General features: G+C 38.1%; 1 protein-coding gene and 1 long non-coding RNA gene across 6 annotated transcripts; both read right to left on the reverse strand.

Annotated features, from left to right (window-relative positions):
• Window positions 1-3,748: 3,748 nt before the first annotated feature.
• Window positions 3,749-49,492, reverse strand: LOC137241075 (KIF-binding protein-like). 5 transcript variants are annotated; one of them, XR_010949900.1, is made up of 3 exons: window positions 12,240-12,403; window positions 11,130-12,165; window positions 6,346-6,485 (listed from the first exon to the last, which is right to left on the reverse strand). XR_010949900.1 is itself a non-coding variant. In XM_067768269.1 (2 exons), exons 1-2 carry the CDS (start codon window positions 48,570-48,572, stop codon window positions 5,686-5,688), a joined length of 810 nt encoding a protein of 269 aa, XP_067624370.1. In that variant the 5' UTR covers window positions 48,573-48,680; the 3' UTR covers window positions 3,749-5,685. The 5 variants fall into 5 exon arrangements, 4 of the variants coding, with proteins under 4 accessions (XP_067624370.1, XP_067624369.1, XP_067624371.1 ...); XM_067768269.1 differs by lacking the exons at window positions 11,130-12,165; window positions 12,240-12,403 and adding an exon at window positions 48,563-48,680 and having other exon boundaries at window positions 3,749-6,485; XM_067768268.1 differs by lacking the exons at window positions 6,346-6,485; window positions 11,130-12,165; window positions 12,240-12,403 and adding exons at window positions 40,001-40,875; window positions 48,563-49,474.
• On the reverse strand, window positions 31,911-33,934 carry LOC137242831 (uncharacterized). Its single transcript, XR_010950380.1, has 2 exons — window positions 32,709-33,934; window positions 31,911-32,647 (listed from the first exon to the last, which is right to left on the reverse strand). It is a non-coding gene; the product is annotated as an uncharacterized lncRNA (long non-coding RNA).
• Window positions 49,493-63,241: the final 13,749 nt, after the last annotated feature.

Raw genomic sequence — 63,241 nt, forward strand, 5'->3', positions numbered from 1 at the left:
GTTCCTCCAAAATTGTCTAGATCTCGATCTGTATGTGTCAGATACCAAAAACTATTGATTTAGGAGAAAATTTATATTGAGTTATAACAATTTATAGATTTTACATCAGAGGCAGATAAAGGGGGGAGGGGGGCGGCGGAGTGTTTCACTGCTTACTTTGTAAGCCCTCGACTTATTTGACCCCTTGAGTCTGTGATATTGGTGAAGGCCAGTATACTTAAAGTTATAATGAGTAAAAATTATTAAAAAGTAATTGCTCGAAGGGGTCGTGGAACCCCCACCCCTCTTTCCATGTTCGAAAAAAATTTCGCTAGTAGACTACTGTCTGTGTCCCAAATTTCATCAAAATCCGTGTAGCCATTCGGGCGTGATTCAGTCGCAAAGACGAAAAAATATAATAATTAAATTATAACTGTTCCTAGGGGGCGGAGACCACGCCCATTTTGAAAAATATATAGCTAGTAGATCCTTCTAGACTATTGCCTATATGTGTGCAAAATTTCATCCAAATCGGTCCAGCCGTTCTTGCGTTATTGAGTCACAAAGACAAACGTCTGGACAAACATCCAAACATCCAAACATCTTAACATCCAAACTTTGCCATTTATAATATATATTAGACTAGCCTTTACCCGCGGTCCCGTCCGCAAGGAGAAAATAAAATATATATGCTATTCACGTTAGCCTGCTTATCAACTTATCTGTTTAAAAATTATTTTTGTCTAATGTATTTTATTTTTGTAGTTTAGTAAAAAAAAAGAACTAAGTGAGAAGATAAGCTGAAAGGCATGCTCTCGTGAATAGTACAATACAGTTTGTTTCGAATTAAAAAAAAAAATACATTTTGTTTTTAAATAAAATTAACTGATATGAGAGGGGTGAAGGAATTACTACTCAGAGAACAAAGGAGTGAAACTACAATTAGCTAAAACCAAAGAGAATTTTTTAGATGAAAATAGTGTTGCTTTTTCGGGTATTTAGTTGGTTAAAATATTACAAAAAGTGTAGTTATAGTTATAACAGTTCGTTACACGATTCATTTAAAAAAATCAAAAATAGAACGAAAAAGCTGTGTTAGATTGAAAATAAAACATACGGAATTTTAATTACGAATAATTAGCAGCAAATCTACGGCCATAAAAGCTCATAATTTAAAAAGGCATGTGTGCTGAACTACCGGTTGCGAAGAGACCTAAAATGATCCCGGAAGGGCCCCAAGATGATACTAAAGTTCCCGGACAGATCCCGAAAATCATCCAGATATTAACCAGGAGGGATCCCAAAATGATTCCGAAACAGTCCCGAAAAGTCGTGAAATAACCCTGATGGGATCCCGAACGGATCCCGAAACCAATCCCGAAATGGTGCCGAGAGGGTCCCCATATGATCCCGTAATAATACAGAAAAAGTCATGAAGTGACCCCTAAAGGCTCCCCAAATGGTCGCTAAACGATTCCGTATTAATCCCGAAAAAGTACAGGAATGGCCCGACGGAATTTCTGACGGATCCCGAAAACCATCCAGAAATTATGCCGGAAGGGACACCAAATGATCCCGAAAACGTCCCGAAATGACCCCGATGGGATCCCGGATGGGGTCCCATGGCGATCTCGTATTAGTCGGGGAAGTCTCGAAATGACCCCGACGGGATCCCGAAAACCATCCAGAAATGATGCCGGAAGGGACCCCAAATGATCCCGTATGAGTCGCGAAAAAGTCCCGAAATGACCCCGACGGCATCCCGGACGGATCCCCAAAACCATCTTGAAATGATGCCGGAAGGTACCCCGAATGATCCCGAAAAAGTCCTGAAATGACCCCGATGGGATCCCGACGGATTCCGAAAACCATCCAGAAATGATGCCGGAAGGGACCCCAAATGATCCCGAAAAAGTCCCGAAATGACCCCGATGGGATCCCGAAAACCATCCAGAAATGATGCCGGAAGGGACCCCAAATGATCCCGAAAATGTCCCGAAATGACCCCGATGGGATCCTGAAAACCATCCAGAAATGATGGCGAAAGGGTCTCCAAATGATCCCGTATTAGTCCCGAAAAAGTCCCGAAATGACCCCGACGGGATCCCGAAAGGATCGCGAAAACTATCCAGAATTGAAGCCGGAAAGGTCCCCAAATGATCCCCTAATAGTCCCGAAATCACCCTGCTGGGATCCCGAAAACCATCCAGAAATGATGCCGAAAGGCTCCCCAAATGATCCCGTATTAATCCCGAAAAAGTACAGGAATGGCCCCGACGGGTTCACAAACGGATACCGGAAACCATCCAGAAATGATACCGAAAGGCTCCCCAAATGACCCCGATGGGATCCCGGACGGATCCCGGAAACCATCCAGAAATGATGGCGGAAGGGTCTCCAAATGATCCCGTATTAGTCGCGAAAAAGTCCCGAAATGACCCCGATGGGATCCCGGACGGATCCCGAAAACTATCCAGAAATGATGCCGGAGAGGTTCCCAAATAGTACCGAAACGACCCTGACTGGATCCCGAAAACCATCTAGAAATGATGGCGAGAGGGTCCCCCAAATGATCCCGTATTAGTCGCGAAAAAGTCCCGAAAACGTCACATCTTTTCCGATTCCCGTTTGATACCCACCTTCAGAGAACATCTTAAAACTGCACTCAGTTTCACAAGCGGCGATAACGCAAATTGTTTTTTGCGATGCTGTGTGTGCGATGTGAGAAATTCCAACAAATACCGAAATGCAGGATTGTTAACCCTATAATACTTTTAAAATCTGGAAATTGCAGAAAGTTAATGAAATATAACAATAAAAGCAGGGATCGCGAAAACTATCCAGAATTGAAGCCGGAAAGGTCCCCAAATGATCCCCTAATAGTCCCGAAATCACCCTGCTGAGATCCCGAAAACCATCCAGAAATGATGCCGAAAGGCTCCCCAAATGATCCCGTATTAATCCCGAAAAAGTACAGGAATGGCCCCGACGGGTTCACAAACGGATACCGGAAACCATCCAGAAATGATACCGAAAGGCTCCCCAAATGACCCCGATGGGATCCCGGACGGATCCCGAAAACCATCCAGAAATGATGGCGGAAGGGTCTCCAAATGATCCCGTATTAGTCGCGAAAAAGTCCCGAAATGACCCCGATGGGATCCCGGACGGATCCCGAAAACTATCCAGAAATGATGCCGGAGAGGTTCCCAAATAGTACCGAAACGACCCTGACTGGATCCCGAAAACCATCTAGAAATGATGGCGAGAGGGTCCCCCAAATGATCCCGTATTAGTCGCGAAAAAGTCCCGAAAACGTCACATCTTTTCCGATTCCCGTTTGATACCCACCTTCAGAGAACATCTTAAAACTGCACTCAGTTTCACAAGCGGCGATAACGCAAATTGTTTTTTGCGATGCTGTGTGTGCGATGTGAGAAATTCCAACAAATACCGAAATGCAGGATTGTTAACCCTATAATACTTTTAAAATCTGGAAATTGCAGAAAGTTAATGAAATATAACAATAAAAGCAAAACAAAAGATGTTCTAATACTTACAACGATTGTGGCAGCTCCAACGGATTTGTACTATCGCGCAACCTTCTTGCTGGTGTTGCTGGGAATCTTCTTCACCTATCAGATGGTAAAACAGCTGACTTCGAAAATTCGAAATTCCTATTCCCCAATTATTCTTCTCCCTAGGAGAAAATAATTGGAGGAATATTTCCGCGGGAATAAAAAAACATGACTCAAAAATGACTCCCTCGTATGTTTGAAAAAAGATTTATTCAAAATACAATAGTAAATCGCACGGCGATCACAGCTGATTATAAATAAGTCTCGGAAAAAACTATGGACTGGCCATTTCCACAACTAAAAGATGGCTCAAAAAAGATTCCTCTGAGACTTACAACTGCCCAACAAACGGTGCTATAAAAGGCTCGTCAGGAAGTCTTTTTTTTTTTTTTTTTTGGGGTTTGGTTGAATGGCACGGACGCTAGTCCATAACGCCAAATTGTATGTCGGATTGTTCTTTTTTCAGATTGTTGTATATGTAATTTTAGCTCCACAATGGTAGTACCAAGGTGGCCAGAACCATGTGTAGCAGCTTGCAATTTGGTAATAATTATTATAATTGTTCGTATTTTCAATTAGGGTTGGTTTTTACTTGGCACCACGCCATGTTATATTCAATTTGATTTAATGGTTTACTCCAAGTACGATAAATTTTAAGTTTTTCAGCTATTTTTAATAATTTTTTGTCATTTCGATTCCCTCACTATCCGCCATTTTGTTCTCAACCGCATGAATAGCGTCCTTTATAGCACGCGGTTGAGTCTTAATGCTTTTATGCCTGGAGATGAGCGCCATTATGTTTTCTTTAATTGGAAGAGACTCGAAAATTACTCGAGTACGATATATGTGGGCTATTATGCTTTCCACGATACATTTTATTCTTTTGTTGTCGTTCTAATGGAAATATACATATTTTAGTTTATCAATTAAAGAATTTGCTAATTTTATTTATTAACTAGTACTGATTGCTTAAGGCTGGTACTAGGGTCGTATTTTGTAATGCTTTTCGACACTTTTCCCTTATTTACGCGGCCTTGTTGGGATTCAAAGGGTTGATAAGAGCAGTTGAAAGCTTTATAGCTTTACGGCTTCCACAACCTAATTGTCAACTCCACCTACGCGGGGGAAGTCCTGTTACAAATATAAATATATCGTAATCATATTTAGCACGCGAGGCTCTGGCTACCTCAAGTTCTTAATGAAACTAGGGCGTGGGAAACGGGTTGGCCTAGTGGTTGCAATGTCGTCATACTAAATCATTACCGGGATGGTCGGGCTAGTACCTTAATGGCCCCGTATGCCAGAACTTGCCCGATCTATATCCGGTAAATGGCCATCAACATTGATAAAACTCCTCAAAACTTAGCGTGCCTTTATCCCTTCAACAACAACAACGCCGTCTGTTAAGGCACGAAACCTTTGTTTCATTGGAAAGGCAAACCAAACTTTGCATTTGCTAATGTAATAAGAAAATGCAGACCACGTAATAACGAAAAACAAACAATTCGTATTCGAAGAACCTCAGTTTCGAAATGAGTGACAGAATGGTGCTCCTGGATATATACATAACTTCTAAGCCAACTTATATTTATTGTTAAAATTTAGTTTTCAGATAGATTATGACTAGCAGAAAGGCTTGAAGATGCATACAGAAGAATGATTTAGGTATGAGATGAATAAACATTCATAACAGGGATTGGTGTTTTTGAATAAATATCTTTAAACGCTATAAATCTATTTGGCATAGTTTGACTTTACAAAGAAATATAAATTGAATTTGCCATAAAATTATAAATTTTCTAATATGCCTGTCAATCGATTTAATCTTCCTCATTTACTAGCGCTGAACCACCTGCATGTGATGAATAGCAAGCTCAACAATTATTTTTCATACACCTAAGCCATATTTAAGAATAAGTTGAGCTATAAATTTTAATCCATTCACATTATTAATCACATTTGTGTTGGTAAAGAATATCAAATATATTCTTCCGAATCCACAGCGCTTAGCTTATCCAAATAATAATAAGTAATTTAAAAAAGAATAAAAAAGGTAGATGTTACTAAAATGTAAATGCAATAAATTAGTATAAGTCAAGCATGGAATATGAACATATATTCTACGCATCTACTTTGGCAAACGCTTCTTTATATTGGCAATTTTTAATGGCAACAAATTAACCATTTCACGACAAACCCCTACTTCAGCTTGCAACGTTTCTGCCACCTCTTTACGCGCTGCACATTCATCTGTGAATAGTTTATAATATTTAAGGCTATTATTCATATTTTCCAATTGTAAATTCAAATCTGGCGTTATCATTTTGAAATGTAAGCGTCCCAAATGAAAATAGGCATAGAGCACATTACGTTGCTCCTCTGCATCGGTATTTGGCTTAATTGTTTCACCATTTTTATCCATATATGATTTAACAAATTCTCCGAAATGTTTAATTGCTTTTTGGCAAGTTTGATTGATTTTTTGCAGGTCTTGTGGTTGTGGTGTACGTCGCTCATTCATCACATCAAGCTTAATATCTAAAATGGCACAGTATGAGAGACCTGCGCCATACCAACATTCACGGCATATGCCCATATAAAATACTGGATTGAGCAATTCAAGTAAATCTTCATAATATTTTGCACGTCTTTTTTGCATTTTTGCTTGATTATTGGGATCTTCTTCAAAAAATGCTATATGCTGATAAAGTTCAGCATAATCTTTAATGATTTTTGCATATTCGGTTGCTTCAATGTCGGGTTTATAGTATTCTTTCGCCTGGTCTAGCCAGTCAATTACATAATGGTAGACTAGCTTGGCATCGCCAAACGTTAAACAATAGTCGGCAGTGATACGATTTTCGTACAAATCTATTTTCAAGCCCTGAAAACGATACTTGTTGCGATCCAGGGTGAGACGTTTGACATCTGCAAAATAGAAAAGAGAAGTAATTAAATGACTTTGGTCAACCATTTTTTGGTTATAGTCGGGGTGCGGAAGAGTCAGGTCACAACATTTTGCGATATCCAAGGAAGCGGTACAAAAATTGTTGCATATTTTAAGGGGAATTACGGATTTGTTTATTGCAAAAGGCTATAAAGTAGAATAGAACATGCTGGATTCCTTCAGATTTTAACTTTTCTAAACAGCCGATGACATATAATTCATAAATGCCTTGTCAAAAGGAAGTGTACCAGAAGTGAGGATAATTAATAAAAGAGGAAGTGGTGAAATAAAACATTAGGTTGGTAAACAAGCACGGCGGGTTGTTGTAACCCCAAAAGGTTATGGCTTTATGGTTATAAGTCACCATTAATTCACCCTTAAGGCTATGATTTCAATAACTGATAAGTTGACTTCCATAGAGTTGGTTGGCTCAGCTGTTTTACACGAAGTTTGTAAATTGGAAGATAAGCTTGGCCCAAAATCTCTTCGGAGGTTATCGCGCCTTGCATTTATTTATTTATTTTATTTATAATGGACCGAGTAAAAACAAACAAGAGCTCACAATGTATATTAATTTTGTTCGCATAGCGGTACCCCGTAACGGCATGAACTAATCGAGATATATATATACTTCTATATATCATATATGATCTGGGCGAAAAAAGAAATTAATTTAGCTATGTCCGTCCGTAAACACGATAACTTGAGTCAATTTTGAGGTATCTTAATGAAATTTGGTATGTAAGTTCCTGGGCACTCATCTCAGATCGCTATTTAAAATGAACGACAACCACGCCCACTTTTTCGATATCGAAAATTTCGAAAAACCGAAAAAGTGCGATAATCCATTACCAAAGACGAATAAAGCGATGAAACTTGGTAAGTGGGTTTACCTTATGACGCAAAATAGAAAATTAGTAAAATTTTGGACAATGGGCGTGTCACCGCCCACTTTTTAAACGAAGGTATTTTAAAAGTTTTGGAAGCTGTAATTTAGCCGTCGTTGAAGATATATATATTTATGAAATTTGGCAGAACGTTGTATGTGTTCTAAATAAAAACAAGTAAAGGTGTCTAAGTTCGGGTGTAACCGAACATTATATACCCAGCGTGAGCTTCAATTGTACATTTCATTTCAGATAAATTACTCTTCTACATAACACGTGGCACCGCCCATTTAAAAAAAAAATATCTCCCCATTTCCTCTAACAATAAAACTTGATAAGTGAAATATTTGTTTTCTTTAAGTTATAGCTTATTATTTTCGTGTACGACCCTTTCAAAAATCTTTTATATAAAAGTGGGCGTGGTCTTTAAGCGATCTCGTTCATTTTTTCTAGAAATATTTCCTGCTATAAGGATAGCGGCCACCGTGGTGCGATGGTAGCGTGCTCCGCCTATCACACCGTATGCCCTGGGTTCAACTCCCGGGCAAAGCAACATCAAAATTTTAGAAATAAGATTTTTCAATTAGAAGAAAATTTTTCTAAGCGGGGTCGCCCCTCGGCAGTGTCTGGCAAGCGCTCCGATTGTATTTCTGCCATGAAAAGCTCTCAGGGAAAACTCATCTGCCTTGCAGATGCCGTTCGGAGTCGGCATAAAACATGTAGGTCCCGTCCGGCCAATTTGTAGGGAAAAATCAAGAGGAGCACGACGCAAATTGGAAGAGAAGCTCGGACTTAGATCTCTTCGGAGGTTATCGCGCCTTACATTTATTTTTTTTATTTTTATAAGGAAAATTTGTGTACCCAATTTTATTACGATCTCCCGGCCATGCTACACGTCTCAAGTAGGGCGGTCGTGGAATGGCTTAAAATAATATTCGATGGGTGCATAAGACTTAATAATGTACCGCACTCTTGGAGAACTGCTCGTGTAGCTTTCCTACCAAAGGCGGGAAAGATCGGTCACGTGTATGCCAAAGATTATAGACCCATTAGCTTAACATCATTTCTGCTCAAAACCTTTGAGAGGCTGATAGATGTGTACATAAAGTCCAACGTGGATGAAAAGCTGCTCTCCACAACACAACATGCGTACACCAAAGGCAAGTCGGTAGACACTGCATTGCATATGGTGGTAATAAGCGTAGAGAAAGCCCTGGAATATAAGGAATATGCTTTAGGAGTCTTCTTAGACATTGCCGGGGCTTTCAATAATCTCTCTAAATGGGCGATTATGGATGGTCTTAATTACATTAAAGTACATCCATAACCAGATGGATCGGCTGCATGTTAAATTGCAGGAAGATTACATCAAAATGGGGATTGTACGAGGCCACGAAATCAGTGGACAGGAGAACGCCGCAGGGAGGGGTGCTATCACCTCTGCTGTGGACGCTGGTCATCAACCAACTGCTCAGGCGATTTGATGAGGGACCCATAAAACTTACGGCTTACGCGGATGACGTTGCAATTGTCGTAAGTGGAAAGTGCATTTCAACGATTAGTTCTTTGATAGATCGGGCGCTTCGGGATATTTATACCTGGGCATCAAATGTTGGGTTGAAAGTCAACGCGGATAAGACGGATATGGTCTTGTTTACAAAGAGGTACAAGGTCCCAAATTGGATCAGGCCTAAGTTAGGAGGGGTGACTCTACTGGAGAAACCTTGCACAAAGTACCTAGGAATCATCCTAGACAGTAAGCGGTAAGAGGGTGAAGAAGGCTTCAACGGCACTTTATGCATGTAAAAGAATACTGGGGTGTACATGGGGCTTATCGCCCCCTCTTTCTCATTGGGATTTTACAGCGATTGTGTAATGCGAGTTTGAATGCAATGTGATATTTGTGCTCGCTGGCCCCTTAATGGGAAGCCAAAGATGTAGGTAAGGTAACGTGGCTATGTACCGATGTGACATGGCACAACGTGATGTGACAATGTGATATCACAGGAGCATTTAGTTTAATGTAGGTGAATGCAATCTAGTGTCAAAAGACTGAACTAAACTCCTAGCATTCTCGACTACAAAATGTTGGGGGTATCGGCAGATGGAGCTCTCTCGTGCCTTAGCTCTTTCGGCGTGGGGTGGGTTTTTGCCGATCCTCAACCTCAATTACACAAACTTTAATTTATAGAACTCCAAACAGAAACGAAAAAGGGAGAAACCTCCACGAACGAAGCCAGAAAAATCTATTTACGAATATCTGCAACTTCATCTTACGAGTGTGTATTAGGGTGCAAGGTCTATGGTGACATTCAACTCTTGCGTTCTTCACCCTACCCTACCATGATCTTCAATCTAAAATTGTATCGGAAGATACCCACATCAATTTCTCTTACCTTTTTATGTTGCCATGCCTACCAGGAATTGGAAGAAAGGCTTAACACATTTTTGTTTCTTTTCTTGAAAATTTTATAAATTCATATTTGGGTTTTATTCAACAATTTCTAATTCTTTATGACGAGTAACCCTCGTAATTTCAAACATCAATAAACTTCAAACTATATGAATTGGTTCTTAATCAAAACAAATTCTCGCCTACGTACTTATTGGCTTGGCATGTGGCGAATAAACATGCTAAAGTTTAAACTCTTATATCGCTCTTGATTTGGGTTTCCTACTCCGCGAGATTTATGAATAAAAAAGCAAATGTAAGTCCAAATAGGTCAATGAGATCAAAGGCACAAAAAAATCCAGGGATGCACCTTAACGTTAAGCTAATCGTTTATCAAAAAATTTCCACCGTTTCCGTTGAAACACTTCGAAATATTATCGATAAAGAAATTATCAAGATAAATTGTATCTCGTTTTTAACCGAAACGAAAAGCTTTCGTTAACGTTAAAAACGTTAACGAAAACGTGATACTTTATGTTTGAATTGTGCTGGCAATGCTATAGCCATGGTGAAGCCGTAAGGTGGCAACAACGAGCGCACATACACACACAAACTCTATGTAATTTGTTTGTGTAATTCGTTGGTGGTAATGTCAAAAATACTCTGAGAAATGTTCGTACTGTCAAAATTCATGAGAAAAGTTGCAATCAGCTTGGATAATGCTTTCACCTTTAATGACTCCGCCATCAATCAGCTTTGCCAGCATAGTTTGAAATTAATAATCAACATAAACGATTTGATTTCGTTTTGATATGGCAGAAAACGAAACGAAATCATTTCGTTAATTTGACGATCTTAACGTTAATAAACGAAACGAAATGACTTCGTTTCGTTTATTAACGTTGATTATCGTAACGAAATGATATCGTTTCGTTGGTTAAGCATGCCTGAAAAAATCGAATGCAACTGTCGATGTCTCTTTGACAATTATTAACTCTATGTGGAGTTTTCTCTTTTTGTTTGGTTTTTCAATTAATGTTTTCACGGCTTTTATGTAAATGTTTAGCTGTCACCAAATCGACAAATGTACGTTTGTAATTATGTATGTATGTGGGTATGGACACGCACTACAAAAGGTTTTGAAACAGTGCGAGTGAGTTCATAGCGAAATTAAAGGATTCAGGAAAATGCCAATCAGCATTACTGAAAATTTAAAATTTCAAAACTAGGGAAAATTAACTTTAGGCAAGGAAAATGTTTGCCGTCATACGTACATATTTATGGCGATATGGATCGGCTGAATACAAATGGTAACGAAAGAATTAGATAGAAAATATATAACTTACATGCTTACAAATTCGCGTTTAGCTGCAGCGTTGAAAGGCCTTCCATCGTTGTAGTTGTTATGCGATGTTGCGGTAGGAGCTTGAATCAGCTGGTTGTACTTATCAGCAAATTTCGTTTTCTTTCGTTATAGAAAAATTATCCTAACTTAACAGTTCTATCGAAAACTTATTTTTATATCTATATAGGTATATCTTCGTCGATTGTCCGCAGCGAAGTATACGAACATTTACTTGAATTTTCTGATTTAATTAAAATTTTTGCGTTTGCTTTTCTAAGCGGCAGAGTTGGCATTTGCAACAACAACGAACCCAATATGACTGGCAATGACTTTTACATTAAGTATTTATAATGCACTAGTTTGTAGAAGTGTTTTGTTTTCTTTTAGCTACTAAACATCTTTGGATGTTTTTAACTTATTAAGAGTATACATTGGAATAATACACTTCGCAATTGATTCACGATTTTAAATTAACTAATTCCTCGACTTATTTCTTTTTTTTTTTTTTTTTTTTTGTAACAAATCTTTGTTTTCTAATGTCCGGTAGTTGTTATTTTACTGTTGCACAAAATCTCTTTGGCTATATATATTTCTTTCAAACTTTCCGCACTCTATCGCTTTTACTTTGACAATCTTTTCCTGACTTTTTCCACTTATTCTTCACAAAATTTAATTTGGTTTTTTCGTTGGAAATTTCTTTCCGGGATCAGCCCTACTCTTATTTAGCTCGAATTTTTGCTGGTACCGCTTATCCCGTCCGCTTTCCACTGACTACTGAGATGAGGTTTGTCTTGCACATTGTTCGATGGCAAAGGCATGGATGGGCAAAGTACAACCCCTATGTGCGGTTGTGCATGTACATTGGTACAGATATGCAGTTGGTGCCTATACTGAACAAAAGCAAAAGGCTGTTGCTGCTCCCTAGTGTTCTGACTTTTCAGATCGCAATAAAAATGTATCCACACCCACACCTGTCGTGGATGTAAGATTTTGGTGTCGGGTGTGGTTCTTCCCTCCGATGGAATTTCTATAGGGCACTGTAACAAAAAGGATGTGCATAAGTAAATGCAACCACCTGACACTTTTCTGTTTAACTTCCACGTATACATACCTAGGAAATTCGTAAGTTGGACGTTTAAAGTCCAAAATGGGCTGGTACTTTGCGATGACTTTGCGGTTGTCCAAAAAAGGGTAACTGTAGTGTTTTGAGCCTTTATATAGTTTCGGAAATGGCCGCTCACTATTTTTTTTTTTTGGAAAATCTTTATTGGTTTATAGTACATTCAGTGCGATATAAGGCAAAGTCAGATCAAATACCAACAGCAGCGCCATCCATCAGTCGAACTAGAAATTCATTTTATCGCATGCGACAATTTTTTTGTCGCTAACTGTATGCGATGAAAATGTTTAACATTCATTTGGATCGCGATCATTACAATTGTAAGCCCTATCCTATACTATGGAGTTCTTGTTTGGTGGAAAGCCACACAAAAAGCAACCTACCTCAAAAAATTAGATGGGGTATGCAGACTATCAATGCTTAGCATTACGGGAGCCCTGAAAACCACACCTACAAGCTGCCGGATTACTGTAGCGTTTTCCAAGCGGAAATAGTAGCCGTAACCAAATCAGTAGAAACCCTGCAAGAAAATAGCCCAAGCTGCAATCGTGTTAACTTTTATATTGACAGTCAAGCAGCAATTAAGGCAATAATCTCGCATACCACGGCATCTAAATGCGTGTTAGAGTGTAAGTAGTCCCTGGAGAGAATCGGGACAGGGAGAAGCATACATCTATACTGGGTCCCAGGGCATATGGGAATAGATGGGAATGAAAAAGCGGATGAATTAGCTAAAAAGGGCGCATCCCTTGAAGCTTGTTCCGTAGACGTCCCAATTAGACAGGGCGAAATTAAGCGAAGGCGAGAGGTGCACATGATCGAAGTAAAGGTAACCGCCGAATAACTGCCGAATTTTGTTACGATAGGTTTAACGATTTTTGAGTTATGATAAATAATATTTGTAAAATTGATTTTATCACAATGGGCGGTGCCACGCCTATTTAAAAATTTGTTTCACATTTTTATCAAGAGTCTCAATATCTGTACCCACGTCAAATTTCAACATTCTAGGTGTATTATTTATTAAATAATAAGGTTTTTGTGTTTTCCAAAATGTTATATATATAAAAATAGGGCGTGGTTATCATCCGATTTCGCTCATTTTCAATACCAATCTATTCTGGGCGCAGATAAGCTCGTGTACCAAATTTGGTGAAGATACCTCAATATTTACTCAAGTTATCGTGTTAACGGACGGACGGACCGACAGACATGGCTCATTCAAATTTTTTTTCCATACTGATGATCTTGATATATGGATGTCTATATCTATCTCGATTCCTTTATACCTGTCCAACCAACCGTTATCCAATGAAAGTTGATATACTCTGTGTGCAAAGCAAGCTGAGTATAATTAGCAAAATCGGATGACGAACAGTATATAAGTAAATTATGTCAACATTCAACTTCAGTAATGATATGGTGCAACATAATACAAAAATAAAAGAAAATATCAAAATGGGCGTTGCTCCACCCTTTTCATTTAATTTGTCTAGAATACTTTTCATACCATAAGTCGAACAAAAATTTACCAATTATTGTAAAATTTGCTAAGGGCATGGCTTTTATGACGATAACTGTTTTCTATGAAAATGTGCGAAATCGGTTGAACCACGCCCAGTTTTTATACACAGTCGACCTTCTGTCCTTCCGCTCGGCCGTTCACACGATAACTTGAGCAAAAATCGATATATCTTTATTAAACTTAGTTCACGTACTTACCTGAACTCACTTTATCTTGGTTTTAAAAATGGACGAAATCCGACTATGACCACGCCCACTTTTTCGATATCGAAAATTTCGAAAAATGCCATAATTCTATACCAAATAGAAAAAAAGATGGATGATGGTGATTAGATTAGTTTTTTGACGCAAAATATAACTTAAGAAACAACTTTGTAAAATGGGTGGTACCTACCATATTAAGTAGAAGAAAATGAAAAAGTTTTACAGATGATGTTCTGGGTCACCCTAGTCCACATATTGATCGATATCTCGAAAACGCCTTCACATATACAACTAAGCGCCACTCCCTTTTAAGACCCCCATTAATACTTTTAATTTGATACCCATAACGTACAAACACATTCTAGAGTCAGACGTGGTCCACCTTTATGGCGATATCCCGAAATGGCGTCCACCTATAGAACTAAAGACCACTCCGTTTGAAAGTATTCATCAACACCTTCCATTTGATACCCATATCGTGCAAACACATTATAGAGTCACCCCTGGTCCACCTTTATGGCGATATCTCGAAAAGGCGTCCACCTATAGAACTAAGGCCCACTCCCTTTTAAAATACTCATTAACACCTTCCATTTGATACCCATATCGTGCAAACACATTCTAGAGTCACCCCTGGTCCACCTTTATGGCGATATATCGAAAAGGCGTCCACCTGTAGAAATAAGGCCCACTCCCTTTTAAAATACTCTTTAATACCTTTCATTTGATACCCATGTCATACCCTGCAAAAATCGTTGGATCATGTAGTCCACTGGAGTAGTTACCATTATACTCCACTGTAATGCAGCAATGGACCAACTCATGTTTCTACACGAACATATTGTAAGCCGATCATTGCTCGTTTTTAACGATTGTAATCACTACACGATGTTTATTGGACTGTGGGTACTCCATGGATTACTCTGATGTAATGCGGAGCTGGAGTATGTTATCGTAGCACATTTTCTATGGGAGCAGCAAAGAAGGCAGTCGGCATGATCTAGTGGTGCTCTGTGGCTAGTCATGTCGGCTGGGCCGGGATCTTGCCAACCTTGCCGTCCTGCGCCGTAAACAGAAAAACTCCTATCATGTCTATTCAAAACAAACTGTCAAAAAGCGCAGAACTCATTCAAAACACTTACATTTCAAAATAAAACGACATTCGGTCGAACCGGTTGCCACGGACAATTAAATTCAATTTAAAATTCAAAATAAAAAAATCTAAACGAAAAAAAAATTACCGAACCGGACATGACAGGTTGCTAACGCTGAAAACCAAATAAAACAAAAAAAAACTGGAAAAGGGGGAAAAACAAAAGGGCTGAAAATTAAAATAAAAATAAAAAGGCCGAATATATTTGGGGGCGCCGCGGGTGTTGTTGAGACGCCCGGTGCATATTCCCACCCTCAAAAACCATGGCCATCGACGCACCTGACTTTCGGTGGCCCCTTACCTGTGTTACCCTATGCCTTCTAAATAAACAAGATCGTTAGCATTCCCATTATTACAAAGGTTTTATTTATAATTCATTATAAAAAATCGTTTCAGAAAAAAAACTTATTTAAAAAGCAACAGTAGGTATATAAAAATAAAAAAAAAATACCTGGTAATCCTCAGAAGATTAAAGCTAAGTAATGGTCAGTCTTCTGAAATCAAAATCAAAAGAGAAAAAAACTTGGTTCATCATGGATAGTTAACTGGGTTCTATCTCTTCTTCGCTTAATTGTTAGTGACGATAAAGGTTTACTTACTTACTTACTTAATTGGCGCTTAACCGTCTAAACGACGATAAAGGTTTAATCTATGAAAATTGTTTTAATCTGTTTTGATATTGATTTTGTAGGACAATATTCCTCACAAACAATGTAGCTAAACTTATGCTATAAACTTACTTACGATATCATAAAGAAAACCCTAAGGCATAGAAAATTTCCCAAATTTTGTGTGTTACAACAGGTAGGATGTAGTGAAGTGTTTTGGTTATTTTATAACCTTACCCTTTGTTCATTCTATTCTGTCTTACCCTATATTTTGCAAATTTTTTTGCGCATAAGCGTACATACGACACTACCTAAGGGTGTGTATTACAAATAATAAATATGCGGCAAGTCTGTTAAAGGCATACTAGGTGCATCAATGAAAAATTCAGATTTTTCATCAAAAAAAAAAAACCTAACGATTTTAATAGGCTTACCATGTTTATTTCTATTTACTTTTACCATGTACTCTTTTGTTTGGTTGCAACGTTCAAACAAAAACTTAGTATTATATGCATACATAAAAAAACCAATACCTTTAATAAAAGTAGTCATGAATATGTGGATACGTAGTGAGTGCCTCAAGGCCGTGACACAATGACATTTTTATACTCAGTTGAGCAGAGCTCACAGAGTATATTAACTTTGATTGGATAACGGTTGGTTGTACAGGTATAAAGGAATCGAGATAGATATAGACTTCCATATATCAAAATCATCAGTATCGAAAAAAAATTCGATTGAGCCATGTCCTTCCGTCCGTCTGTCCGTTAACACGATAACTTGAGTAAATTTTGAGGTATCTTGATGAAATTTGGTATGTAGGTTCCTGGGCACTCATCTCAGATCGCTATTTAAAATGAACGATATCGGACAATATCCACGCCCACTTTTTCGATATCGAAAATTTCCAAAAATCGAAAAAGTGCGATAATTCATTACCAAATATGGATTAAGCGATGAAACTTGGTAAGTTAGTTGAACTTATGACGCAGAATAGAAAAATAGTAAAATTTTGGACAATGGGCGTGGCACCGCCCACTTTTAAAAGAAGGTAATTTAGAAGTTTTGCAAGCTGTTATTTGGCAGTCGTTGAAGATATCATGATGAAATTTGGCAGGAACGTTACTCTTATTACTATATGTCTGCTTACTAAAAATTAGCAAGATCGGAGAACGACCACGCCCACTTTTTAAAAAAAAACTTTTTTTAATTCAAATTTTAAAAGAAAAGTTAATATCTTTACAGTATATAAGTAAATTATGCCAACATTCAACTCCAGTAATAATATGGTGCAACAAAATACAAAAATAAAATAAAATTTCAAAATGGGCGTGGCTCCGCCCTTTTTCATTTAATTTGTCTAGGATACTTTTAATGCCATAACTCGAACAAAAATTTACAAATCCTTGTGAAATTTGGTACAGGCTTAGATTCTAGGACGATAACTGTTTTTTGTGAAAAAGGGCGAAATCGGTTGAAGCCGCGCCCAATTTTTATACACAGTCGACCGTCTGTCCTTCCGCTCGGCCTTTAACACGACAACTTGGGCAAAAATCGATATATCTTTACTAAACTCAGTTCACGTACTTATCTGAACTCACTTTGTATTGGTGTAAAAATGGCCGAAATCCGACTATGACCACGCCCACTTTTTCGATATCGAAAATTACGAAAAATGAAAAAAATGCCATAATTATATACCAAATACGGAAAAAGGGATGAAACATGGTAATTGTATTGGTCTATTGACGCAAAATATAACTTTAGAAAAAAACTTGGTAAAATAGGTGTGACACCTACCATATTAAGTAGAAGAAAATGAAAAAGTTTTGCACGGCGAAATCAAAAGCCCTTTGAATCTTGGAAAGAATACTGTTCGTGGTATTACATATATAAATAAATTAGCGGTTCCCGACAGATGAAGTTCTGGATCACCCTGGTCCACATTTTGGTCGATATCTCGAAAACGCCTTCACATATACAACTAAGGGCCACTCCCTTTTAAAACCCTCACTAATACCTTTAATTTGATACCCATATCGTATAAACACATTCTAGAGTCACCCCTGTTCCACGTTTATGGCGATATCTCGAAAAGGCGTCCACATATAGAACTAAGGCCCACTCCTTTTTAAAGTACTCATTAACACCTTTCATTTGATACCCATATCATACAAAAAAATTCTAGAGTCACCCCTGGTCCACTTTTATAACGATATTCCGAAAAGGAGTCCACCTGTAGAACTAAGGCCCACTCCCTTTTAAAATACTCATTAACACCTTCCATTTGATACCCATATCGTGCAAACACATTCTAGAGTCACCCCTGGTCCACCTTTATGGCGATACCTCGTAAAGGCATCCACTTATGGAACTAGGGCCCACTCCCTTTTAAAATACTCATTAACACCTTTCATTTGATACCCATATCGTACAAACAAATTCTAGAGTCACCCCTGGTCCACCTTTATGGCGATATCACGAAACGGCGTCCACCTATGGAAATAAGGACCACTCCCTTTAAAATACTCATTAACACCTTTCATTTGATACCCGTATCGTACAAACAAATTCTAGAGTCCACCCTGGTCCACCTTTATGGCGATATCTCGAAAAGGCGTCCACCTATAGAACTAAGGCCCACTCCCTTTTAAATTACTCATTAACACCTTTCATTTGATACCCATATCGTACAAACAAATTCTAGAGTCACCCCTGGTCCACCTTTATGGCGATATCTCGAAAAGGCGTCCACCTATAGAACTAGTGCCCACGCCCTTTTTAAATACTTATTAACACCTTTCATTTGATACCCATATCGTACAAACAAATTCTAGAGTCACCCCTGGTCCACCTTTATGGCGATATCTCGAAAAGGCGTCCACCTATAGAACTAAGGCCTACGCCCTTTTAAAACACTCATTAACACCTTTCATTTGATACCCATATTGTACAAACGCATTCTAGAGTCACCCCTGGTCCACGTTTATGGCGATATCCCGAAAAGGCGTCCACCCATAGAACTAAGGCCCACTCCCTTTTAAAACACTTATTAACACCTTTCGTTTGATACCCATATTGTACAAACGCATTCTAGAGTCAACCCTGGTCCACTTTTATAACGATATTCCGAAAAGGCGTCCACCTGTAGAACTAAGGCCCACTCCCTTTTAAAATACTCATTAACACCTTTCATTTGATACCCATACAGTACAAACAAATTCTAGAGTCACCCCTGGTCCACCTTTATGGCGATATCTCGAAAAGGCGTCCACATATAGAACTAAGGCCCACGCCCTCTTAAAATACTCATTAGTACCTTTCGTTTGACACCCATATTGTACAAACGCATTCTAGAGTCACCCCTGGTCCCCTTTATGGCGATATCACGAAACGGCGTCCACCTATGGAAATAAGGACCACTCCCTTTTAAAATACTTATTAACACCTTTCATTTGATACCCATATCGTACAAACAAATCCTAGAGTCAACCCTTATCCACCTTTATGGCTATATCCCTAAATGGCGTCCACCTATAGAACTATGGCCCACTCCCTCATAAAATACTCTTTAATGCCTTTCATTTGATACACATGCCATACAAACACATTCCAGGGTTACCCTCGGTTCATTTTCCTACATGGTTATTTTCCTTTATGTTGCCACCATAGCTCTCAACTGAGTATGTAATGTTCGGTTACACCCGAACTTAACCTTCCTTACTTGTTCATATAGATGCGTTTAACACAAGCTTATGCATTCCAATAACATCTCCACATTCAACCAAGATGTTGCGTTTGTAAATATGAAGGAACTTCAGACGTAGCAATTGAAGTTTATTACGCCTTGCCCATTCACATACAAAATTTCGCGAATCACTGTTATAAACATTTTCCATATACAACAAAAATACTTGCTAACATATTTTGTATCGTAATCGATTGCTATATTGCAGTTCTTAATTGCGAAAGATGTTAGAAAATTTACCAACCAGTGGGAAAAATAATTTCACTTGCAAAGTGTGCCAACACCCTTAGCCAAAGCAAATGTCAAATTCTTGTTTTGATTTGCTTGGAACAAAATTTTTAATATTAGATTGCGCCAGTGTCGCTCATTCTACCGTTCTCCATAAAAATACGTGCAATCTACTCATAATGCATAAGCTTGTGTTAAACTCATCTATATGAAAAACTGCTTATGTGTCGGAGCTATCATTAATTCAATATTACTGCACTTCTAATTAAAACAAGTAAGGAAGGCTAAGTTCGGGTGTAACCGAACATTACATACTCAGTTGAGAGCTATGGAGACAAAATAAGGAAAATCACCATGTAGGAAAATCAACCTAGGGTAACCCTGGAATGTGGTTGTATGACATGTGTATCAAATGGAGGGTATTAAAGAGTATTTTAAGAGAGAGTAGGCCATAGTTCTATGGATGGACGCCATTTAGGGATATCGCCATAAAGGTGGACCAGGGCTGACTCTAGAATTTGTTTGTACGATATGGGTATCAAACGAAAGGTGTTACTGAGCATTTTAAGATGGAGTGGGCATTAGGTCTATAGGTGGACGCCTTTTCGAGATATCGCCATTAGGGTGGGCCAGGGTGACTCTAGAATGTGTTTGTACGATATGGATATCAAATGAAAGGTGTTGCTGAGCATTTTAAGAGGGAGTGGGCCTTAGGTCTATAGGTGGACGCCTTTTCGAGATATCGCCATTAGGGTGGGCCAGGGTGACTAGAATGTGTTTGTACGATATGGGTATCAAATGAAAGGTGGTAATGAGTATTTTAAAAGGGAGTAATCCTTAGTTCTATAGGTGGACGCCTTTTCGAGATATCGCCATTAGGGTGGGCCAGGGGTGACTCTAGAATGTGTTTGTACGATATGGGTATCAAATGAAAGGTGGTAATGAGTATTTTAAAAGGGAGTAATCCTTAGTTCAGGAGTGACTCTAGAATATTTGTACGATATGGGTATCAAACGAAAGGTGTTACTGAGCATTTTAAGAGGGAGTGGGCATTAGGTCTATAGGTGGACGCCTTTTCGAGATATCGCCATTAGGGTGGGCCAGGAGTGACTCTAGAATTTTGTACGATATGGGTATCAAACGAAAGGTGTTACTCAGCATTTTAAGAGGGAGTGGACATTAGGTCTATAGGTGGACGCCTTTTCGAGATATCGCCATTAGGGTGGGCCAGGGTGACTCTAGAATGTGTTTGTACGATATGGATATCAAATGAAAGGTGTTGCTGAGCATTTTAAGAGGGAGTGGGCCTTAGGTCTATAGGTGGACACCTTTTCGAGATATCGCCATTAGGGTGGGCCAGGGTGACTAGAATGTGTTTGTACGATATGGGTATCAAATGAAAGGTGGTAATGAGTATTTTAAAAGGGAGTAATCCTTAGTTCTATAGGTGGACGCCTTTTCGAGATATCGCCATTAGGGTGGGCTAGGGGTGACTCTAGAATGTGTTTGTACGATATGGATATCAAATTAAAGGTATTAATGAGGGTTTTAAAAGCGAGTGGCCCTTAGATGTATATGTGAAGGCGTTCTCGCGATATCGACCAAAATGTGGACCAGGTGATCCAGAAAATAATCTGCCGGGTACTGCTAATTTATTTATATATGCAATACCACTAACAGTATTCCTGCCAAGATGATTTCGCCTTGTAGAACTTTTTCATTTTCTTCTACTTAATATGGTAGTTGTCACACCCATTTTACAAAGTTTTTTCCAAAGTTATATTTTGCGTCAATAAACCAATCCAGTTACCATGTTTCATCTCTTTCTTCGTATTTGGTATAGAATTATGGCATTTTTTTCATTTTTCGTAATTTTCGATATCGATAAAGTGGGCGTGGTTATGGTCGGATTTCGGCCATTTTTTATACCAAGATAAAGTGAGTTCAGATAAGTACGTGGACTAAGTTTAGTAAAGATATATCGGTTTTTGCTCAAGTTATTGTGTTAACGGCCGAGCGGAAGGACAGACGGTGGACTGTGTATAAAAACTGGGCGTGGCTTGCACCGATTTCGCCCATTTTCACAGAGAACAGTTACCGTCATAGAATCTATGCCCCTACCAAATTTGAGAAGGATTGGTTTTTTTTTTTTTTTGTTATGGCATTAAAAGTATTCTAGACAAACTAAATGAAAATGGGCGGAGCCACGCCCATTTTGAAATTTTCTTTTATTTTTGTATTTTGTTGCATCATATCATTACTGGAGGCCTACTCTGTATTGCGATGCGAAAGGCAGTGCGATGCGAAAATAAATTGCGATGCGAAAGGTAATTGGAACTCTGTAGCGCTATCGCATCGCTAACAATGTCGCTTTTTTATTTTTCGCTAATTTTTTGCTTGAGTATGCATCACTGACCAAACTCAAAGAAAGAGAACAAAAGAAACAAGGCGATTACAATTTCGGCAAACGATTAATTTTTGTTGAACAAATTAAAAAAAGGATTCTGTAGCATTATGGAACGATTTAAATGAAGAAAGGATTGATTTCAATGAAGAAATCCTCCCAGTTCAGAAATTGAACTGGAAAAAATGAACGTGATAAATACAGAAAACGTGGAAAATCATAGAATGGGAAATATTGCTAGTTGTATCAGAGAACAAATAAAAAATGACATGATTTCAAATAGAAATGCTTTATAAAAAAGTGGTTTCGATTTAATTGTTATTTATTTATGTATTTTAAGTCCACTAGGATTACAAATTGTTGCTTTTGTGTTTGTTTTGTTTTTTGAGTTGTCCTATATATTTTTAAATGAATATAAAGATATCAATTTATAAAATCATCAACTAATACTTACATATTTGAACAATGCGAATGCCTATTACTTGTAGCAAGAAAAATGCGAAAATGAATGCTGTTTGACATTCGCTTTCGCTTTACAGAGTGCCGGCAATGCGAAAAGGGAGAAAAATTGCGAATGGGCAAAATTTGAATGCGAAAGTCAAAATATACATGCGAATGTCAAGATACAGAGTACCGATTTTGCGATTTCGCGTATTTTTTTTTTTCGCATCGCAATACAGAGTAGGCCCCCTGGAGTTGAATTTTGACTTAATTTACTTATATACAGTAAAGATATTAAATTTTTTGTTAAAATTTGAATTTAAAAAAAAAATTTTTTAAAAAGTGGGCGTGTTCTTCATCCAATTTTGCTAATTTTTATTTATCACATATATAGTAATAGTAGTAACGTTCCTGCCAAATTTCATCATGATATCTTCAACGACTGCCAAATTACAGCTTACAAAACTTTTAAATTACCTTCTTGTAAAAGTGGGCGGTGCCACGCCCATTGTCCAAAATCTTCCTAATTTTCTATTCTGCATCATAACGTCAACCCATCTACTAAGTTTCATCGCTTTATCCCCCTTTGGCAATGAATTATCGCATTTTTTCGGTTTTTCGAAATTTTCGATATCGAAAAAGTGGGCGTGGTTATAGTCCGATATCGTTCATTTTAAATAGCGATCTGAGGTGAGTGCCCAGGCATCTACATACCAATTTTCATCAAGATACCTCAAAATTTACTCAAGTTATCGTGTTAACGGACAGACGGACGGACGGACGGACGGACATGGCTCAATCAAATTTTTTTTCGATACTGATGATTTTTATATATGGAAGCCTATATCTATCTCGATTCCTTTATACCTGTACAACCAACCGTTATCCAATCAAAGTTAATATACTCTGTGAGCTCTGCTCAACTGAGTATAAAAATGCATTTAAATAAATGAATCAGCTGGAGCTGAACTCCAGTAGAGTTAAACTGTAATATCTTAAAAGCGTCACGCGCGCCGAAGTGCATCAAAATTAGACGCATGTACTATCCTTATATCTTAATATATAAAAAACACGTGTCACAACATTGTAGGCCGCGATGGACTCCTAAACTACTAAACCGATTTTGAATTTGTTTTGCACCCCGTGTGTAGATTGATATAACTTGAGAGATAGGATAGGTTATATCTCAGTTCATAGTCGCAATATTATTTTATTGCAAATTTTTTTATTTGTTTATATGTAATAATAAAATGTTACGTATACGCAGTGGCACTCATATTTTCAGGTCGTGCGGATATACTTCCGTGTAATTGCTTGGTGTTTAATTAAACAACCGGCTTATCAATAAAAAATATCATGGCGAATGATATCAAGTATAGCACATCACCAGGCCCGTCGAGAGGGGGGTGGTTTCTGAGGGGGCCCGCGACTTAGAGGCACTATGACATTTTTTTAATTCAGGAGAGTCTTTTGTTATGTAGAGGGTAATGTGTCTCAACATATAGGCCAAAACGTGGGCCAGTGAATGCCTAGACAGTGTTTATACAATATGGATATCAAATGAAAGCTATTGATGAGTGTTTTAGTACAGAGTAATATATTATCCAGAGATGGACTGGGACTGGGATTAGGACTAGGATCGGGACTGAGACTCGGAGTGGGACTGGGACTGGAATAAAATACATACCACCCTCTGGGACAGGCAATAAGGGATGCAGGAGAATGAGAGGAAATTCAGAGAAGAGAAGAGAGAGGAGATTAGGAAAGAGATAGAATGAGACGAAGATGGAGATAGATGGAGCGAAAAAGACGGAGGGAGGAGTAAATAAAAGGATTAGGAAAAAGTGAAGAGGGGGAAGGGCAGAGTCAGACGGAAAAAGCTTATTAAAATGTATGCAGATAGGCCAAATTTAGGGCAGGACAACGTCTTCCGGGTCTTCTAGTATATTTATAAACCAATTCCTAATCTAGTGAAACTTAAAGTAAGTGTTAAGGGCCCTTTACTGATACTTAGCATAGACAAAGAGAGTAGATAATAAGAGGCGTCATATCGCTATTTCAGAAAACGACTGCGTTTTGTGAAAATTTGCCAATGTACCAATTCTTGGGCTCGGCCATTCCTCTTTGTGCCTGTCCGCGAAGATTTGGTAAAATGCAGTGAAGATTAAACTCAGTGAGTGGAAAGTAAATATTGTGTTTTTGGGTTAAAATAGTGCAAAAAGTGAATAAAAAAGTTATTAACAGAATAATTTAATGCAGATTAAAAAGCGTGGGGTGCATTTGACTACATTTCATATCTTTCCTCTCAGATAGTTGCCAATAGAATGATTGTAACATTCAGTATCAAGCACCCCACGCTTTTTACTGTGAATTAAATTATTCTGCTAGTAACTTAAATTTTATTACAATTTTATTTTGAGGTGATTAACTATAAATGATTGTTTGACCTTCTACTACTGTTATATAAACTCTTTGTAATGGAAATTATTTTATATTTTTTAGTTCGGTTAGCTATAAAAGCGTGTTTTTTTTTTGTTTTTTTTTTTATTTATTTTTAATTTTTTAGTTCAAGTAATTTTAAAAGTTTAGAGTGATGAAATCTCGAAACGCCAGCGGTCCATGGATGAATCCAACCCCACGGCACCGAAAAGGGCCAAGACGCAGGGAGGCTGGACGCGGTCTTTTGCCGAAATTGCCAAGGGTCGGCAGATCATTGGCATTATAGACGAGAGCAGCGAAGATGGCAGAATCCCGAAACAACAGTGGAAGTGGATCGAGGTCGCGCTCGCTACGGTGGCCGTTAAGGTTAAGAAAGACAACCCTGGTCCACCGCCATCTTACACAGATGCAGGGTGGTTCCAGGGCAATGTCAAACTAATTGCCTGTGACAACGCCAGGTCGGTAAACCTCTATAGAGCCGCCGTCACGCTGATAGGGGTGGTATATCCGGCCGCACGCCTCAAGGTAGTGGAGGCGCGTGATATCCCCTCACGACCAAGGGCTAGAGCCTGGGTTCCAGTGACGCCAACGGACCCAGCTGACATCCTGGAGCTGCTCCAGGAGTACAACCCGCCACAGGTTTGGAAGTCAACCCGGATAAAACCGAACTTATCCTCTTCACGAGGAGGTACAAAGTACCAAATCTTACACCGCCAAGAATTGGGGGTACGTTCTTAGTGTTTAGCGATGAAGTCAAGTATTTGGGAGTCATTCTGGATAGGAAGCTATTATGGAGTGACCATATAGTGGAGCGATCCAAGAAGGCAGTAGCAGAGATGTTCACCTGCAAGAGGGCAATTGGCACCTCCTGGGGATTCTCCCCTAAGGTGACCTACTGGATTTACACAGCCATTGTGCGCCCGATTCTTCTTTATGGTGCCTTGGTCTGATGGCCTGCACTAGCTAAAAGTACCTATCTTAAAATGCTTCAAAAGGTGCAACGGAGTTCGGAGCTCTGCATTACCGGGGCTCGCGGCTCCACTCCAGATTCCGTTACATACATACATGGTTACATAGATACATAGATAGATACAGGCCAAGCTAATAAAAGAGTGTTAAAAAGGGTTCCAGTATGCTCTTTCGTAGATGTGCCATGCATCCACTTCTATCATTAATAAAGGAATACGGTTTTCGCATTATGTGCAAGGTTACAAATCTATGGTCATTTGGGGTGATTATGAGTTCAATTGACCTTATGTCGGTTAACCTTATGTCACCCCACCATCATATTATTGCATTGTCATCGAGCCTTGATTCGTGTGCAAAGTTTCAATCAAACTTATGGCCATTCAAAGTGGTAATAAGGCCAATTGACCTTATGACCGTTGACCTTATGTCACCACACCATCACATTAATTCATTGTCATCGAGCCTTGATACGTGTGCAAAGTTTCAATCAAACTTATGGCCATTCAAAGTGGTAATAAGGCCAATTGACCGTATGGCCGTTGACCTTATGTCACCGCACCATCACACTAATTCATTGTCATCGAGCCTTGATACGTGTGCAAAGTTTCAATCGAACTTATGGCCATTCAAAGTGGTAATAAGGCCAATTGACCTTATGGCCGTTGACCTTATGTCACCACACCATCACATTAATTCATTGTCATCGAGCCTTGATACGTGCGCAAAGCTTCAATCAAACTTATTGCCATTCAAAGTGGTAATAAAGCCAATTGACCTTATGGCCGTTGACCTTATGTCACCGCACCATCATATTCATGCATTGTCATCGAGCCTTGATACGTGTGCAAAGTTTTAATCAAACTTATGGCCATTCAAAGTGGTAATAAGGCCAATTGACCTTATGGCCGTTGACCTTATGTCACCACACCACCACATTAATGCATTGCCATCGGTCCCTGATACGTATGCAAAGTTTCAAATTAATCAGACTTCTAGAAACCGGTGAAAATAAAGCTCAAAGATTCCGTTACATACAGGCCAAGCTAATAAAAGCGTGTGAAAAAGGCAAAGGATACAAAGTGAATAAATAACAAGTAAGGAAGGCTAAGTTCGGGTGTAACCGAACATTACATACTCAGTTGAGAGCTATGGAGACAAAATAAGGAAAATCACCATGTAGGAAAATGAACCTAGGGTAACCCTGGAATGTGGTTGTATGACATGTGTATCAAATGGAAGGTATTAAAGAGTATTTTAAGAGAGAGTAGGCCATAGTTCTATGGATGGACGCCATTTAGGGATATCGCCATAAAGGTGGACCAGGGCTGACTCTAGAATTTGTTTGTACGATATCGGTATCAAATGAAAGGTGTTGCTGAGCATTTTAAGAGGGAGTGGGCCTTAGGTCTATCGGTGGACGCCTTTTCGAGATATAGCCATTAAGGTGGGCCAGGGGTGACTCTAGAATGTGTTTGTACGATATGGGTATCAAATGAAAGGTGGTAATGTGTATTTTAAAAGGGAATGGGCTTTAGATCTATAGGTGAACGCCTTTTCGAGAAATCGCCATAAAGGTTGACCAGGGGTGACTCTACAATATGTTTGTACGATATGGGTATCAAATGAAAGGTGCTAATGAGTATTTTAAAAGGGAGTGATCCTTAGTTCATTGGTGGACGCCGTTTCGAGATATCGCCATAAAGGTGGACCAGGGGTGACTCTAGAATGTGTTTGTACGATATGGGAATGAAATGAAAGCTGTTACTGAGCATTTTAAGAGGGAGTGGGCATTAGGTCTATAGGTGGACGCTTTTCGAGATATCGCCATTAGGGTGGGCCAGGGGTTATCTAGAATGTTTGTACGATATCGGTATCCAACGAAAGGTTTTACTGAGCATTTTAAGAGGGAGTGGGCATTAAGTCTATAGGTGGACGCCTTTTCGATATATCGCCATTAGGGTGGGCCAGGGGTGACTCTAGAATGTTTGTACGATATGGGTATCAAACGAAAGGTGTTACTGAGCATTTTAAGAGGGATTGGGCATTAGGTCTATAGGTGGACGCCTTTTCGAGATATAGTCATTAGGGTAGGCCAGGGGTGACTCTAGAATGTGTTTGTACGATATGGGTATCAAATGAAAGGTGGTAATGAGTATTTTAAAAGGGAGTAATCCTTAGTTCTATAGGTGGACGCCTTTTCGAGATATCGTCATAAAGGTGGACCAGGGGTGACTCTAGAATGTGTTTGTACGATATGGGAATCAAATGAAAGGTGTTACTGAGCATTTTAAGAGGGAGTGGGCATTAGGTCTATAGGTGGACGCTTTTCGAGATATCGCCATTAGGGTGGGCCAGGGGTTGTCTAGAATGTTTGTACGATATGGGTATCAAACGAAAGGTGTTACTGAGGATTTTAAGAGGGAGTGGGCATTAAGTCTATAGGTGGACACCTTTTCGATATATCGCCATTAGGGTGGGCCAGGGGTGACTCTAGAATGTTTGTACGATATGGGTATCAAACGAAAGGTGTTACTGAGCATTTTAAGAGGGATTGGGCATTAGATCTATAGGTGGACGCTTTTCGAGATATCGCCATTAGGGTGGGCCAGGGGTGACTCTAGAATGTTTGTACGATACGGGTATCAAACGAAAGGTGTTACTGAGCATTTTAAGAGGGAGTGGGCATTAGGTCTATAGGTGGACGCCTTTTCGAGATATCGCCATTAAGGTGGGCCAGGGGTGACTCTAGAATGTGTTTGTACGATATGGGTATCAAATGAAAGGTGGTAATGAGTATTTTAAAAGGGAGTAATCGTTAGTTCTATAGGTGGACGCCTTTTCGAGATATCGTCATAAAGGTGGACCAAGGGTGACTCTAGAATGTTTGTACGATATAGGTATCAAACGAAAGGTGTTACTGAGCATTTTAAGAGGGAGTGGGCATTAGGTCTATAGGTGGACGCCTTTTCGAGATATCGACATTAGGGTGGGCCAGGGGTGACTCTAGAATGTTTGTACGATATGGGCATCAAACGAAAGGTGTTACTGAGCATTTTAAGAGGGAGTGGACATTAGGTCTATAGGTGGACGCCTTTTCGAGATATCGCCATTAGGGTGGCCCAGGGGTGACTCTAGAATGTTTGTACGATATGGGTATCAAACGAAAGGTGTTACTGAGCATTTTAAGAGGGATTGGGCATTAGGTCTATAGGTGGACGCCTTTTCGAGATATAGTCATTAGGGTGGGCCAGGGGTGACTCTAGAATGTGTTTGTACGATATGGGTATCAAATGAAAGGTGGTAATGAGTATTTTAAAAGGGAGTAATCCTTAGTTCTATTGGTGGACGCCTTTTCTAGATATCGCCATAAAGGTGGACCAAGGGTGACTCTAGAATGTTTGTACGATATGGGTATCAAACGAAAGGTGTTACTGAGCATTTTAAGAGGGAGTGGGCATTAGGTCTATAGGTGGACGCCTTTTCGAGATATCGCCATTAGGGTGGGCCAGGGGTGACTCTAGAATGTGTTTGTACGATATGGATATCAAATTAAAGGTATTAATGAGAGTTTTAAAAGCGAGTGGCCCTTAGATGTATATGTGAAGGCGTTTTCGCGATATCGACCAAAATGTGGACCAGGGTGATCCAGAAAATCATCTGTCGGGTACTGCTAATTTATTTATATATGCAATACCACGAACAGTATTCCTGCCAAGATTCCAAGGGCTGTTGATTTCGCCTTGTAGAACTTTTTCATTTTCTTCTACTTAATATGGTAGGTGTCACACCCATTTTACAAAGTTTTTTCTAAAGTTATATTTTGCGTCAATAAACCAGTCCAATTACCATGTTTCATCCCTTTTTTCGTATTTGGTATAGAATTATGGCATTTTTTTCATTTTTCGTAATTTTCGATATCGATAAAGTGGGCGTGGTTATAGTCGGATTTCGGCCATTTTTTATACCAAGATAAAGTGCGTTCAGATAAGTACGTGGACTAAGTTTAGTAAAGATATATCGGGTTTTGCTCAAGTTATCGTGTTAACGGCCGAGCGGAAGGACAGACGGTGGACTGTGTATAAAAACTTAGCGTGGCTTCCACCGATTTCGCCCATTTTCACAGAAAACAGTTACCGTCACAGAATCTATGCCTCTACCAATTTTAAGAAGGATTGGTAAATTTTTGTTCGACTTATAGCATTAAAAGTATTCTAGACAAACTAAATGAAAATGGGCGGAGCCACGCCCATTTTGAAATTTTCTTTTATTTTTGTATTTTGTTGCATCATATCATTACTGGAGTTGAATTTTTACTGAATTTACTTATATACAGTAAAGATATTAAATTTTTTGTTAAAAATTTACTTTTAAAAAAAATTTTTTAAAAAGTGGGCGTGTTCTTCATCCGATTTTGCTAATTTTTATTTAGCACATATATAGTAATAGTAGTAACGTTCCTGCCAAATTTCATCATGATATCTTCAACGACTGCCAAATTACAGCTTGCAAAACTTTTAAATTACCTTCTTGTAAAAGTGGGCGGTGCCACGCCCATTGTCCAAAATCTTACTAATTTTCTATTTTACGTCATAACGTCAACCCATCTACCAAGTTTCATCGCTTTATCCGCCTTTGGCAATGAATTATCGCATTTTTTCGGTTTTTCGAAATTTTCGATATCGAAAAAGTGGGCGTGGTTATAGTCCGATATCGTTCATTTTAAATAGCGATCTGAGATGAGTGCCCAGGAATCTACATACCAAAATTTCATCAATATACCTCAAAATTTACTCAAGTTATCGTGTTAACGGACAGACGGACGGACATGGCTCAATCAAATTTTTTTTCGATACTGATGATTATGATATATGCAAGTCTATATCTATCTCGATTCCTTTATACCTGTACAACCAACCGTTATCCAATCAAAGTTAATATAATCTGTGAGCTGTGCTCAACTGAGTATAAAAACACGTAAATATTGTGTGCAAATTAGTAAAAAAGTGATGAAAATTGCGTAAAAAGTTAATTATTGTGTAAAAACCAATAAAAAAGTGAAATGAAGTGAAATTATACTAAATATTGCCATAAAAATAGGAAATAGTGTGTTTGAGCATAAATGAGTGCGAATGTGAAATGTCAGTGAAAATGACATTGTAAAAAAACAAAGAGGATAGAAGCAAAGTGAATAAATAAGAAGACTTAAATATTGTGTGTAAAATGTTAAAAAAAGTCATAAAAATTGTGCAAAAAGTTAATTAAATTGTGCAAGAATTAATAAAATGAGTGAAGAGAAGTGAAATTTTACAAAATAATGCCATAAAAGTGAGAAATGGTCAAAAAATAAGTTGTGTGTTTGAGCTCAAATCGTAGATAAGTGCAAATGTGAAACGTTAGTGAAAACGACATTGTAAAAAGTGTGTGTTGCTTGTACTCAAAAGGAAAATAGGTGGAAATGTAAACAAATAATTTGTAAAAATATGTGTAAAAAAGTTGTGGAAAGTGTGAAGAAAATTGTGAAAAATTATTAAAAGTGTTAAGTGAAGTATAAAATCCTAGAATACAAGTTCAATAAAAATGGTAAAAAGAAGTTGTGTGTGTCGTGTTTTGTGTGTGATTAATGAAACAAAAAGGAATCGGCATATGTGCGTGCGAACCTATCCAAATATGTATACAGGTGTATAAAGTGATTTGTGATTGTGGATAAGAAATTTTTACAAAATTAATATATGTATTATATATATATTGTATACGTGTTTTTTAAATCTATACAATATTATATAAATGTATATGTATTTTGTTTCCAACAAAAAAGATAATATTTTGTCATTTAATCACCCCTATTCTGCATTTCGATTACGTTCCCGTTCTACGCTCCGCTTTAATCGAAGTTTGGTATTCTGCATTACGACGGAATCGTAAAGAGAAGAGGAAGAGCAAATGATTTTTCGAAATCAGCTGTTGGTATGGAATGTGTGAACATTGGAACAAAATAAATTAAAGAAAATTTGTAAAAAACACTGAAAAACGTTTATATTTTGTTATCCACGCCATTTTGTACAAAAAAAAGCAATATAATATATTGCCGCAGTGTTATATTTTTTTGAGTGAAGTGCTTTCATCATTGTAAGTGGGTTTTTGTCGTTCTTTTGGCCAATTCCCTGCCGTGGCCACCAAGTTTTGTTAAAACGGATTCCTGCACGAATATAGTTGACATTTTCTAAATTTTAAGGATGCTAATTTCATTGCACTGGCCTAAAGTACTTTATAAAGGTTTATTTATTCTTTCCGCAAGGATTGTTTACGTTTTTGCTTCACCTTCCTCTACGCCGGCAGCTTGCTTTGGTATATAACTGGACCCAACGAACAGACACAAATTATAGCTGTCTATTATAATGGAATCAATAGCCGCGTCATTATTTATGGAGTTGGAAAGCAACGCATACGAAAATTGCCAGGCGGGAATGGAAAGGCAAATATTGCGAGATTTGGGTAATCCATTTGAGATGAGTGACGAATTGTAAGAAATTGCACTTAAAAGTGGTAAAGTTTAAATACTTATTTTCTTATTTAGGTTCAAAAAAAACTTTCGACTTAACAAGGATGCTTTCAAGTATGTGTTAGATACTTTTGCGGGGCAAATACGTCCAAGGACTTCGACATCGACATGTTGTTTTTGACCTGGAAACATAAAAAACAATCATCATCAAACCTTCTACGTTTCTTAACAAGTTTTACTTACATTTTTGTTAAAATTCTGTAATAAATTAATAAAAAAATGAAAAGAAAATATTTTTCCGCCAACTAATTTGGAACTTAGAAAAACGGAACTACGATCGAAATGCAGAATACAAAAAATCGAACAATTCGAAGTTGGTTCGAAAGCGATTGGAACACAGAATACCAAAATTGCCAAATCGAAAAAATTCCAATCCAAGTCGAAATGCAGAATAGGGCTGAATGAAAAGGTGTAAGTGTTCTCCCACAAAATCTCCTAAGGAAATTGCGCCAAAAAAGGGTCGTAGGCAAAAATAATAAAATAATAAAATCTTAGCGAAAAGTAGTATTTTGTGCCATTATAACAAGAAATGGGAAAAAATTCAAATCTTGAAAAATGGGCGTGGCACTTATAGATGTCTAGTTAAGGAAGATAGGTATTGGTTTTATTTAATATATTTTATTACAAAAGCTAGAACGTATGATTTCCAACATGAAAAATTTAATAATTCTCAAACCAGAAAATTTTTGAAAAACAAAAACCAAAACTGAAAATTAAATAATTTTTTACATTTAAAATAACAAAATTTTAAAGAAATAAATATTAAAGTAGAAGAAATATAACTTAGTATAAAGTATAAACGAATTTAATATAAGAACCCTACAGCACTGCCCTTTCTTACAATGCATTTCCCAATGTTTGTGGAGTCATAACTCGACGAAAAATTTGTTTTTCAACAGGAAATATTTCCAGTAGAAATGGGCTAAATCGGTTAAATCGCATTCTTTTACTATATAAAAGATTTTGTAAAAGTGCGTAGGTGCAGGTAATAAGCTATTTCTAGTAACAGTTAGAAAATTTCGTTAATAACCCTGCCCTTTTTGAAGTGCACAATGACACTTGTGTGTTTATGTTTATTGTTATGTCATATCTTTATTTTAAAATAAACAGTAGGGAAATCCCCATATCTGAAGGAAAACTGCATTATTACCCGCTCAATGTCATTGGTGTTAGCCGCTGTATCCTTTTTGCTTCTTTTAAACGAAAATTAGTTCAGAATAGAACCATATGTATATGGCTTATTGCGCAGCCTTGTAACACTATTAGCACACAAAACAAACAACAGCATTTCAAGTGTACATCTGGGTATGTACTGTTCGGTTTCACCCGAACTTAGACTTCCTTACTTGTTTTTTTTTTTTTTTTTTTTTTTTTTTTTGTAACAGATTTTGGCATGATAAAAGCACGTACGAGATAGGTATATCGCCTCTTTGCGCATATACAATAAAATACCCAGACAGCATTTTTTTTTAATATTGAAATATCATACCCCCCGTTATGTTATTTAGTCAACAAAAATAATCTGAAAAGTTAAAAAAGTTGATGGAAAAATGATTATGAATTTTTCATCTCCTTCGATTCAAAAATGTGACTGAAAAATTGTTTTCAGTTTTTGACCATCAAAAGTAAACAAGTTTTGTTATTCCCTTTGTTAATTATACTCAGAGTGCACACAGAGTATATTAACTATGATTGGGTAACGGTTGGTTGTACAGGTATAAAGGAATCGAGATAGATATAGACTTCCATATATCAAAATCATCAGTATCGAAAAAAAATTTGATTGAGCCATGTCCGTCCGTCTGTCCGTTAACACGATAACTTGAGTAAATATTGAGGTATCTTCACCAAATTTGGTACACGAGCTTATCTGCACCCAGAATAGATTGGTATTGAAAATGAGCGAAATCGAATGATAACCACGCCCACTTTTTATATATATAACATTTTGGAAAACACAAAAAACTTTATTATTTAGTAAATAATACACTTAGAATGTTGAAGTTTGACATGTGGACTGATATTGAGACTCTTGATAAAAATTTGGAAAACAATATTTAAATGGGCGTGGCACCGCCCACTTGTGATAAAATCAATTTTACAAATATTATTAATCATAAATCAAAAATCGTTAAACTTATCGTAACAAAATTTGGCAGAGAGGTTGCCTTTACTATAAGGAATGCTTTAAAGAAAAATTAACGAAATCGTTTAAGGACCACGCCCTCTTTTATATAAAAGATTTTTAAAAGGGTCGTGGACGAATAAAATAAGCTATATCTTTTAGAAAAAAGAGCTTTATATCAATGGTATTTCATTTCCCAAGTGTATTTATAACAATAAATAGGAAAAACTTCAAATTTAAAAAAATGGGTGTGGCACCGCCCCTTTTATGACTAAGCAATTTTCTATGTTTCGGGAGCCATAACTCGAAGAAAAATTAACGGATCGTAATAAAACTGGGTACACAAATTTTCCCTATAGCTATATAAAAGATTTTTTAAAAGGGGACTAGAATAATAAGCCATAACTTAGCAAAAAATAGTTTTGAGTCAATGATATTTCACTTATCAAGTTTTATTGTAAGAGGAAATGGGGAGAAATTTTTTTTTTGTAAACGGGCGGTGCCACGTGTTATGTAAAACAATGTCTACATATGCACATAGTATGTAAGTATTTACATATGAATATGCAAACGTACATTCAACATTATCACATATATGTATGCAGATATCATGATAACAAGATTGATAAGGGCATCTGCACATTCATATAATTGCATTCATACATACATACATATGTACATACCTACATCTGTACACAATTAAATTACGAACACACACACATACCTATGTACATACATGAGTGGCATCATGATAACGAGATTGATAAAAACATCTGTAAATTCTTATATGTAGTTCTGTGATATGTATGTACAAATGCTTGTTTGCTAAAATCAAAACAAACGCATGCCCTACATACATATCTACATAATGAATGTATGTATGTTCAAATGTTCTAACCATCTGATATTCTATACAAATATATGGTACCTAAGTACGTTTGTAATTCCACACAAGACTTCATCCTCGACGCTATGGCTAAAAAATTACAAACACACATTACATACATGTGTCTTGGCATAAATAATAAAATATATAAATTATTACAGTTGAAGGCCAAGATTTTAAAGGGCCCGTCATGGCTGCGTAGCACATGCACTGCAAATATGTAAATCTCAAACCAGGCAAATGAAAGTGCAAATCATACATAAAGAGGGATAAATGCGATGGATGGTGGGATGCAAAAGGATAGTGGTTTTTAATATTCTTAAAACAGGTGAAGTGATATATGTATATGTATATGTATATGTTTATTAAGTCTATGATCGAAAAGAATCTTACAGACTAGATACAAATGAATAGAAAGATATAAAAACTATGTAGTCAAACTTATATATGTAATTACCGTGTAAATAATAAAAAAGAAAAAAGATAACAAAGAGATGAATAAATAATAAAAATAAATTACAGCCACAAATCCAGAGAAGACTTGAACGTACTTCTCGACAAAGAGAAATCAAGAAGGAAACTCCCTGAGAGTCTATTAAATATGGTAAGTGCGCGGAAAATCGGGTCAAACATGCAATAGTTAGCTCTACCGACACGCAAGTAAAAGGGCAAGAAAGTACGAAGACACCTATTAGGTACATTAAAATTAACTTTAGCTAGAAGAGCTGAACAATCCAAAGAGCCAGTGATGAGATCATAAACAAACATTAGTAGATGCGCAGTTCTCCGGATTTCAAGAGACTGGAGATTGATAAGTATGCATCGCGAGTAATAGGATGGGGTTGGATCGTCAAAGTTAATAGAAATTAAGCAAAATCTAATGAATTTTCTTTGAACCCTCTCTATTCTGGCAGAGTGGCCACTATAGACAGGATTCCAGACAACTGAGGCGTATTCTAATTTTGAGCGAATTAAGAGATAAAAAGTGCCTTCCTGGTATAGGGATCCTTAAAGTCTTTTGCATATCTGCGAAGGAAGGCAAGGTTTCTGTAAGCCTTCGGAAGGACATAACAGATATGACTAACGAAGGAGAAAGAGGTGTCGAAGACAACACCTAGATCAATAACTTCTTTGACAGAAGCCAGTGGAACACCTGAAATACCGTAGGGCGTGGTATGCAGGGTAGACGACTTGGAAAAAGACATTTGAAAGCATTTTTTGACATTTAAGTAGAGACTATTGGCATTACACCAAGCAACAAGATTATTTAGATCATTTTGTAGGAGCACTGCATCTGACGGGCCATTAATTCTACGAAAAATCTTAAGATCGTCTGCATATAAAAGGAAATCAGACGAATTAAAGCAGGAAATAATGTCATTAATAAAGAGCACAAATAAAATAGGACCAAGAATGCTACCCTGTGGTACCCCGGAAGTTGCCAAGAAAGGTTGGGACTTACAGTCTTCAATTTCGACGCACAAGGACCTATTCGACAAATAAGATTTTAACCATGATAGGAAAACAGAGTGAAATCCAATGCATTCCAGTTTAAATAATAAGATTTTATGAGATACTTTATCGAAAGCCTTCGTGAAATCGGTGTATACAGTATCTACCTGGCAACCGTCCTGAAATGCAGAGATGCAGAAATCAGAAAACGACACTAGGTTCGTAACAGTCGAGCGACCAGCCACAAACCCATCTTGGCACGGCTCAATGACGCTTTTGATGACAAAAGTTAGCTTCTCTTTTATAATTTTCTCAAAAAGTTTCGAGCAAACTGTTAGTTTTGCGATAGGTCTATAATTAGAGACGTCATTTTTATTGCCAGCTTTAAAGATTGGACAAATGGAACTTTTTTTCCACCTATCGATAAAAGTTCCGGAAGACAGGGATAAATTGAATATATGCCGAAGAGGTATGCACAAAGATAAACTACAGAACTTTAGGACAAAGGCACAGAGGCCGTCACTGTCACATTTTAACGAGGGTTTAAGGGAGGACATAGCATTGCTGACGTCATCGCCGGAGATCACGAGTGAGCCAAAATCTAGACGATCATAGAGCCCGGATCGCGAATAATAGTCATTCAGATCTACAGTAGCATCATCAAAGTTTGATTTAAAGAAATCAGCAAACAGCTCAACTGTTTCTGGTAGGGACTGGGAGCGTACACCATTAAAGCTCATGCAGATCGGTATATTCGTCGAACCACGTTTGGATCGGATAAAGTTCCAAAAGGCTTTAGGATTTTCTTTAAGCTCATTTTCGAGCCTACCCATATAGCGATTGTAAAGGAATTTGTCAAGGACATTAAATTGACGCACACTGGTAGTGAACTGTTCTCTGAGAAGGATATTATCTGAATCTGCCTTGAATAAGTTATTGAGTTTGTTACGCTTATTTTTCAACCTCTTAAGAGTTTTATTATACCATGGTAATTTATGAAGCCTAGGCCCAAAACGAGGCACTATACTTTGAAATGTTTCAGTCAAATTCGATAAGAAAATATCATAACAAACACTGACGTCATTAGAGGGAAATATGTTTTCCCAGTTAATTTCAAATAATACATTGTTCAGCTCGCCGAAATCAGTAGATCGAAAGTTGAAAGAGGAATTATCTAAAGCAGGTGACGTAGGGATAGCATCAAAGTTATGTAGATGAATAGCTATTGGTATATGATGCTTATCAGATAGACATACAGGAAAAGTACTCTCAGAGAGTTGATATATTAAATTTTCGTCGACGAATATGAGATTAAGTAACCTCGAGAGAGTATTAAATAAATTATTGATTTGAATCAAATTACAACTTAAGGTATTATCTATAAGGCTAATTTCATTAGAACGCGTGACATTGGTAGGTGTCAAAATTCCATTATATTGAAAATCTGACCAGACTGGTGAATTACCATTCAACAATTTCACACCTTCCACCCAAATTAAACCTACCTACCCACACTCCTACTTTTCAATTTAGTACTCATTACTTTTGTGGGGATTAATGATTTCCACATCTAATTAAACGTTTATTCAACTTCAAACTGTACGTTTATTTGTCAATAAAATCAAACTTAAAACTAGTACAAAATTTATGCGTGTTAATTTCAGAAGTTCTAGAATGTTAATGCTTGGGAACGAAAAAAGAAGTGTTCCTACTGAATACGATTGTAGTAACAAAAAGGAATAAGAAAAAGTACCAATTCCGAAATAGTGCTGCCACCCGTGACAGTGGTGTGTAGAGTTCCCACACTACTCCCCCCAAATGATGGCTTGAGCTGGTTGAAAGTCGAAATTATTCTATATTGCACAATGATTTTGGGGTTTCCGTTCTTGACGTTGCTATCATATAAATATGTAGAGTTACTGAGCATTAAACAAATTTTGGTTTTTGAATTTTCTCTCAAAAGTATGATAGAAAAACGTAAAAATCAAAACAATTTTGATTTTTTCCGTAAGAACGTGTCAGCTGATCGCTCTCTCACTAGACAGAGTTGCCTAGTAAACTTTTGTGCGCTAATTTTTGACCGTTTGCAGTTTTATGCAAAAACACCTAATTAAACTTTGAAAAATTGTGAAAATAACTCGAAATAATTATGTAAAAGTGCAGATTATAAATATTTAATCTATTTATATTTATGTACATGTACACAGACGCACACATTGATTCCTATGGGCTGAGAGTTCGGTCAAACGTGTTTCGTACGACAAACGTCCGTACGTATGGCACACGTCGGTGGGTAATTGCCGCTTAAGGTTTGTCTTGATTTCAACCACACCATGCTTATACATATGTACATATACAGTGTTGGCAAGGGAAGTGGTTGTTAGAAGATGTATGTATGTAGCTTTGTTTATAACAGGCATGCTTAACCAACGAACCGATATCATTTCGTTACGATAATTAACGTTAATAAACGAAACAAAGTCATTTCGTTTCGTTTATTAACGTTAAGAACGTCAAATTAACGAAATGATTTTGCTTCGTTTTCTGCCATATCAAAACGAAGTCAAATCGTTTATGTTGATTTATTAATTTCAAACTATGCTGGCAAAGCTGATTGATGGCGGAGTCATTAAAGGTGAAAGCATTAGCCAAGCTGATTGCAACTCTTCTCACGAATTTTGACAGTACGAACATTTCTCAGAGCAGTTTTGACATTACCACCAACGAATTACACAAACAAATTACATGGAGTTTGTTTATATCCGCTCGCTGTTGCCACCTTACGGCTTCACCATGGCTATAGCATTGCCAGCACAATTCAAACATAAAGTATCACGTTTTTGTTAACGTTTTTAACGTTAACGAAAGCTTTTCGTTTCGGTTAAAAACGAGATACAATTTATCTTGATAATTTCTTTATCGATAATATTTCGAAGTGTTTCAACGGAAACGGTGGAAATTTTTTGATAAACGATTAGGTTAACGTTAAGATGCATCCCTGGTTTATAAACGTTATTTTATTTTTATTTAAATGTTCTTTTATTTTTATTTATTTATTTTTATAATTTGATGTTTGATAAATCAGAAGGATTTTCAATTCACAATATTTTTATACATATCTATGAAAACTGAATATCAAAGAAAATATATTAACATATTTCACATAAATTACATAGTTATTTTTGAAAGTTGACATATATATGTTCAGGTGTAGGTATATTGTGGTTTACAAATTATGTAATTTATTATATATTTGTTGCATAAATATTGTGAATGCTCTTTTGCATAAAATTACATTTCCAAAGCATGTAAATTGTGGTTGCCATTATTATGATTTGCCGTCGGCAAAACGCAACACTTCCCTCTGATTAAAATATTATATAATTTATTTATTTAAGGTCATACCTTTCAATATTCCATAAATATTGTACATAAATATTCTAAGTATTATTTGTGCAAAAGTATTAGCATGTCATTTTGCATGAAAATTGCATTTTCTAAGCTTTTGTACAAAAGTAAACAAAACTTCAAAAAGCTCAAATGCAGAAAATAACTCAATGTCACTAATTTTTACTTCTTCTCTACTTAATTTTCGTCAGGTGAAACAAAAAATATGAGACAACAGTTTACGAAAAATAGGAAGAGACGGAATGGCCGAGCCCAAGAAATAGGTACATTGGCAAATTGAAGTTCTGCCCGACATTCACAGCTGGTGCCTCGTATTATCTACTCTCTTTGCTCTTATTATCTACTCTCTATGGTGATACTCCAACTGCTGTCGATCGATAAATATGCGTCCACGTAATGGCGCCAACACACACTCTGTCACGTACGGACAACGCTGCACCATCAGTGAATGCAGTTTTTTGCAACCTTTGATTAGAGCGCTGCAATTATAAACGAAATAGCAACAAAATGCACACCGCTGTCTTTTAATTGTCTCGTGATTTAAAAAAAAAAAAAAATTATTAATTCAAAAAAATAAAATTATTAATAAATAAGAAAATCACTGGGATAGAAATCATTTAGGTACATGTCTATTTGACGCTGACGATCGATGTACGCGCGTTTTCGTAGCGGTGCTAGCGAACGCTCCGTAACACGCGGACAACGTTGTATTAGCAGTGAACGTAGCTGAGTGCAATGTGTCGCAATTGCACTGTAAGTAGAAACAAAAAAAGAAAAAAAATTCATAAATGAGCAAGATTTCAGCGCATGTATGTGTATGTATAAATAAGGGCTATTCATTTCATAGCACAATTGTGCCCTCTCAATTCACACGCATATGATTCGCTCTGTCGTCGTTAATTGAGTTAAGGCCCCATTACTGATACTTAGCATAGACTTGACTTGGCTTGAGAACTGTAACTTACAGTTCTGTTAAATGAACATTGCATGTTACTGTTTACTCAAAACTTAGCAACACTTAACTTGACTTAAGCTGGAGTCATTGGTGACGTTTGTCGTATCGCTGTAGTCGTATCCCTAACGTAATCAGCTGTTTATCGTTACGACGGTAAACCAAAACCCAATTGGTTGGCTACGATACGGTTACGACCTTAGCGGCACCAATAATCGATTGCATTGATTCTCATAAGGTTGGTCGAATCAGCTGTTAAAAGGTTACCGATACGGTTACCGATAAAGCACCAATGTCTCCAGCTTTAGAAGTCTGTTGAATTTTGATTTTCTATGTAAGTTCTAAGTGACGTTTACATTTTGAGATGCCATTTGTTTGTTTCCATTTCATTTTGACATTTTGTCATACAAATTGACATTTATTGATTATGATGCCAGATTGTATGCGCTAAGTGGAGTATAATCAAAGCCAAGTTACCAAGTCAAGTCTATGCTAAGTATCAGTAATGGCCTTTAGTCGTCGCTTGGCACTTGGCGTAGCATCATCGGTGGTGGGTATCGGCTGATCGGTATCAAAATATGTATGAAAAATTATGCGCGATACATATGCTTGCTGGTAGCTCGTTGCTTGCTAGTAAGAGACTAAATGAAAAATCAATTCACCCGCACGATCATCGCTACGATTGCGCTCTCACTAATACAGGTGCACTCTCAGTTTTGAATAGCCCTGGTATAAATACAAATACAAATGGTGAACAAGGGGTCTCAGGGGTATTTGTTAAAAAATACGACGCATTATTTGTAAATTCTTTTTTTCAGTGAAACTTCTTAGGGGATACTTTTCGAACAACCAAATTACAAGATGTTGTAAATGAGCACAAGGAAAGAAAGCAACTCTGTTTCTAAGCTGACAAAGAACGTTAGGGGTATGCAACCACATATGCCAAACTACAGAAAAGCCATAAGCGACATATGTATGTACATCATAACTTCAGCAGTGCACCAGCCTTCATAACTAGGGCCAGTGAGGAAGCACTAGAAATCACTGATTGATGATCCGGTCCCGTGGGAGGTTTCCTCTAGACCAGGGATGGGCCTATTTTCAGCTCCTAAATCAGTTTCACTGCCAGCAAGTGCTAAGTGAGACGTTTGTGTGTTTTGGGGTGTTAGGGGAGTAAAAAAAATATATGGGAAATATCGTACGCTTCGTCTCAAACGATATTCATCGCAAGAAGCAAAGATGACTTCATACGAAACTCTCTCATTTTTTGCGCTCTCACGAGGGATTTATCTCAAATTTGGTAAACTTTAGTTTGACCTACAACTGTAAAAATGCGTTCAAAAATTATGGGAAAAGGGATAAAAATACTTGTTTTAGTGTAAATATTATTAGTTCGAAGGCGGAGGGTAAATATTATTTTCCATTCAAAAGTTATAACTAAAAACAGGTTTTTTAAATATGAAGTCCCCACGCAACCAGTCCATTTTGATCACAGAACCTGGAACTTCAGACATGTAGGATTAGCCCTATCCATTAAGTGATGTTAACTATTATATCATAGGTCCGATTTACTGAAATTTCAAAAGAATATATGGTTTTCACTGTGTTACAATATTTGACTAATTAATTTAATCAAAATGTAAATTTTACTTATATTTGTTTATATTTGACTCTAACTAGTCGTATTATTGTAAAATAAGTTTAAAGAAATGAATATTTTACGACGGTCATTTTATTAAATGATTGAAACTATAATCGCCGAAATGTATGTCAAAAATCCCCATATTCAGATCTATTAATTTTTGTTTGGAGTGGCATCATTGACAAATGTTATAAAAATGTGTATTTTGACAGCGCTCTCTAGAAACAAAGAGTTTCAAATCTATTCATCTATGGCAAGAAGGTTGCGGAAACACTAAAAAACTGAAATGCAAATATTCTCTCTCAACCTCGAAAACCAATTCTCAAGCTGTGTTGCAATAGTACGAAAACAAAAACATACATTTTTTGGCAAGAAATACGAAAAACGGAATAACCATAGACTGAAGTCGACTTTATGTTAAGCAGCGCATTATTGACATTCATTTCGCCTTCACATACATTTAATTATATGCAAGCCGATTCATTTTGCAATATATACATAAATGTATTTAAAAAAGTATTTTTAAAGTACTAGCATTAGAGGAAGAAGTAGTAGAAAAACGTACTAATGCACGTTTCGCATACAATCGTGGGAAAACGAAACCCTCTTCAGACTTGTTGGCAGTGTTGCCGTGAGCCTAGAAAGAAATGTATCAGTTTACAAATAAAAAAAAATTATTAAAAAAAATGTTTTAAGTTAAACGGTTTTATTGAAAAAAAATACTTACATGAAGTAATAATAATACTAAAAGCTAGTAAATAATTAGGTAGGTCGTAGGTACTAGTCATCACACTCCTCATCAATCTAGGGCATTGATCAGACAATTAAATAAAAGCGTTGGGCGCATGGAATTTCTAAAAATGTGAGGCGTAGCATAATCTGATTAAGGTTCAGTTGGTCTTATATATGACTATCAATTGAAATTTTACGCGTCCAGCGCTTCTATTTAATTGCCTGATCAGCGCCCTAGATTGATGAGGAGTGTGATGACTAGTACCTAGGACCTATCTAATTATTTGCTAGCTTTTAGTATTGTTATTACTTCATGTAACTATTGTTTTCAATAAAACCGTTTAACTTAAAAATTTTTTACATGTAGTTTTTCAGCTTTACTGATCTATTAGGGTCAAGTGTAAATAAAATGCGATTTATTCCACCATTTAGCCCAACGTTTCGATAATTATTCTTATCTTCTTCAGGGGCGGTCTATATTTGTTTATAACAAAATACAAAAGACAAAAACAACATTAAAATTACACAATCTAAATTACATAGTTTCAAACAAAGTATTGCACAATTATAAATTTGAATTTTACATGAAATATTACTCCACAAACAATTATTTATATTCACTCACATTGGTATTTAAAAAACGATTTTATTATTACTTTACAAAAAAATTTTTAATGCTACCATCACTATATGGTAAACTTGTCAAACTAAAATTAATTATCTGTGTCATAGCAGGCATGCTTAACGAACGAAACGATATCATTTCGTTACGATAATCAACGCTAATAAACGTTTATTAACGTTAAGAACGTCAAATTAACGTTAATTTTACGATCTTAACGTTAATAAACGAAACGAAGTGACTTCGTTCCGTTTATTAGCGTTGATTATCGTAACGAAATGATATCGTTTCGTTCGTTAAGCATGCCTGTGTCATAGGCATAATAAGTAAGTCGCGGCTATGTCTTGTGTATCTTCTTTCTTGTTCATTGCCTTTTCTCTGTTTTGCATTATTCTTAGGCTCTCGAGTGTGTACCTTGTTCTTTCTCTCGTCTCTTTGTCTATTATTTTTGTTGTTGTGAAATCTACTGTGTGTTTGTTGTTTACCGTGTGTTGTGATAACGCCGTGCTGTGTTTTTCTTTGTTGATATCGGCTTGGTGCTCTGCAAGTCGTGTGTTTAGCGCCCTCTTCGTAGTGCCAATTTATATTTTGTTGCAATGTTCAGTTTAATTTCCTTTGCACTCTATTTGGTATACCACGTTACTTTGTTGTTGTATGTCGATCGGGCTTTTTGTTTTTGTAAAGAATGTTGATAGAGTGTGGTTGGATTTGTAATCCAGTGTTACTTTTGGGTTTTTTGTTATGTGTTGAGCTAGATTTTCTGAGAGCCTGGGATTATAGGTCGTACTAAAATATTGGTTTGGCTCAATCGTTGTGGTTTGTGTGGGAATATTTATTAATTCTTGTTGTTTACGGCCAATTAGATTACATATTAATTTATTGGGATAATTGTTACTTCTTAGCGTCATTTTGATTTTTTCTATATTAGCGTTATGAAAACATTGATTGCTGATGGTCAGTACTTTATGTATAAAATTTTTGGCGGTATTTAATTTATACTTAAAGGGTTGTGATGAAAAGAAATTTGTTAGGCGACCAGACGATGTAGGTTTTGTGTACCAGTCAAGTATAATATTATTGTTAGCTCTATATATGCGGGTGTCTAAGAAGGGGATGTTGTTGTTTTTTCCATTTCAATGGTAAATTGCAGTCTATTGTGGTATTTGTTGAGTGTGCTTAAGATAATTTCCGTGTCGCTTCGTTTTATTATTGCAAATACGTCGTCTACGTATTTGACAAGAAATTTGATACCAGTGTTTTGTAGTTGGTTCAGCTCAGAGTACATATTTTGTATAAGGTCGTCCATCACAATGTCCGCTATGGTGGGGGAAAGTGGGTTACCCATCGGCATTCCAAATGTTTGTTGTTAAATATTGATATTGTACATGAAATAGTTATTTTCTTTTAAGCAGAACTCTAATATGGTTAAAAACTTGTTTTTCGGTATGGTTGTGTGTTGTTGGACTATTTCCCATTTTTTCATGACTATCTTTATTGCCTATTTTTCAAGTCAAATGAATTTTTAATGTTGTAGTCTTCTGATATTAGTGGCGTCAAGATTTTTCCTAAATATATGGATAAATCATAACATGGAACACTTATAGAAGACGAAATTGGCCGTAAGGGGCATTCGGGTTTGTGGATTTTGGGTAAACCATAAAGTCTCGGTGCGTTTGCTGCCGAGCTTGCGAGCTGTTGTTTTTCCCTGTAGTTTATGTGCTTTCCTTTGAAAAATTCGTCACAATGCTATTGTTTTCCTTTTGCAGTTTTGTTGTGGGATCGACTCTGACGACTTTGTATGTGTTCTTGTCGCCTAGTAGTTGGTTCATTTTCTCCATATAGTCTGTCTTGTATAGCGCAACAGTTCTATTTCCTTTATCCGCATCCTTAATAACTATGTTGTCTCTGTGTAAATGTAGAAATGTTCTAGTTTTGTTGTATGTCTCTATGATATATGTTTGAAACTATGTAATTTAGATCGTGTAATTTTATTTCTAATGTTGTTTTTGTCTTTTGTATTTTGTTATAAACAAATATGGACCGCCCCTGAAGAAGATAAGGATAATTATCGAAACGTTGGGCTAAATGGTGGAATAAATCGCATTTTATTTGCACTTGACCCTAATAGATCAGTAAAGCTGAAAAACTACATATAAATTAATAAAACTGATCGGAAATTACCATTAAATTAAACATTTTTTTTTATTATTTTATTTTCAAGTTTTTAGTCTCTATGTAATTGGCTATTATTTCTCATTTTATTTAGTTAATTTAGTGACTCATTATTACAAGGACTCTTTCCTAACAATTTTTTACAATCTAAGTCCTCAATACATAATCCTTCCAAAGACTTTACTCGACTCTGCGCCACGTATGCTTGTCCCTCCTCTAACTCCAAAATATTTTGATGTCATTTCTACCGGACTGTATGTAATATTTGTTCCAAATATGGACCAAATCGGACCACAAATACGATTTTTTTGAATATCTCGATCTTTGCGCCACCTAGCGGCGATTTTTTTTCATAGGCCGCTTTTTATTCTTGTATGTATTATGTGTTCCAAATATGAGCCAAATCGGACAACCTAGTGGCGATTTTTTTCTTATTATTGCATTGTCATCGGGTTCTGAACTATATTACCAGTTTCAAGCTTGTAGCTTATCGGGAAGTTACTTAAATTTCTATTACAAAAGTCGTTCACAACGACCTGCCTGTCAAGTCAAGCTAAATAAAGCCGTTTAAAAAGGTACTAATCGCATAAACAACGACTAATTTTAATTGCTACAACAACAACAACAACAACGGGAATTTCATGTTCTATGCGAACTCCGAACGGCAGCTGTAAGGTAGATGAAATATGCCTCTATTGTTTTCTTACTCTTGTAGTAGATTGACATCAACTAGAACAATGGTTGGTGTCATGTGGAGACACATTACAGGCAGGACAATAATTGCTTATATCGGTGTTGATCCTAGATAAGTAAGGATTTAACCTATTATAGTATACAGATCAAAGTTGTGCCGTAGGGACGCGCGCCTCCCTGGGAGAGAGAATAGACACACAAGCTCTCAAGGGCTGGAAGGCCGAGTTAACGGCTTCAATCGCATGATTGTTGCTTACTGCTGCCTCGAATCAGAGGTCCTAGAAGGTTCTATGTGGGCATATCAAATTCTTCCTCAGATGGTCGAGCTAGTATCTTAATGTTACTTTTTTCCAAAACATACCAGATAAATATCCGGAAAATCGCCATCAACAAAGGGTTGATAAACGCAATACAAAGCATTATAGCATCACAGCTTCCCCAGCGGGTAAGGGGGCCGGAATATACCCGCGGTAGGTATGCCTGTCGTAAGAGGCGACTAAAATACCAGATTCAAGGGGTGTGTAGCGCAACACTTCAGGTTGCCAGCGCAATATATATCTTCTCCAAACCCAATTGTCAACCTCACCTATCCGCGGCGACTCCTGTTTCACTAACAAACGAGGTTCTGGCGACCCCAAGCTCCTCATGGAACTTGGGGGTGGGGAGGGAGGGGATGACCTGAAGGTTTAATGTGGCCACATAAATCGTTCCCGAGATGGTCGGGCTAGCACCTTAATGGTGCTGTGGTACCGGAGCGTACCGGATCTGTATCCGGCAAAGGACCATCACATCAATAACACTCCCCAAAGCCTTCGGGGAGCAACCTTATCGCTACTGTCAACCGTCCATACCCAGCGTATTATACAAATGAAGGTTTGATGCACATACTTAGCAGGCAAGGCTCTGGCGAACCCAATTTCCTCACGGAACTAGGGCTTGAGGGCATGATGGGCTAGAATGTTCATATTAAATCGTTCCCAAGGTGGTCAGTCAAGCTCCTCAATAGTGCTTTTTGCATAGGACTTTTAACATCGATAAAACTCCAAAATGGAGGGGCACGCCCCTTATCACATTAAGATCTCATAAAAGTTTTTGGGGGGACCGCTATAAGAAAAAGAAGATAATCTGCAGTGATATCATCAGCATATATCTACCCTAGCGCTCAATGTATAAGGTTGTGAAGAATCAACCTACATATGTCCGCGACGGAGCAGCTCGCGGTACTGACGAAATGTGTATAATGTTGGTTGAAATCGCGCTATTGTAGCATATCAGGCTTTCCTAAGAAGTTTCACTTTTTCGTGCATAAAAACGAAATAAAATTTTTTGCAGTAACACAAATCATTAACTTACTATATACCATAATCCGAAATAGCTGCGCAGCCAACCAAATTGATATGCTCCAAACCGCGGCAACAATTGGCAATTTGTATTAACACTTGATTAGTTACACTTTGTGTGTTGGCTAGTGATAAATCATTTATTTTGTTCAATTTTTGGAAAAATATCATGAGAAAACGTTCCTCAATTGCAGTGCAATGCGATATATCAAATTCTACTAAATTGCTGTGACGCAAAGTTAACGCATCCACTGCACCCGTCGTTAGCCATTGGCATTTGCCCAGCTTTAAAACACGTAATTCTTTACACTCAAAAATAATCGGCTGCAGCGCTAATGGTGTTATATTGACGCATCCATTTAAATTCACTACACGTAACCGTGTTTTTTCAGCTAAAATAGGCAACAAATAATCATCAGTTAACCAATGGCAACATGCTAAATGCAGACTCTCGACGCGACGGCAACACTTTCCAAGTACAGCGAATGCCAATTCAACATTACGACTATTATTCCAAGCAAGATTAATGTCTTTGCGTAGCTCAAATGCAGATTCTACAAAACGTTTGGCAGTTTGTGAACAGCAACGTAAGTTGAATAAATCTTTGAGACTAAGGAACTCTGCTACCAGTGGTATGAGAACATCTTGCCAACTTATATCAAAAAGTGTGGTTTGCGCTGGTGGTATTTCGTCTGTTGGTAGTGCAAATGCCATGGATGCTAGATAATTCTCCTCTGTCTGTAGGCTACACATCGTTTATATCTTTAACGTTTAAGTGTTTTGGTTACAGCAGCTGTGCGTTATAAAAAAATTTGATTTTGTATCAAATTTTTACAATAAATAGCGCCAATTCATGGAAATTTGCAAAATTTTACTTGAATTATTGTGAATGATGACAAAGTGTGTTATCTTATCTGTCAACTGTCTGACAGGCTGTTCAATATGGCTACTTTTCAGCGTTTTGACAGGCTGTTCAATATGGCGGCGCCTATCTTCAGCGGGTGATAGAAAGAGATACAGAATGAGACAGCGATAGTCAAATACGAATCAGGTGATCCAATCACTTTGGAATTTTGTCGTTTATGCAGAAGATATCACTCTCAGTCACCATTCACAATGACTTGAATGGTTTCTCTTTTGTATAAATGTTGCTTTCCTGCAGTTTTTTTTTATATTTTGATTAAAAATACGCAAGAATGCAACAGCTGTTTGAGCGGGTGACACATATAACAAAGAATAAACGAAGAACTTTTATTAAGGCATCCAGTCCCGAAAGACTTTTCTATTTCAAAATTGATTTGACGGTATTAACAAACAACAAGTAATGGTGTCTAAGTTCGGGTGTAACCGAACATTATATACTCAGCGTGAACTTTAATTGTACATTTCATTTCAGAAAAATTACTTTTCTACATAACATGTGGCACCGCCAATTTAAAAAAAATGTCTCCACATTTCCGCTTACAGTAAAACTGGATAAGTGAAATATCATTGATTCAGAACTACTTTTTGCTAAGTTATAGCTTATTACTCTAGTCTACGGACCTTTTAACTTCTTTTATATAAAAGTGGGCGTGATCTTTAACCGATCCATTCCATTTTTACTAGAAATATGTTCTTCTATAAGGAAAATATGTGTACACAATTTCGTTACAATATGTTAATTTTTCTTCGAACTGTGGCTCCCGAAACATAGAAGATTTCTTAGTCATAAAGGGGGCAGTGCCGCACCCATTTTCAAAAATTTGTTATAATTAAATTTAGAAAGTAAAATTCTATTGATACAAAGCTCTTTTTCGCTAAGATATAACTTATTATTTTCGTCCACGACCCTTTTAAAAATCTTTTATATAAAAGTGGTTGTGGTCTTTAACCGATCCCTTCAATTTTTCTAGAAATATTTCCTGCTATAGGTAAAATTTGTGTATCCAATTTTATTACGATCCGTTAGTTTTTCTTGGACCTATGGCTCCCGAAACATAGAAAATTGCTCAGTCATAAAATGGGCGGTGCCACGCCCATTTTTTTAAATTGTAAGTTTTTCCTATTTATTGTTATAAATCCACTTGGGAAATGAAATACCATTGATAAAAAGCTTTTTTTGCAAACATATTGTTTATTTTATTCGTCCACGACCCTTAAAAATCTTTTATATAAAAGTGGGCGTGGTCCTTAACCGATTTCGTAAATTTTTCTTGAAACCATTTCTTATAGTAAAGGCAACATCTTTGCCGAATTTTGTTAAGATAGCTTAACGATTTTTGATTAATAATATTTGTAAAATTGATTTTATCACAAGTGGGCGGTGCCACGCACATGTTAAAAAATTTTTTAAAATTTTTATTGAGACTCTCAATATCAGTCCACACGTTAAATTTCAACATTCTAGGTGTATTTTTTACTAAATAGTCAGTTTTTTTGTGTTTTCCAAAATGTTATATATATAAAAAGTGGGCATGGTTATCATCCGAATTCGTTCATTTTCAATACCAATCTATTCGGTCCAGATAAGCTCGTGTACCAAATTTGGTGAAGATATCTCCATATTTTCTTAAGTTATCGTGTTAACGGACAGACGGACGGACGGACATGGCTCGATCAAATTTTTTCTCGATACTGATGATTTTGATATATGGAAGTCTATATCTATCCCGATTCCTTTATACCTGTACAACCAACCGTTATCCAATCAAAGTTAATATACTCTGTGTGCAAAGCACGCTTAATATAAAAAGTTTTGTCACTTCTGCCTCTTCTTCGGTTTCGGTAACCAGCACCGTTAAAATACTAGCCCGACCATATTAGAAACGATTTTATATGATGTCTTATATATAAAGGGATCATTCGCAAAAAAAAAACAAATTCAGCAAGCCACATGCACAAGGACAGCCCAAAGCCAAATGCCGAAAGGGTTGCCCTATCGTACCATATGTGGATCCTAGTGCCGGAGGTTAAGATCATCAAAAACCAATTTACATCGTCAGGCCTACGCCAATGTCCTTATCATTATTTGTATGTCGCAAGGATAAAAGATATCGGGTTGTGTCAACATATAACCTACACCATATTCAAGGCTACAACAGCGTGGTCAAACTACGCGTCTTGGCTTCGGCAACAAAAATAATTGATATATGTGTATCCCAGGCATGCTTAACCAACGAAACGATATCATTTCGTTACGATAACCAACGTTAATAAACGAAACGAAGTCATTTCGTTTCGTTTATTAACGTTAAGATCGTCAAATTAACGAAATGATTTCGTTTCGTTTTCTGCCATATCAAAACGAAATCAAATCGTTTATGTTGATTATTAATTTCAAACTATGCTGGCAAGGCTGATTGATGGCGGAGTCATTAAAGGTGAAAGCATTATCCAAGCTGATTGCAACTTTTCTCATGAATTTTGACAGTACGAACATTTCTCAGAGCATTTTTGACATTACCACCAACGAATTACACAAACAAATTACATAGAGTTTGTGTGTGTATGTGCGCTCGTTGTTGCCACCTTACGGCTTCACCATGGCTATAGCATTGCCAGCACAATTCAAACATAAAGTATCACGTTTTCGTTAACGTTTTTAACGTTAACGAAAGCTTTTCGTTTCGGTTAAAAACGAGATACAATTTATCTTGATAATTTCTTTATCGATAATATTTCGAAGTGTTTCAACGGAAACGGTGGAAATTTTTTGATAAACGATTAGCTTAACGTTAAGGTGCATCCCTGGTGTATCCCACTCCTTATGGTACTTGTCTACTACTTTCCTAAAATGCTCCTCCAATATTCTATTGAATCGTTCCACCATACCATCGGACTGAGGATGCAATGCAGTTGTCCGTGTTTTTCGAATTCCCAATGGTTGACACATTTCCCGGAACACAGCTGATACGAAATTCCTGCCTTGGTCAGAATGTAACTCAATTGGTACACCATACCTTGCAACCCAATTGTTTATAAACACTTCTGCTGCTGTTTCCGCTTCTTGATTTGGGATTGGGTATACTTCTGGCCATTTGCTGAAGTAATCCATAACCACCAGTACATATTTGTTTCCGCAGTTGCTTATAGGAAATGGACCTGCAACATCCATGGCGATCCTTTCAAATGGCGCACCTGAGTTATATTGCTTCATCTGGCCATGACTTCGGGTTTTGGGCCCTTTCGCTCTGCTGCAAACGTCGCAGTTCGCAATCCACTCAGTGACCGACTGACGGCAACCAACCCAATAGAATCTCTGTTTAATCTTCTCGAACGTCTTCGTGATTCCAAGATGACCCCCGCTTGAACCATTATGCAGCTCGCTGAGCACGTCAGGGATCCTCTTTCTGGGAACAACTATCAGTTTCTTCTTGCATTGACCATCCTCACTCTCCGATACTCGATGCAAGCAACCGGATATCAATTCTAAACTGTTCCACTGTGCCCAGTATGACTTCGCAATGGGACTCGCTGCTGACGTCTCCTCTCTATTTGGTCTTTTTTTCCGTTCGAGCCCTTACATAACATGTGACAGATCCGTATCTTCTAGCTGACACTTCCTTAGTTGTTCCTTGTCCCATTCATCCGCACACGTTATAGTCATTAGCCGGACATCTATAATGTTTTCTTTAGCCTCGGCCTTTGAACAGTGCTTGCATTCCAAACTACATGGTATTCGTGACATTGCATCGGCATATCCATGGGTACTACCTTTCCGATGCTCAATGGAAAAGTCATAGCTTTGTAGTCGCTCGATCCACCGTGCCAATTGTCCTTCTGGATTACGGAACTGCAGAAGCCATTTCAACGTTGCGTGATCTGTCCTGACGCGGAATCGCTGGCCGTAGAGGTATTTGTGAAAATGTTTAATGCACTCTACCAATGCTCTCTCCGTGTAACGCAATAGTTCCTCTCTGGTTTTCCAATCGAACGGCTGTAGTATGCCGTTCTCCTGTCCATCGAACAGTTGTGATAAAACGCCTCCGATAGCATATCCACTCGCATCTGTATCTAGAATAAAGGTTGCTCCTGGAATCGCATATGCCAACATTGGGGCAGTGCACAAACGCTCTTTCAATGTTTGGAAAGCCACTTCTTGCTCCTTCTTCCATTCAAAAGCTTTATTTTTTCTCGTAAGCTCATGAAGGTTATGGGCTACGCAGGAAAAGTTTGGTACAAATCGCCGGTAATATGTGCACAGCCCAAGGAAACTTCTTAATTCATGCAAGTTCTGTGGTCTTGGCCAATCCTTTACTGCCTCTATCTTTTCATTTGCTGTACGGATACCTTCTGTCGTTACTTTGTGACCCAAATAATTTATTTCCTTTTTAAATAGCGCACACTTTTTGGGACTTAGTTTCAGACCAGCGCCAGCTATTCTCTGGAAAACTTCCTCCAAGTTTTTAAGATGTTCATCGAAGTTGTTGCCCAATACGATGATGTCGTCGAAGTATACCAAGCATGTTTCCCAGTGCAGTCCTTTCAATACCTGATCCACGAGTCTCTCAAAAGTAGCTGGTGCATTACAAAGTCCAAAAGGCATTACTGAAAATTGCCAAAGACCATCTCCGACTCTGAAGGCTGTTTTTTCTTTGTCTTCCTCCTTCACCTCCACTTGCCAGTAGCCACTTTTCAAGTCCAATGTGGAAAACCATTTCATACCAGAGAGCGAGTCCAGAGTGTTGTCAATTCTTGGCAATGGGTAGCTATCCTTTTTCGTGACGTCGTTCAACTTGCGGTAGTCCACGCAAAACCTCATTTTCCCATCCTTCTTCTTCACAAATACCACAGGTGAGCTCCATGGACTAGCTGATGGTTCGATGACGCTGCTGTCGCTCAATTCTTGTACGATTTGACTCACAACTTCCCGCTTTGCCAGTGGAACACTACGAGGAGCTTGACGTATCGGCCTCGGGTCTCCAGTGTCAATTTGATGTTTCACAACATTGGTGCGGCCGGGTTTGGAACCATCCTGGTCAAATATGTTCGGTTACTTTAAGAGCAGTTATTTTGCCTTACTCTGATAGGCTTCCTCTATCCCCAGCGTCCATGCCGTGATGTCATTTGAAAGATCAGTATTACTAAATGAAACGAGTTCCTGAAGCTGTTCACAGTTAATAACTACTTCAGCCTCTTGGCATCTTCCCAAAATAGCTCCTTTGGTCAAATTGAGTGGTGACTTGAACTCATTGAGTACTCTTACCGGAATACGTCCATCTTGTTTTGTCATAACCAGGATTTTTCCTACAAGTATGTTCAGTGCTGATTTGTTTGCTGCTTCGACAACCCACAATTTGTTTGTCCCACAATCTCCATCAAACTTTGCCCAGATGACTGCTTCGGATTTTGGTGGTATTTGCTGACTCTTTTCCACCAGCACTCGCTTACTGCTGTAGCCTCTCTCGTAGCCGAAATTAAGTGGCACATCCATGTTCTTATATCGCATCGTCTTGCTTTGCATATCGATATTGATGCCTTAGTTGATTAAGAAGTCCACTCCAATTATGATTTCATCAACAATATTTGCCGCTATAAAATTGTGTAGTACCGTGACGTTCCCAATTGCTACATCACATTCTACTTCTCCAATTACCTGAGTGTCCTCTCCCGTGGCTGTACGTAATCTTGCTCCAAGCAAGGGTCTTATCTTTTTGTTGACTAAATCCGCTCGAATGATGGAATGAGATGCACCCGTATCTACAGTCAGTAAACGTTCCTTTCCATCCACATGTCCTCCGACAGTAAGATTGTTTGACCTTCTTCCAATTTGTGAGATAGAGATTATGGGGCATTCAATTGAGGGAGCCAGCTGTCGCCCCTTGCGGCTGACTCGTTTTAGTTTAACGATGGAGTGGATTTTGAGATTTGCTCCTCTCCTTCAGCTCTGCGTTTACGGCCACCCGCATTGCTGGAACTGTTAGGATTGGTACTGCAATAACGTGCAATGTGCCCTGGCTTTCCACATTTAAAGCATTTGGCGCTGGGATTCTAGTTGGGATGCCATATTTGTGGATATTTGTGATGACATTTCTGTCATGCGTGTTTCCTGGGTTTCCATTTTTGCCGATATCTGTGATAACAAAGCCAATATCGCATTATTCTCGCTGCTTGCAACTGGACTCGGACTTCCGTTCTTCTCTTCAATTTTTGTTGTTGTCTCGTCCCCATCAGGATAAAAGCCATACTCGGCCACATCAATTCCTTGCGACTCCATGACCTCTCGTAGCCGTGCTTGAAGTTCGATCTTATTGCCGGTTGTATTCAATCCACGGCTCTCCAACTCCTTCTTCAGTTGCTGGATCCTCTACTCACTCAACTTTGCCATGTCCAAGTTGTATTCGCAATATTCGGAATTTATTCAACAATTCCTCTTCTGACACCAATTGTAACGAATTTACTGGCAAATCCTCTTATTTGCAATCTTCTGCTAACGTTCGTATCGCTATACTGTTGAATAAATAACTCCAATATTGAATAATGGAAAAATGGCCTTTATTAAAGTACTTCACAATAACACTTATACTTTCCAACTAACTTGCTTAATAACCAAACTGACTGATAGCTTAAATGAAACTCTACTATTGCCCGACAGATTGTGTGCTTAATCAAAAACTGATATAGCGCCTCTACCGCTGGTGTTTTTATACTCTGTGATTTCACACTGGCATCTTCTAGGCGCTTCCAGAATTTACTTAGTTACTGCCATATAATTATAACTACAGATGCACGTATGTAGCTTCTCATATGCGTGTATTTGTGAGCGATACTTCAACATTTACAATTGCATACTTTTGGGAGCAGCTCAGATAAGATATGTGCATGTGTTTGTATCGCTAAACTGTTGAATAAATAACTCCAATATTGAATAATGGAAAATGACCTTATTAAAGTACTTCACAATAACACTTATACTTTGCAACTAGCTTGCTTAGTAACCAAACCAACTGAAACTGATTTCTCGCTTCTACTGTTGCCGCCCTTTTATACTGTCCGATTTCCTTGTTGCATATTTCTAGGCTTTTCCAATTCCAGAACTTACTAGTTAGTTATAAATTTCTCAGCTACAACTACAGATGTATAATTTTTATAGCTTCTCCCATATCCCATGCGCTTGTATGTGTGAGCGACACTTCCGCAATTACAATTGCATACCTTTAGGAGCACCTCAGATAAGATATCTGCATGTGTCTATGCGTTCCCTCTCCGCTGCGTGTACGTGTATGTGTAGACACAACGATTGAATTATTGATGTGAATTCACGTCACTGCCCAGCATCGGCTTAGAGATGGCAGTACCCCTTAGTGTTGCTAATATTCGTAACACTGCCCTCCACCTAAGTCTGATCGTCCCGATCAGACAAATCTTTCGATCTAAACGTTGCAATCCTTTCCAAATGAACCACTTTCATTTTGGTTCGTGGTTTACCGATGGTTTGTATGCGGTACACTACCTCGTTGATCCGTTTTACAACTTTGTATGGGCCTTCCCAATTACACTGCAATTTCGGGGACAAACCTTTTTTACGTTGTGGGTTGTATAACAGCACCAAATCTCCTTCCTGAAAACCTTCCGAATTAATTGCTTTATCGTATCTGGCGCTCATCTTGTCACTCATAATCTCTCTTCGTTGCCTTATCAGATCATGTATTTCTCTTAGCTCTCCTTCCAAATCACCAGTGGATTTCTTGACATTTCTCTCCGCATTGGCATCTATCCCAAACTTCAAATCAGCTGGCAGCCTAAGGTCATTGCCAAAAATTACTTTTACAGGGGTTTGGCCCGTTGTCTCATGCACTTCTGATCGGTAAGCCATCAAGAATAATGGTATGCGAGTATCCCACTCTTTATGGTACTTGTCTACTACTTTCCTTAAGTGCTCCTCCAATGCAATGCAATGCAATGCAGTTGTCCGTGTTTTTCGAATGCCCAATGATTTACACATTTCCTGGAACACAGCTGATTCGAAATTCCTGCCTTGGTCAGAATGTAACTCCATTGGTACACCATACCTTGCAACCCAATTGTTTATAAACACTTCTGCTGCTGTTTCCGCTTCTTGATTTGGGATTGGGTATACATCTGGCCATTTGCTGAAATAATCCATAACTACCAGTACATATTTGTTTCCCCCGTTGCTAGTAGGAAATGGACCGGCGACATCCATAGCGATCCTTTCAAATGGCGCGTTGAGTTATATTGCTTCATCTGGCCATGACTTCGGGTTTTGGGCCCTTTCGCTCTGCTGCAAACCTCGCAGTTTGCAATCCACTCAGTAACCGACTGACGGCAACCAACCCAATATAATCTCTGTTTAATCTTCTCGAGCGTCTTCGTGATTCCAAGATGACCTCCGCTTGGACCATTATGCAGCTCGCTGAGCACGTCAGGAATCCTCTTTCTGGGAGCAACTATCAGTTTCTTTTTTCTTTGACCATCCTCACTCTCCCATACTCGATGCAAGCAACCGGATATCAATTCTAAACTGTTCCACTGTGCACAATATGACTTGGCAATGGGACTCTCTGCTGACATCTCCTCTCTGCTTGGTCTTTCGTTTCGTTCGAGCCCTTGCATAACATGTAACAGATCTGTATCTTCTAGCTGACACTTTCTTTGTTGTTCCTTGTCCCATTCATCCGTACACGTTATAGCTATTAGCCGGACATCTATAATGTCTTCTTTAGCTTCGGCCTTTGAACAGTGCTTGCATTCCAAACTACATGGTCTTCGTGACATTGCATCGGCATTTCCATGGGTACTACCTTTTCGATGTTCTATGGAAAAGTCATAGCTTTGTAGTCGCTCGATCCACCGTGCCAATTGTCCTTCCGGATTACGGAACTGCAGAAGCCATTTTAACGCTGCGTGATCTGTCCTGACACGGAATCGCTGGCCGTAGAGGTATTTGTGAAAATGTTTAATGCACTCTACCAATGCCAACGGCTCTCTCCGCGTAACGCAGTAATATGCACGGCTGTAATATGCAACTACCTTCTCCTGTCCATCGACCAGTTGTGATAAAACGCCTCTTATAGCATATCCACTCGCATCTGTGCCTAGAATAAATGTTGCTCCTGGAATCGGATATGCTAACATTGGGGCAGTGCACAACCGCTCCTTCAATGTTGGGAAATCCACTTCTTGCTCCTTCTTCCATTCAAAAGCTTTATTTTTTCTTGTAAGCTCATGGAGGCTATGGGCTACGCTGGAAAAATTTGGTACAAATCGGCGGTAATATGTGCACAGCCCAAGGAAACTTCTCAATTCATGTATGTTCTGTGGTCTTGGCCAAGCCTTTACAGCCTCTATCTTTTCGTTTGCAGTGCAGATACCCTCTGTCGTTACCTTGTGACCCAAATAATCTACTTCCTTTTTTAAACAGCGCACACTTTTTGTGACTTTACTTCAGACCAGCGCCAGCTATTCTCTGAAAAACTTCCTTCAAGTTCTTAAGATGTTCATCAAAATTCTTGCCCAATACGATGATGTCGTCCAGGTACATCAAGCATGTTTTCCAATGTAAACCTTTCATTACCTGGTCCATGAGTCTCTCAAAAGTAGCTGGTGCATTACAAAGTCCAAAAGGCATCACTGTAAATTGCCAAAGGCCATCACCGGCACTGAAGGCTGTTTTTTTTTCTTTATCTTCCTCCTTCACCTCAACTTGCCAGTAGCCGCTTTTCAAGTCCAGTGTGGAAAACCATTTCGCACCAGATAGCGAGTCCAGATAGCTATCCTTTTTCGTAACATCATTCAACTTCCGGTAGTCCACGCAAAACATCATTTTTCCATCCTTCTTCTTTACAAGTACTACCAGTGAACTCTATGGACTAGCTGATGGTTCGATGACGCCGCTGTCGCTCATTTCTTGTACGATTTGACTCACTTCCCGTTTCGCCAGTGGAACACCACGAGAAGCTTGTCGTATCGACCTCGCGTCTCCAGTGTCAATTTGATATTTCACAACATTGGTGCGGCCTGGTTTGGAACCATCCTGGTCAAATATGTTCGCGTACTTTAGGAGCAGTTGTTTTGCCTTACTCTGATAGTCTTCCTCTAGCCCCTGCGTCCATACCGTGATGTCTTGAAAGATCAGTATTACTAGATGAAACGTGTTCCTGGAGCTGTTCACAGTTAATAACTACTTCAACCTCTTAGCATCTTCCCAAAAAAGCTCCTTTGGTCAAATTGAATGGTAACTTGAACTCATTGAGAACTCTTACCGGAATACGTCCATCTTGTTTTGTCATAGCCAGGGGTTTTCCTATAAGTATATTCAGTGCTGATTTGTTTGCTGCATCGACAACCCACAATTTGTTTGTCCCACAGTCTCCTCCAACCTTTGCTCAGATGACTGCTTCAGATTTTGGTGGTATTTGCTGACTCTCTTCACCAGCACTCGTTTACTGCTGTATCCTCTCGTAGCCGAAATTAAGTGGCATATCCATGTTCTTATATCGCATCGTCTTGCTTTGCATATCGATCTTGATGCCTTGGTTGATTAAGAAGTCCATTGCAATTATGATTTCATCAACAATATTTGCCACTATAAATCCCAGTTGCTACTTCACATTCTACTTCTCCAATTACCTGGGTGTCCTCTCCCGTGGCTGTACGTAATCTTGCTCCAAGCAATGGTCTTATCTTTTTGTTGACTAAATCCGCTCGAATGATGGAATGAGATGCACCCGTATCTACAGTCAATAAACGTTCCTTTCCATCCACATGTCCTCCAGCAGTAAGATTGCTCGATCTTCTTCCAATCTGCGAGATAGATATTATGGGGCATTCAATTGCGGGAGCCAGCTGTCGCCCCTCGCGGCTGACTCGATTTAGTTTAACGATTGAGTGGTCTTGGAGATTTGCTCAACTCCTTCTTCTCTGCGTTTACGACCACCCACATTGTTGGAACTGTTAGGGTTGGTGTTGCAATAACGCGCAAATGTCCTGGCTTTCCACACTTAAAGCATTTGACTGCATCATTATTCTTCTGCTGCGTACCCTTCAATGCTTCCAAAATTGCGACTACCCAGTCTGGCCTTTCCACTTCCACGGGATGAGCTTTGTACGCTGGCTTACTCAAAAGCGAGGCTGTTTCCTGAGTCAGTGCATGCGACACCGTTTCAGCAAATGTTAGTTTTGGATTCGCATATGTAGCCCGCTTCGTTTCCACATCTCCTATGCCATTTATGCTCTGGATTTTTACCCTTTCAGTTTATTTCACGGGTGCGCCCGCATTCGCAAGATGAGCCAATCTTTCAGTATCTGAAGCAAACTCCTGCAATGTCTCATTTGCTTTTTGGTAGCGGGTTTGCAACTCTATTTGGTGTATCTGCTTCCTGTGTTCGCTTCTTTATCGCCTCTCTAGAGCGCTCATCAATGCTTCGTAGTTGTTCCGCTCTCCCTCAGGAATAAAAAAATAAAATAAATAAATGTAAGGCGCAATAACCTCCGAAGAGATCTTAGACCGAGCTTCTCTCCCAATTTACGTCGTGCTCCTCTTGATTTTCCCTACAAATTAGCCGGACGGGACCTACATGTTTTATGCCGACTCCGAACGGCATCTCAAATGCAGATGAGTTTTCACTGACAGCTTTTCATGGCAGAAATACACCCGGAGCGCTTGCCAAACACTGCCGAGGGCGACCCCGCTTTAAAAATTTTCTTCTAATCGAAAAACCTTATTTCTAAAATTTTGATGTTGCTTTGCCCGGGGTGTGAACCCAGGGCATACGGTGTGGTGGCGGAGCACGCTACCATCACACCACGGTGGCCCTCAGGAATAGTCTGTAGGATTTCAGCAGCAGATGCTTTCAATGACACTGCAGATCGTTTCAATAGTGCAGCAACTTTATCTTCAGCGCTCCAGTTGTTCACTGCTGCGGTCTTCTCAAACTGAATCTTAAACACCTGGAAAGTAACAGAACCGTCAAAAGATGGTGTTTTTACCTTTGGATTAGTCGCTGAAACAGCTGGGCGATTTAGTTGTAACTGCTCCATACGACCCTTCAAATCTTCGACTTCTGCCTGAAATTGAGCGATTTTTGCATCCTGCGCTTCCAGCTTTGATGTTACCCTTGCTTCCTGTGCTTCTAACTGCGAAGACATTTGTGCCACCTGCAATGATAAGCGCTCCTCTTGTTCTTCCATCTTGGATGTTATGCGTATCTCCTGCGATTCCAGTTGGCATGCCATATATGTCTTCTGCTCTTCCAGTTGTGATGACATATATGTGGATATTTGTGACCACATTTCTGAAATGCGCGTTTCTTGTATCTCCAATTGTTATGCCATATATGTTTTTTGTTCTTCCAGTTGGAATGCAATTTGCGACGACATTAATGTTACTGTCGATGTTTGTGCAGATATTGCAGCCAATATCATGTTCAAGTCTGTGCTGGTAACTGTCTGTGATGTTTCTTCCATTTTTGTTGTTTCCTCGCCACCAAGATGAAAGTCATACTCTTCCACGTCAATTCCTTCTAATTCCATTGCCTGTCGTAGTTGTTCCTGAAGTTCTAGTTTAATGGCGGTTGCATTCAATCTACGGCTCTCCAACTCCTTCTTCAGTTGCTGGATCTTCAATTCACTTAACTTTGGCATGTCCAAGTTGTATTCGAAGTCTTCGGAATTTATTCAACAATTCCTCTTCTGACACCAATTGTAACGAATTTACTGCAATTACCCTTATTTGCAATCTTCTGCTAACGTTCGTATCGCTAAACTGTTGAATAAATAACTCCACTATTGAATAATGGAAAAATGGCCTTTATTAAAGTACTTCACAATAACACTTATACTTTGCAACTAGCTTGCTTAATAACCAAACTGACTGATAGCTTAAATGAAACTGATTTTTCGCTTCTACTGTTGCAGCCCTTTTATACTGTCCGATTTCCTTGTTGTATATTTCTAGGCTTTTCCAATTCCAGAACTTAAATTTCTCAGCTACAACTACAGATGTATAATTTTTATAGCTTCTCCCATACTCCATGTGCTTGTATGTGTGAGCGACACTTCCACAATTACAATTGCATACCTTTAGGAGCACCTCAGATAAGATATCTGCATGTGTCTATGCGTTGCCTCTCCGCTGCGTGTACGTTTATGTGTAGACACAATGATTGAATTATTGATGTGAATTCACGTCACTGCCCAGCATCGGCTTAGAGATGGCAGTACCCCTTAGTGTTGCTAATATTCGTAATAATATATTCAGCTTTTACATTTAAATTATGGGTATGTAACATACAAATTTGCATGTCTAGTCCTTAAAGCTAAATATACACACATAGTTAATGCATTTTTCATACCTATGCATGTGATATCAAAACTTTAATTGTATTCATTTTAAATTTAATAATCCGAAATTTTCAAGTTTGGTATGCCGTAAATATTAACGTTTCAATAATCATGAACCCTAGTGTAAAAAGTTCAACACTTATTGGCCGTCAACGGCAATAATTCACGCCTTTCAAAAGTGCGCTCCTTACAATCTAAATATATTTAAACGAATACGCTCTAGGCGTCATATACGTGCATAGTATTAAAAGAATACATTTTATGCAAGAAGAGAAAAAAAAATTTAATTTGCGTTCATATAGACATCAAGTATTTTCCCTCCCTTCTCTCGATGTTGGCATATACCTACATTTATGTATATTTTGAATGGGGTTAATTCAAAAATCTAATATAAGTTCGTTAAACT

The sequence above is a fragment of the Eurosta solidaginis genome, chromosome 2, assembly GCF_040869045.1.
Source record: "Eurosta solidaginis isolate ZX-2024a chromosome 2, ASM4086904v1, whole genome shotgun sequence".
In the NCBI taxonomy this organism is placed as follows: Eukaryota; Metazoa; Arthropoda; class Insecta; order Diptera; family Tephritidae; genus Eurosta; species Eurosta solidaginis.

Coding starts and splice junctions, on each gene's coding strand:
- LOC137241075 (XM_067768267.1), bottom strand. CDS start 49,302: ATGTGTAGCCTACAGACAGAGGAGAATTATCTAGCATCCATGGCATTT. Junction 41,148..48,562: donor ATTTCGGATTATGGTATATA/GTAAGTTAATGA, acceptor TTCTACTTACAG/TGCAATTGCGACACATTGCA.